This window comes from Rutidosis leptorrhynchoides, chromosome 6 (assembly GCF_046630445.1).
Source record: "Rutidosis leptorrhynchoides isolate AG116_Rl617_1_P2 chromosome 6, CSIRO_AGI_Rlap_v1, whole genome shotgun sequence".
Taxonomy (NCBI): domain Eukaryota; kingdom Viridiplantae; phylum Streptophyta; class Magnoliopsida; order Asterales; family Asteraceae; genus Rutidosis; species Rutidosis leptorrhynchoides.
The window spans coordinates 360,653,123-360,725,211 of record NC_092338.1 but is presented as its reverse complement, the minus strand read 5'-3'; the positions used below and the strand labels follow the sequence as shown (position 1 = coordinate 360,725,211).

Below are 72,089 nucleotides of genomic sequence, written 5' to 3'. Positions count from 1 at the left end.
GTAAGTCCGGTTCGTTCCACAGGGAGCTGGTGATACTTACTATATTTTTAACTATATTTATACAAAATATATATAATTATATAAGTAGTAATATTATTATAAAAGGGGGGTTTTACCGTTTAATGACCGGTTTGTCGATTCTATATTTTAAGCGTAAAGATAAATGACGATAATTAAAGTGCGTAAAATAATGACAATAAATAAAATGACAGTAAATAAAATTGCGAGTAATAAAATGACAGTAAATAAAGATACGATGAGAAATATAATAAAAGAATTATGCTTATTTAAACTTCCGTAATCATGATGTTTGACGTTTTGATTTTAATTAATTGTTACTCGGGTTAATTGTCCTTTGTCATGGTTTATTTGATACCTATCTGGTTTTTATCCATAATAGTCCATCGGTCATAAATATAAAGTGCGAGTGTCCTCGTCAAATTACCCTTATACCCGAAGTCAAATATTCCAACTAATTAAGGATTTAAACTGTGACGCAGTTATCACTTCTGTCAACAATTACACCAGTTATCACTGTATGTAATCTACCCCTGTTTTGATTAGATATGAATATTAATTTACCCACTTGATCAGTTTGAATAATCAATTACCCAACCCGAATAATTAATTAAATGATTATAATAGATTCCATATGAACGTCACTAAATAGGACAACCATAATCATTATTAATTATTAGGATAATTAATTTGAAGATAGGTTCGACAGACTCCAATGAGTTGTCACTCAATTAGACAATACCCCCCATCTATTAATAGTCAATAGTCCAATTTCCACAAGTGTCGGTCTTTTGCCCAAACCTTAATTATGGTACAAAATCCAATAACCCCGTCTTAATATTTAGTCAAACATCACGATTACTTCGGCTTAAATAAGCATAATAATAACTTAGTTACGAGACATTAATTTAAAAAGGAAGAACATAACTTACAGTGATTATTAATCGCGTAGCGTTACACGGACAGAGTTCCTACTTTAAAACCCGTAAAACATTTCTTACAATAACCCAATTATTATTAATCTTAAATTAAACTTAATATTATAAATATAAATATAAATTACATAAGAAAGAAAGAAGATTGAAAAAAGGTGTATCTAAATCATCGATTTAGATGGCCTTTTATAGGCAAATGATAAATTGAAATTTTCACTTATGACCCCTGAACTATGCTCAATTAACTTTTTATTATTTAATATTATTCTTATTATGAATTATTTAAATATTATATTATATTCTTGTGCATAGTTGACTTGTACTTTCAGCTCCGTTGCGTCGAGCGTTGAAAGTTGGCTCGGGTACCGGTTCCGGATTTTCGAACGTCCTTTCGTATAATTTAATATCTTGTACTTCACGTTTTGTAACTTGTACTCTTGTCATTTTTAGACGTTTCTCATCATTAAATTGAACCTTTTGAATTGTATCTTGTACATTTGAGCTTTTTGGACGTTTTGGTCTTTCAAATCTTCGTTTTTGTCTTTAAATCTTCATTTTCGAGCGATTTGCGTCTTTCGTCTTCGCACTTATTTATTTAACTATTACAACTAAAAATAAGGAAATTACATTTAAAAACTTTACATATTGGAACGATATTGCTACTAAATATATGTTCATTTGGAGCACTATCAAATATCCCCACACTTGAGCGTTGCTTGTCCTCAAGCAAGACAGAACTTGAAATAAAAACATACATGAATCACTTTTTTATTCATCACATTTTGTACATCAGTGATTTTGATATAGCGGTATAAACAATGACAGTAATGATGGTTAAAGGTGGGTGTGTCATCCACAGTTGCCTCGGGTTTAGGTCAACGACACTTTCAATCAAATAGCCGATTTACTTTCGGTTTCCAAAGCAAAGTGCACATTTGAAAGGTGGTTTACAGTCCCACATGACTATGAAAATGTAGATCCTTAAGGAAATTGGATCTTTATGAAAACATTTGATCTTTTTGAAAATTTAATCTAGCTTTTACCCTAGATAAGTTTTCCGGAATAACCCTTCACCGGTGTTTGCAAAATATTTTTGTGGGTTGTGTTGGTTTCAGATTTGAAAATTTTAGCTCAAAACTTGTGGTTTTGTGTTACCCACTTGCTAACCTTGTATTAGGAAAGCAACACGTCCAGTTTACTTGTCCCGTATATTACCTTTCGGCAAACTACCGTCCGGTTGTAAAGGAAAGCGATGAACAAGAAACTGTTAAGGCAATGTCTAATGACAAGCATATGATTATGGTCTTAAAACGTGTCGGATGCTAGTACTATCCTTTGTAGGAGCAATAGTAAAGATCATCCTATGATTTTTTGGTCTGGCACAAGGTCCTGTCTCCGACCATGCTATGCAACCACCGTTCTTACGGTTGACACCCGATTTGGTTCAGGTGACCTAATGAATTTCAATGAATTCTCAGGATTTTACGTTCAATGGTAATGAACGTATTGAAAATAGGTTTTCAGAAAACAAATCGGTTTTATTTTTGATCAAAATATTTTCTCGTTCAAGCTCGAGTTTAGATATCATTGAATTCCATGAGTTTGTAATTCTCAATCTTTAAGGTCAATCTCAAGGATTGAGTAATATCAGTCTTAAAAGCTGATTTTTAATCTTTAAGGAGATTATCCTTTCTGGGGATTTGATTCATTAGTCTTATCAAGCTAATTTTCACGGTGCCTCCCCATTGTACGAGATAAATCCTTCTCATGGTTAGGATAAATCTGACCACATGGCGACCCTGTTTGATGCTGAGGTCCGTGGATTTCCTGCTGATTTTAGAGATGACTTTTCTAGATTTTTCGTCAACCTACAGCTGGTCTGGACGACAACTTCATGACCTAAATCAAGAAGCGCGTGTCTTTTTCGGAAGACTTTACTTCCTTTTAATGATGGAATTGATTCATCGTGTAGATCCATCTTTCTTTAAAATATATTACAGTAAATCGGGTAAAACTGATTAGTATCGTCCAAAGCAAAAGTACCTGCAATAACTTTACAGAAACATGTGATAGATAGTTTTTAATTGAATAACTTGGTACATTCTCCCCACACTTAGTTTCTTTCTTTGCCTTTTTATTCTCCTTTATTCCATTTTAAATGAATTCAAGCGTTTTAGGTTGTTTCTCAATTTATGCCCTCTTTGAGGTAACAATAATTTCGGTATTAACACCTAGTTTTCACCGTTCATAAATATGTATAAACATAATTTTGACTTCATTTAATTGAAAATTTTTCAAATTTTCACAAAATTTGGCAAATAAACCAAGTGTAAACCCGAGAGAATTTATAACCCTTCCCCACACTTAAGATCATGCAATGCCCTCATTTGCATGAAATCAGACTCTAATTATAAATTCACGAGGGTGATTAGTGTAGAAAAGTGATTAAAAATACCGAGTTTGCAAACATGTTGTTGTCATATCACATTTGATATTTTGCGTCTTGTCGTCAAAATTAGTAGCTTTTGCTGAACTTAATGCTAGTCTTTGAAAGTGAGCTGTTTTACCCTGTTTTGTACATAACATAAAATACAAACATATATATACATATTTTTAAAGTTTGATATATTATCCCACGTTTAAAAATTTATAAAATATAATATATATATATATATATATATATATATATATATATATATATATATATATATATATATATATATATATATATATATTTTTTTGCATACTTTAGATCAATAAAATTAAAAAAATAATGATAACAAAATTTATCGCCCCGTCCTTGGGTAAAGCAATTTCGGTTCAACTACCTAATCTTCAACTCACGACGAATTTTAGAAATCATTTTTTTACTTAATGAAATAAAGTAAATTTTGTTTTTAAATTCACACAAAACTTAAATTTAAAAAGCATATTAATTTCATATAAAACCTACAAAATAAAAAAAAAATCAGAATGGGGGAAGAAAACTAGTTCTTTAGTGTCTGCTAGCGGAAAAGACCAATCGAATTCCATTTTCGGAACTACACGAGAACAGAACAACTAACTCCAAACAGCATTTTCTTTTTAGAATATTTGAATCTCCTCACACTTAGGTAGATGTGGTGTCGAAATTGTGATTAACTTCATCGTCAATTTCTCTTGGACCATAATCAACTTGCATATCTGTGACTTTTTCTTTAAGCCATTGGTCGGATTCCTGTGTAATATCCACAATTTCAACTAGTTTCTCCTTTTCTTTAGGTGATAGATTGGATACTAACCGGTTACATAACTTAAAGTTCCCCTTGGTTCTAGCATCGCGAATCCGTTTAATAAGTTTCTTCATTGAACTATTAATAACGGGGTCATTTAATTTCGTATCAACAACGGGGTTCTTTGTTATCAGGTCATCATTAGGTGTTACTTCATTTTTCCCACACTTAGGCGTTCTATTATTGTTAAGCATTACCGTTGGAGTTGGTAAAACAACATGGTTCTTACCAATCGTTTTTGTCGGTTCAACGGTTTTGGTTTGTGGATATTTAGACTGTCGAATCATAAAGGTGATCGATTTCTCATCATTACTAAGTGTCATTCTACCCTTTCTTACATCAAATAACGCCCCGGTGGACGCTAAGAATGGTCGACCTAAAATTAGAGGAACGTTTGGGTCCTCTTCTATGTCAATGACAATAAATTCGACTAGAAAGGTTAAATTACCTACTTGAACGGGTAGGTTGTCAGCAATTCCAACTGGGTGCTTAATGGTTTGATCAAAGAGTCGAACACTCATATCCGTTGGACTTAACTTACCTACACCTAATCTCTTATATAAGGAAAGAGGCATAACACTCACACTTGCACCTAAATCTGCCAGTGCATCATACATGACACAATCACTAAGTAGACAAGGAACAATAAATTCACCCGGATCACCTACCCTAGGTGGAGGATTTGGTGGAACTGTCTTCACCGGGTTTACTTCTACTGTTTTTGTTTCTTGTACTTTCTTATTCTTTTTCTTCTTCTTCTTTCCAGAAGTATCACAATCTTTATTACTTATTACTTGCTCATACTCAACTCCTTTTCTTGGAAACGGGATGGGTGGTCTGTATGGTGCCACCACTGGCTTTACATACTCGGGTGGTGGTGGTGGTGTAAATTCTTCATTGTTACTCTCATCTAAAACCTTCCCATCTTCTGGAGCTGGTTTTTCAGAATTTGTTGAAACCATATTAACATTTTCATTCCGAGGATTTACTTCAGTATTACTCGGTAGCTTTCCTTGTTCCCTCTCACTCATTATGCTAGCAAGAGTACCTACGTGTTTTTCTAGATTCAAAATGGAAGCTTGTTGAGTTCTTAATGACTGATCAAACCTATCATTTGTTTGGGTTTGAGTTTCAATAAATTGTGTTTGAGATTCAACTAGCTTAAATACCACTTCTTCCAGATTTGACTTCTTCTCGTCGGTTTGTTGTGGTGGTTTATACAAGCCAGGTCTTTGTTGATTGAAAGTGTTGTTTTGAGTTGGTTGGTTATTCGGACCTTGTTGGTTATACGAGTTATTGTCGGGTCCTTTTGGATTGTAAAGAATGTTTTGATTTCGATTGAAGTTTGGCCTTGGCGGTTGATAATTATTCTGATAACTATTTTCCAGCCTTTGGTTCATGTAGACAACATTCTCACGTTGTTCCATCGTTTGTTCAATGTGACAGTCTTTCATTAAGTGTGGTCCACCGCATTGCTCACAACTGATTCGTATTGCGTGAATATCTTTATTCATCTTTTCCATTCGTCTCTCGAAAGCATCTATTTTTGCGGAAACGGAATCAAAGTTATGGCTAGAATCGGCTCTAGCCGCTTTAGATGAACGATATATATCTTTCTCTTGGTGCCACTCATGAGAGTGGGAAGCTGTGTTATCAATAATTTTGTAAGCTTCAGTTGCGGTTTTCTTCATAATGGAACCACCAGCTGTTATGTCGATGTCTTTTCGTGTAGCAACGTTGACACCTTGGTAGAATATTTGTACTATTTGACAAGTGTCTAAACCGTGTTGAGGACATCCTCTCAACAACTTTCCAAATCTTGTCCACGCCTCATATAGAGTTTCATTTGACTTTTGTGTGAACGTAACAATTTCTCCTTAAAGTCTCACGGCTTTAGATGCCGGAAAGAATTGTTTAAGAAATTTTTCAACTAAAACATCCCATGTATCAATCGCCCCTTCAGGTAACGATTCTAACCAATCTTTGGCTTCTCCCTTTAAAGTCCAGGGAAACAACATGAGATAGATCTGTTCATCCTCAACTTCTCGGATTTTGAATAGTGTACAGATCCTATTAAACGTACGAAGATGTTCGTTTGGATCTTCCTTCGGCGCACCACTATATTGGCACTGATTAGTTACCATGTGTAGGATTTGTCCTTTGATTTCATAATCTGGCGCATTAATGTCTGGCTTAATAATGGCGTGACCTTGGCCCGTGCGTGTGGCTCTCATTCGGTCTTCCATACTTAGAGGTTCCAGATTTTCCATAATTGAATTTGTTGAATACGAATCACTAGAAGATTCTGATTTAATGGTTTGTGGTTCAGGAGGAATGATTAGTGGTTCTGGATCTTGGAATTGTCCCTGAATATTCTCCGGATTCTCAATTGTGAGGTCGGGTTCAAAAGATGAATTATCGGAAATTTGAGTTGGAGTTCTTGGTCGACTAGATGATGATTCTAAAGAAAAATCAACGGCGACAATATTGGCTAGATGTCTTGATCGAGTTATAGGTGGTGAACGTATGAAAGGTGGTGAACGTTTTACTCGGTGCATTCACTGAATATCCTATTAGTTTTTAAAAGGAAAGAAAAATTATATAAGTTATCCAATTAATAGACTTTTCTGATTTTGCCCACGTTTCGAATAGCCAAAAGATGCAGCAGAGGGGCAGGATTCGTTTGGTCTCAATATAATTGAGTACTGTTTGGCTCCAATAACCCGGTCCACGTACAAATCCAACTATTACTACGAACCAGAAAATTTTGATGTCTATCAATTTAACCACTTAAAATAAATTTTCGTAATTTTAAGAAATTTAGATAAGAAGTAGAATAAAAATCTTATCCTGAAACTAGAATAGCGAGAAATAAGAAAGAAAAAAAAACGCGTCGAAAAAGGTCGAAAAATAGGCGTCGAAAAATAAAAATAAGAAAGTAGCGCGAAAAACGGCGTCGCAAAATTCTAAAGCACATAAATCTTAGTCTAAGGAATAAGCACTTAAGGGATTTTACGGCAAACCTAAAAATTCTAGAAATAAAAATAACTATGGCAAAACTAAACTTAATACTAAAAATTGTAACTAGAGTCTAAAAATCTAAAGGTAATAAAAAAAAAAAACTTTTTTTTTAATTTTTTTTTTTATTTCGTTTTTTAAGGATTTTAAAATTTTTTTTTTTTTTATATAAATTTTTTTTTAAAACTTTTTTTTTTAAAAAAAAAATTTTTTTTTTAAAAAACGATTTTTTTTTTACAATTTTTTTTTTAAAACGAATTTTTTTTTTTAAAAAAAACGATTTTTTTTTTACACAAATTTTTTTTTTTACAATTTTTTTTTAAAAAAACGAACTTTTTTTTTCTTAAAAAACGATTTTTTTTTTTTTTTTTTTTAAAAAAAAACGATTTTTTTTACAAATTAATAATTTTTTTATAATTATAATTTTTTTTTCAAAACTTTTTTTTAATTCATTTACTATTCATGAATAGTAAATGAAAATAAATTAATTAATTTACTATTCACATGAAAGCGACATGATAGAAATTATTAATTATAAGTTACATAATATACCCCTGAAGTATTTAATAAATACGACTTTTTAAAACTTTACGTATCAAATTTGATTCTAAAATATTATTATATTATTATATTCTATTTCAATATTATTATATCATTATATTTTATTTCAATATTATTATAATTAAAAATATAGCGTTTTAGCGGTCCCCGGCAGCGGCGCCAAAAACTTGATGATGTAGCGTGAGGGTACGAAATAGTATTATTTTTAATACAAAATACTACAAAATATGACACAAGTTTTATTAATTTACGGATGGGATATACCTAAACCTTGCTACAACACTATAGGCAGTGTACCTAATCGTAGAGTAGTGTAATTTTTCGTAAGTCCGGTTCGTTCCACAGGGAGCTGGTGATACTTACTATATTTTTAACTATATTTATACAAAATATATATAATTATATAAGTAGTAATATTATTATAAAAGGGGGGTTTTACCGTTTAATGACCGGTTTGTCGATTCTATATTTTAAGCGTAAAGATAAATGACGATAATTAAAGTGCGTAAAATAATGACAATAAATAAAATGACAGTAAATAAAGATACGATGAGAAATATAATAAAAGAATTATGCTTATTTAAACTTCCGTAATCATGATGTTTGACGTTTTGATTTTAATTAATTGTTACTCGGGTTAATTGTCCTTTGTCATGGTTTATTTGATACCTATCTGGTTTTTATCCATAATAGTCCATCGGTCATAAATATAAAGTGCGAGTGTCCTCGTCAAATTACCCTTATACCCGAAGTCAAATATTCCAACTAATTAAGGATTTAAACTGTGACGCAGTTATCACTTCTGTCAACAATTACACCAGTTATCACTGTATGTAATCTACCCCTGTTTTGATTAGATATGAATATTAATTTACCCACTTGATCAGTTTGAATAATCAATTACCCAACCCGAATAATTAATTAAATGATTATAATAGATTCCATATGAACGTCACTAAATAGGACAACCATAATCATTATTAATTATTAGGATAATTAATTTGAAGATAGGTTCGACAGACTCCAATGAGTTGTCACTCAATTAGACAATACCCCCCATCTATTAATAGTCAATAGTCCAATTTCCACAAGTGTCGGTCTTTTGCCCAAACCTTAATTATGGTACAAAATCCAATAACCCCGTCTTAATATTTAGTCAAACATCACGATTACTTCGGCTTAAATAAGCATAATAATAACTTAGTTACGAGACATTAATTTAAAAAGGAAGAACATAACTTACAGTGATTATTAATCGCGTAGCGTTACACGGACAGAGTTCCTACTTTAAAACCCGTAAAACATTTCTTACAATAACCCAATTATTATTAATCTTAAATTAAACTTAATATTATAAATATAAATATAAATTACATAAGAAAGAAAGAAGATTGGAAAAAGGTGTATCTAAATTGTAACATCCCGCATTTTTCCGTTAAATTATTTTAACGCCCGTCTTTTTCTTTTTAAATAATACCCTTCATATCTAGATTCGTATCCTTTGTTAAGTAACATTTTAAGTATTCTCGTTATCGGATTTTTAATATCTCCCGTACTTCCGTGTAATTTAAAATAATTCGTTTGGTCAATTCACGCACCCGCAACCGAACGCGAGGGACTAGTTTCGCCATTGGAGCAAAGATGTGACTAGCTTGACTAGTCAACACCCACCTCCCCATTTTCCTTTTCATTTTCATTTCCATTTTCTTTCTATACTTTCCAATTTTCTCTCAAACACCACTACAAAGAATCATCATCTAAATTCGGATTTGGAAGCTTCAACCAAAACAAAATACATATTTGGAATCCTCTCTTCATCCTCTTCAATTTGATACCAACTTCATCTCATTTGGGTAACTTTCTAAAATCATTAATTTTATGTGTTCTTGAGATTTTTGAGTTATAAAGTTGTTAATTAGTGTCTATGGCTCATTGTGATGTCGTGTATGTAATTTGTATGCTCGGTTCGTTGTTTTTGGTGTAACTAGTTCAATATGAAAATTACTTGCTAAATCCTTGATTTTGGATGATCAAATGTTGTTAGATTGTTAAAGTGCATGTTTTAAAAGTGTTACTAGTATCATTAGCTTCGTTTTGATGTATAGGTTGATTAAGGAAACTCCAAGAACATGATTAGTGATTTTGTGAACTTGGATTAGGGTTTGATAAGCTTTAGATGAACTTTTGATGCACCAAATGCTATGAAATATTGTAGATAAGAATTTTGTTGCAATGTGTGTATGATTACCTTCGAAACGGCATATCATACATGTAAATTGGTTGCCCGAATCATAAAATGCGTTTTAGAACTTGAAACTTTGATTATGAACGTTTAATGCGGTTTTTGGTTGTTGTTAGTGATGAATTGCTTGATGAAATGTGCTTAGTTGTTTTCCTTGTCAAATTACCTTTCTAATGATATAGGTTATGCGTTTTAAGTGTTTTCGGTGCATGAAATGTGTTATATTGTATTTTGGTTCGTGACTTGGACCATTTTTCTGCAAACTGCATGATTCCCAGGTATTGCGCGCCGCGCATTTACCCGCGCGCCGCGCAGAATCAGAGATCCCAGATGTTTGCCTTCTTGGTTGAGTTCTGACCAGAAATTGCACTTGGGTGCGCGCCGCGCAAAAGCCCCAGGCCACTCTCTTTTGTTTTTAAATGTCACAAAAATGTTTCCGCTTAACTAAAACTCCGTTTAACATGAAACTTGACTATTAGGCTCTTATATGACTTCTCGTCTTGGGAAAATTGTCGGATACCCGACCCGACCCCGTTGACTTTGACTTTGACCAAGTTTGACTTTTAGTCAAACTTAACCAAACGATTATACAATCGTTCTAACATACTTAACTACTTGTATCGTGCATGAAACTTGACAAATTGATTCACATGCTATATTAATCGAGTCGTAACGAGCCATAGGACTAATTGAACATCTTTGACCGTTTGTGTTTACCGTTATTGATACAACCTATATGTTTAGGTCAACACTAGCTTTGTCTTTGCACGCGTCTACTTGTTGAAGTACTTTATTAACTCTTGCACTCAAGGTGAGATCATAGTCCCACTTTTTACTCTTTTGAACTTACTTTTGGGATGAGAAAACATAAACGATTCTTTTGAACTAAGTGAACACAAGAACGGGAAAACAAACATTCTACATACGAGTTTAGAACAAAAATCCTCAATCCGATTATCATTAGTTACATCAGATGGTGTAAGCGAGAACTTATGTTATATGGCCATATGGGTTTGACAACCCTCATCTTTGACGGTTCGCTACCGTCTACGGATGAAATATATTTTCGGGAAACAGTGTTGTTCTAGCACTAATTGATGGGGTATTCAACGGACGGAATGTTAAGTTTTGATAATTGGGTGCTCGTGAATATTAACTTTTAGAATGTATTACTATTATTTCAACTTTTCAAACCTTGTGGTTCGACTTACTTACTTTTACTCACTTACTTACTTAAACCTATGATTTCACCAACGTTTTCGTTGACAGATTTCTATGGTTTTCTCAGGTCTTGCACGATATGTGATACATGCTTCCGCTCACTATTTGATACTTGTATTGGATGTCGAGTATACATGCATTTCATGGAGCGTCTTTTGACTTCACTTTAAACCGTGTCGCCTAGATTTCATTTGTACTTATAACCTTGTAACTTAACTTTTGGTTGAACAATTCTTGTAAACTTTGGAAACAATCTTTATTTTGAAATGAAGGCGACATATTTTGGTCAAACATTGTCATAAAGACTTATGACCATGCAATGGGACCCACGTAGACGACGCCGTCACTTGACGATTTGTCGGGGTCGCTACAAGTGGTATCAGAGCCTTGGTTGTAGGGATTTAGAGTTCATTTGTGTCCACCCCGAGTCATAGGGTACATAGGTGAATCTAGACTACAACCGGCATATAGACTGAAGTAGGAATTATTTGACTAATTGTGCATTTATACTCGAACTCTTCTATCATATCTAACTCGTATTCGATCTTGATCTTACGTTGATAAATTTTGTTAATGCGCCACCTTGACTTTATGAAGTAATGTTAAATGCACATGAGAATCAGGGTAATATAATTTCCGGGATTATATTACGGTGATTCACATGGACGTTCCGACATTATGACATAGAGAATTTAAGGCGAGTCAAGGAAAATTTTCTCTCTATCCTTATTCCATGCCACGGTTAGTATTGTTGAAAATACTAACCAACGATATTCTTGTCTCATGAAGGAACAATGGCTCACCAAGGTCAACACAACGCTCCTCTCGAAACTCTAGAACAAGCTCTTCAACGAATGATAACCACCGCCGTGGGTACGGCCGTGGCCAATCACTTTTCTAACAACAACAATCATGGAGCCGGTAATTCAATCGAAGGTTGCTCCTACAAGAACTTCATGAAGTACAATCCTCCCACTTTCGATGGAACCGGGGGACCGGTTACTCTCACCCGATGGTTTGAACAAACAGAATCCGTTTTTAGCATAAGCGGTTGTCAGGACCAAGATAAGGTCAAGTTTTCCACCCTCACTCTTACCGGTATCGCTCTCTCATGGTGGAACACGTATGTACAATCAGTGGGTATCGATGAAGCCCTTACACTCTCTTGGACCGAATTAAGAGAAAGAATGATCACCGAATACTTCCCGCGCGATGAGACTCGAAGGCTCGAGCAAGGGCTAAGGAATTTAAGAACGGTCGGGAATGACCTCGGAGCTTATAATCAACGGTTTACCGAACTAGTCTCAATGTGTCCAAATCTCATGACTCCCGAATCCCTAAGAGTCGAACTTTACATGGATGGCCTCCCTAAGAGCATTCAACACGGGGTAATGGCATCCCAACCCACTAACCTACAAGAGGCTTTAACAAAGGCCCACCAAACTTTAGAAACGGTGAATGAAATGGAAGCACCGGTACGAATGGTCGAGAACCACCCGAGTAACAACAAAAGAAAATGGGAAGCCTCGCAACCAAGCAACCACAACAATAACAACATCTCCAAGAAGCCTTTCACCCCCGGCGGCAAGAAGGGGTATGCCGGAACCCTACCACACTGTAACAAGTGTCGCAAACATCATTTTGGTGAATGTGGCAAACCATTTTGCGTCAAGTGTCAAAGAAGTGGCCATGTGGCCCATGTCTGTAAGGGTACCGTTACCGTCGCTCGAAGGGTGCCCAATGCACACAGGACGGGTGCATGCTTTGAGTGTGGCCAACTGGGTCATTTTAGGAATGTGTGCCCAAAGAAGAAATCAACCCCAACGCACGCCATTGAACTTTCAACATCGACACCTAGGATGCCCGAGACGACGATGGACTAGTCACGGGTACGTTTCTTCACAACAAACCGTATACTTCATACTTGTTCGATTCGATTACCGCTAGACGTTTTACAACCAAGACTTTGACTTGTACTCATTACCTTCCATCTTTTCCCCTAGATACTATTTAGGCGATTTAAGCGACCAACGGAAAAATATTGTGTGCCTATAAATATTATCGGAGGATATACGTTAAGAAATTGAACTCGACACCAATAGAACTAAGGAACTCAAAACCTATTCATTAAGGAGAAATTGTTGCCCTACATTTATGTATAGATTATTGTGAACTAAGAAATTTTCGGTTGGAAACCGATACCCTCTCCCTCGCATCCATGACCTCATGATTATTTTCACGAATCCCGTATGTTCCAAATCGACCTCCGTTCCGGTTATCATCAATTGGGGGTTAAGTGAGACGATGTCTCCTAAGCCACTTTCCGAACTCGCAACGTTAGTTGTAAATCTCTCTTAGTACCGTTTGATTTATTTAGGGCTCGCCCGTATCCATAAACCTCTTGAACCGCGTATGCAAATTCATATAGACTAATCTGTTATCGTATTTATAGATGACATCTTAACTTATTCAAGTAAAGAAGGAAAACGAACAACATCACCATCTTAAGCTCGAACTTTTGAGAAAAGAGCAACTCTATACCAAAGTCTCTGAGTGAGAATTTTTGTTGAACGAAGTCCAATTTTCTAGACCATGATGTTTATGGTCAGGTCGTTACAATCAATCTCGAAATCAAGCCACATGTAATCAGGAAACTCTCCCAACTCAGACTTGTATTCGTAAAAATCTTAAATCTCACCGGTTGTTACCGAAGATTCATTTCTGACTTTTCTTGTGTTACACAACTTTAAACCTCTTTATGTCTGAGCCTTGAACGTGATTCTTCACACCAACCTTCCTAGCTAAATTCGTATAGCACTAGATGGAACTCAAACATGGAAATATTTCTACTTGAACGCTTAAAGGCATACTCTCTCGACTCAAAATCAACGTAACTAAAATTCGTTATTTTGCGCGAAGAATTCGAATACTAAATTGTGGATCCGATCAACTTTCTCGTCATCACGTACCACACTACATACCTATGTTATTTCACCGTTACCGTCTGATATTACTGGAATTTAAGATAACACACAATCCAACGATACTTCACTCTTCTTTGACTTAACGCCCTTGCGTTGCTGATAATCGTCCAACCATTATTCAACCCCGAACTATACAATTACGTGTACTATCTCGTTTCTCTTTCAGACTTCATTTTTTTTTTTTACAACTAGAGGCACGTTATGGCAACCTCGAGATGTAAGCTCATCCTATTCTAAGTCCTCGTTTCACTCCTATCTTTATCGCTCGCACTTCCGTTTAAGGGAACTCCTTGTAACATTTCTCCATGGATAGAGAAATTCCTCATATTACCTTAGTATTCGCCACGAGGGTGAATAGTCCTAACGAACATTTTTTTTTTCGAACCCTAACTGACTTGTTCAAACATATCTTAAGAGATCCTATTCTAACACGGTGTACCATTGCCAATTACCTCGGATCAAAATACTCGTATCGCTTCTAGTTTTGCAAGAAACCTTGGAAACCCACTTAGACATGTGTACCGCGTATCTTCCACAACCCGACGAACCGAACAAACGAACGATTTACGTCTTGGAAAGACATGTCACAAACTCGTATTGTCACCTTTAGTAGATCACTCTTACAACAGTAGTTACCACTCGTGTGTTCACGCGCACTTTCCGAAACCCTATATGACCGCTAATGTCATACCCCTGTTCATTTAACCAAAGCATCAACCACCGAAATCTGAACTCCATCAAGAAACAACAATTGAAATCATTCAAATCCGAGGAGGGCTCGAGACGATCCGTAGTCGCTAAAAGAGTTATACCAAACTTAGATGAAAACCTCACAAATCCCAGTGTGTAACCGCGTAATATTGAGAAACCGCACCTTGGAAAGGTGTAATCCATTTTGGGAAATCGAGAAAGGCTATAGCCGCAATATTGAACCTTTTGAAACCTTGGGGCGTATTGGAACCGCTTCCTACCGTTTAGAACTTCCGACTCAATTAAGTTTCCGTTTACCTTACATTTCGTGTAACAAACATAGAAACGTGTCCTGCGGAACAGGAACGTGCAATTCTTCTAAATGCACCAACTATTGAAGACAAACTTCTCTTCATAGGAAAACCAGTTGAAACCGGGGATCGTAAAAATCCAAATTCATGAGAACACTCAAGGACGTACCTTCACTTATTCATAGAATTGACATCTCCGGTCTCGAGTGAGAGGTATCGATTATTATTTCCAACTAAATTTCGGGACGAAATTTCTTTTGAGGTGTGGATAATGTAACATCCCGCATTTTTCCGTTAAATTATTTTAACGCCCGTCTTTTTCTTTTTAAATAATACCCTTCATATCTAGATTCGTATCCTTTGTTAAGTAACATTTTAAGTATTCTCGTTATCAGATTTTTAATATCTCCCGTACTTCCGTGTAATTTAAAATAATTCGTTTGGTCAATTCACGCACCCGCAACCGAACGCGAGGGACTAGTTTCGCCATTGGAGCAAAGATGTGACTAGCTTGACTAGTCAACACCCACCTCCCCATTTTCCTTTTCATTTTCATTTCCATTTTCTTTCTATACTTTCCAATTTTCTCTCAAACACCACTACAAAGAATCATCATCTAAATTCGGATTTGGAAGCTTCAACCAAAACAAAATACATATTTGGAATCCTCTCTTCATCCTCTTCAATTTGATACCAACTTCATCTCATTTGGGTAACTTTCTAAAATCACTAATTTTATGTGTTCTTGAGATTTTTGAGTTATAAAGTTGTTAATTAGTGTCTATGGCTCATTGTGATGTCGTGTATGTAATTTGTATGCTCGATTCGTTGTTTTTGGTGTAACTAGTTCAATATGAAAATTACTTGCTAAATCCTTGATTTTGGATGATCAAATGTTGTTAGATTGTTAAAGTGCATGTTTTAAAAGTGTTACTAGTATCATTAGCTTCGTTTTGATGTATAGGTTGATTAAGGAAACTCCAAGAATATGATTAGTGATTTTGTGAACTTGGATTAGGGTTTGATAAGCTTTAGATGAACTTTTGATGCACCAAATGCTATGAAATATTGTAGATAAGAATTTTGTTGCAATGTGTGTACGATTACCTTCGAAATGGCATATCATACATGTAAATTGGTTGCCCGAATCATAAAATGCGTTTTAGAACTTGAAACTTTGATTATGAACGTTTAATGCGGTTTTTGGTTGTTGTTATTGATGAATTGCTTGATGAAATGTGCTTAGTTGTTTTCCTTGTCAAATTACCTTTCTAATGATATAGGTTATGCGTTTTAAGTGTTTTCGGTGCATGAAATGTGTTATATTGTATTTTGGTTCGTGACTTGGACCATTTTTCTGCAAACTGCATGATTCCCAGGTATTGCGCGCCGCGCATTTACCTACGCGCCGCGCAGAATCAGAGATCCCAGATGTTTGCCTTCTTGGTTGAGTTCTGACCAGAAATTGCACTTGGGTGCGCGCCGCGCAACCCAGTGCGCGCCGCGCAAAAGCCCCAGGCCACTCTCTTTTGTTTTTAAATGTCACAAAAATGTTTCCGCTTAACTAAAACTCCGTTTAACATGAAACTTGACTATTAGGCTCTTATATGACTTCTCGTCTTGGGAAAATTGTCGGATACCCGACCCGACCCCGTTGACTTTGACTTTGACCAAGTTTGACTTTTAGTCAAACTTAACCAAACGATTATACAATCGTTCTAACATACTTAACTACTTGTATCGTGCATGAAACTTGACAAATTGATTCACATGCTATATTAATCGAGTCATAACGAGCCATGGGACTAATTGAACATCTTTGACCGTTTGTGTTTACCGTTATTGATACAACCTATATGTTTAGGTCAAGACTAGCTTTGTCTTTGCACGCGTCTACTTGTTGAAGTACTTTATTAACTCTTGCACTCAAGGTGAGATCATAGTCCCACTTTTTACTCTTTTGAACTTACTTTTGGGATGAGAAAACATAAACGATTCTTTTGAACTAAGTGAACACAAGAACGGGAAAACAAACATTCTACATACGAGTTTAGAACAAAAATCCTCAATCCGATTATCATTAGTTACATCAGATGGTGTAAGCGAGAACTTATGTTATATGGCCATATGGGTTTGACAACCCTCATCTTTGACGGTTCGCTACCGTCTACGGATGAAATATATTTTCGGGAAACAGTGTTGTTCTAGCACTAATTGATGGGGTATTCAACGGACGGAATGTTAAGTTTTGATAATTGGGTGCTCGTGAATATTAACTTTTAGAATGTATTACTATTATTTCAACTTTTCAAACCTTGTGGTTCGACTTACTTACTTTTACTCACTTACTTACTTAAACCTATGATTTCACCAACGTTTTCGTTGACAGATTTCTATGTTTTTCTCAGGTCTTGCACGATATGTGATACATGCTTCCGCTCACTATTTGATACTTGTATTGGATGTCGAGTATACATGCATTTCATGGAGCGTCTTTTGACTTCACTTTAAACCGTGTCGCCTAGATTTCATTTGTACTTATAACCTTGTAACTTAACTTTTGGTTGAACAATTCTTGTAAACTTTGGAAACAATCTTTATTTTGAAATGAAGGCGACATATTTTGGTCAAACATTGTCATAAAGACTTATGACCATGCAATGGGACCCACGTAGACGACGCCGTCACTTGACGATTTGTCGGGGTCGCTACATAAATCATCGATTTAGATGGCCTTTTATAGGCAAATGATAAATTGAAATTTTCACTTATGACCCCTGAACTATGCTCAATTAACTTTTTATTATTTAATATTATTCTTATTATGAATTATTTAAATATTATATTATATTCTTGTGCATAGTTGACTTGTACTTTCAGCTCCGTTGCGTCGAGCGTTGAAAGTTGGCTCGGGTACCGGTTCCGGATTTTCGAACGTCCTTTCGTATAATTTAATATCTTGTACTTTACGTTTTGTAACTTGTACTCTTGTCATTTTTAGACGTTTCTCATCAATAAATTGAACCTTTTGAATTGTATCTTGTACATTTGAGCTTTTTGGACGTTTTGGTCTTTCAAATCTTCGTTTTTGTCTTTAAATCTTCATTTTCGAGCGATTTGCGTCTTTCGTCTTCGCACTTATTTATTTAACTATTACAACTAAAAATAAGGAAATTACATTTAAAAACTTCACATATTGGAACGATATTGCTACTAAATATATGTTCATTTGGAGCACTATCATTTGCCTTGGATAATAAGAGTTTCTCCACTTCCTAACAGAATTTGAACGGTCTTATCGAAACACATGATGGCTGCTCTCAATGGACCTAACCAATCCATTCCTACCACTACATCGAAACTACCTAGCTCGACCGGCAAAAGGTCTATCTTGAATTCCTTATCGGCTAGAATTAGGTTGCAGTTTTTATATATTTTATCAATTTTCATTAACTTCCCATTAGCCACTTCTACTAATCATCTGGTTTGTAGGGTTTGGGGCTTTTCAGTAAAAAGGGTGCAAAACTCATTTGACACATAACTCTTATCGGCTCCCGTATCAAATAAAATAGTGGCATAACAATTATTGACGAGGTACGTACCGGTAATGACCTCATCCTCATCACTGGCTTCTGCAGCAGTAATCACAAAAGCACGACCTTTGGCTGTAGCATTTGCTCCAGTAGCTGGAGTATCTTTCTTATTTGGACAATTCGGGCTAATATGCCCCTTTTCACCACAAGTATATCATGTTGGAGGAGCTCTAGCCGGAACAATGGCTCTATTCTGAGGTAGGGTTCTACAAGTCTTTGCAGCATGGCCTATCTTCTTACATATTGTACACACAGCAGTGTACTTTCCCGGATGATGCCTTTCACATCTAGAACAAAACGGACTAGTACCCTGATAACCGGGTCTCGTACCATTCGCCAATTTCTTATTAACATTTTGAGTTGAACCCTGAGATGGTTCAAATTTCCTCTTATTGTCACCGTTTTTAACTTCGACTTGTTTATTAGCCGAAACTCTCCTACGTTTAGCCATCATTAAACTCTGTGCCATGTGGATCACAGCATCCACAGTAACCTTCTCGGCAGAAATCACATTCCCTTGAACATCCTCGGGTAGACCCTCTATATACCGCTCTATCTTGCGGGCTTCAGTTGAGAACATTTCGGGACATAAGGTACAGAGCTCCAGAAAACGATTGGTATAGCTTTCGATATCGGTTCCTTTAACTCTGAGTTCCCAGAACTCAGCTTCGAGCTTTTGGATTTGACTTCTTGGGCAAAACTTATTGACCATCATTCCTTTGAGTTCATCCCATGGGGTAGCATTAGCATTATCTATTCCCACAGATTTGGTATGAGCAGTCCACCATGTCATAGCATTGCCAGTGAGTGAACTTGTGGAAAACTTCACTCGATCATTATCTCCGCAGTTACAGACACGGAAGATTGATTCTAGCTTTTCAAACCATCGGACCAGTTCTACGGCTTCTTCTTTTCCACTAAAAGTGGGTGGGTTACAGTTCTTAAAATCTTTATAGGAGCAAGTTTTAGAAGGAACATTATGATTGTTATTGTTATTGCCTTGGGCGGCCGCTAGCAATAATTGAAATTGTTCAGTAGAAAGAGTGACATTTGGTATAAGATTTTTGTTGTTGTTGTTGTTGCCACGAGTTGAGTGAGCCATTGATCTTCAATACATAAATACATTATTAGTTGAAGAATCAAGGTGTTATAAGTTTACAATCATGATTTATAACGTTTGCACAACACACATAGGTGAATAAGACAATATGCTTAAATAAACACTTAACATTATTGGAAACGAGGCATTATATAAGCCTTTATTACACGAGTTTGGAATGGAAAAAGTTTAGGCATAAGCCTTTACATAGATGGGTAAATGGAAAATAGGAAAACCAAAGATAGGTTTTAGTTCTTCTTTTTCTCGTTCTCAGCTTCCTTCATAAATTTCTCTATCTTTTCATTTTTCTCATTTTGTTTCTCGTGGAGGTATTCAAAATTATCGTAGAGGTTAGTGATGCGGCTGTTGACAAAGTAGTTGTTGTTGAAATCTTTGATAGCCAGTTGATGATTGATTCGGTTTTTCTCTATTTTCATCTTAGACTCAACTAGTTCTTGGAGGTAGGCAAGAGATTGCTTTCCCCAACGGGTATTCCGTTCTTCCTCAGTCTTCACTTTCATTACTGTCTCCATCACTTTGTCCATGTTATTTTTCACAAGTTTTTCTAGCTTTTCAGTTTGAGAGTCGAAGGACTCTTTGATGATTTCTTTCAAGATTGTGTTTTCTTTTTCTAGGTTGTTTAGACGCACTTCTATTCGAGCAACATGACGTCTACTAAACTCCCTATTCTTCTCACAACTACTCTGAAGGTTGAGGATATCAGACTTCACCCTTACGTGTTCCATGTTATTACAAAATAATGGATCGGCTTCTCTAGTGGCGGCGGGTTCGGGTTGTTTTCTCTTTCGAGATGAGTTTTTAGATGATTCTTTAATAGGCTCTTCTTCAGGCTCATAACCTGAGAAGTCACTATCATAGTTAGGGAGGTCTTGAAGAGCATTCCGTTTGGGAGTATTCATCGGTTGATGAGAGTCATGTAACAGACTGAAACCGGGATTAGAAGTAAGATTTCTTAATTGCCTTAGGTTTATATTTGAGTTTAAAATATGCTTTTATTTTAATTATTTTATTAGTGTTTTATTATAATTGTGTTGTGACCAGTTTGTGACAAGGGTCCCAGAACAGGTTGGTTTATTTAATTTGGACTCCGTTAGGACCGCCTAAGGAGATACGAAAGGTTATCAGATAAGATAACTGGTAAATACCTGTGTGATATGGGGTATGAGTTTATAACTCATTTAAGTGTATGTATCTGGATAGTTCTATCCATTTCTCATTTCATCAATAAAACACACACGAACCATACACAAACACATACTTAAACCCTAATTTTATTTGGTGAGCCTTTGGATTAATTGAAGCTAGAGATATATTCCTTGTGATTTCGTGATCAATATAAGGTATGCATATCATAGATTCATGCTTTGATTCTTGCTCTAATTGGATTTTTGTGTTAAATGAGTTTTTGATAGAAATTAGCTCAAATTTAGTTGTTTGATGTTTGTTATGCTCAATTGATGTTAGAAATAGGTTGTATATATGTTTAGTAGCTTCCATGTGCTTAAAATTTGATCAAAATCGCTCAAAAATCGAGTTTTGGGCGAAAAATATTCGAAATCAGCGTAAGTGTTCGAACCAGTTGCTACAGTGTCTGCTACAGTATTTTGCTACAGTATTTTGCTACAGTACCCGAACTGCTACAGTATCACTATTTGCAACATTATCACTATTTGCTACAGTGTCACTATTTGCTACAGTGTCACTATTTGCTACAGTGTTCGGGATTGCTACAGTACCACTATTTGCTCCATACCGAGTTGCTACAGTGTCACTATTTGCTACAGTACTTTTATGAAATTGAAACGGGCGTAACTTTCAAAACGTAACTCCGTTTTTGATGAATAAACTATCGTTAGAATCGTAATAAAGAATACTTTTTAATGGTGAACTTTTAAGAAACTAGATCAAACTGTTTTTGAGCCAGAAAAGGAGTTTTAGTATGTATGTCGTGTTTTGCACGCACCTGTATGCCATTATTGAGTGGAGTCATGATGTAGACTCATAAAATTATGAATATATGGTGTTATGACCTAGTTAATTGTATGAAATGATTATATTATTTATTGAATATGTACATTAACTTTGTTTATGTTGTTCTCAGGTTATAAGGACAAGGAGGAAGCTCAGAAATAATAACTGAGCAGTTGCTGGTAATTGGTGAGTGGGTCTATCTCCGGATAGAGTTTAAGTAGCATATCATGCTACTGTGGTTGACTCTTTTACCATGCATAGTGTAGAAATTGTCATGTTAGAATAATATAGTATGCCTGATGTTGTATGTGAATTATGTGTACACTGTGTGAATGGCACCAGTCGGGCCTAGGGAGACTGGGGACTCAAGACCGTGCCTAGGAGAGGTTAGAGTCCGTATGAGGTCAACCGTGCCTAGGGGAGGTTGGGTCCATAGGCTACTGATTGTAGAGTATAGTGTGAATGATGCATCCCCTGCATCTGGATAACTATACTGTGAATTGAGTAGCAGGGACTATCGGTAGACTCAAGTCCGATCAGCTAGGAGTCGTGTGCTCGTACAAGCCGTCGATCCTCGTATTGTCTTATTGTATGCTAGTTGATAGTTAGCATGTGTTGTTGTTAGTATATAGCTTGTGTGTGACTTAAGCTATATCTGTTAGATAGATTCCATTCACTTAGCGGTGCGCTAATCCCCCACATATTCTCCCCTTGCAGGTTTAGGTACTGCTAGTCGGGAAAGGTGCTATTGCAGAAGACATATTTGACAACCCAACTCTGATGTGGACTTTTGTATAAATAATGTTTTGTGATAACGTAACACCGTTGTGTAAACTTAAACGTAATGACGTGACTTATATTGTGTTTGTTAATAAAGTCTTCCGCTGTGTATTTAAAAAAAAATGGCGGGTGTTACAAGTTGGTATCAGAGCATGGTTTGGCAGCAAATACGTGCGCGTATTTTGTTCCCAAACCCTGAGGCAAGTCAAACATGTCTGTGGGAGTGGGGGCTAAGTGAAAATAGGATATACGTGTGTTAGTTGTGATTGAACTAACTGTTATCCACTAAGCTTTTGTGTGAGCTGTTTTGTAGCACAGGTATGGCTGATAGAAACGCAACTGGCCCATCTAACCCCGGAACATTCAGAGCACCAGAAGAAGGTGTTGAGTCAGATGATGATCAGAGTAGTTACATCCTTCAGTTAGAAAGCAAGCTAAAAGAGGCCGAGGACAAAATTAATGAGCTTGAATTGGCTAGGCATTCTGGAAATGATGATACACCACCTGGATTCCCAACCGCGCAATCCCAAACGATACCTAATGTGCCCCAGAACCAGTTTCAGAATCAAATACCTAACCAATATTATATGCCACCACAAAACACCTTTACTTACCAAAATCCCATGATGATGAATCCATACCAAATGCAAATGTTCCATCAACCTTACATGCAACCACCCAAAAGATGTACGTATAAGAACTTCCGTGATTGCAAACCCTCTGAGTTCTCTGGAAGTACTGATCCGACTGTAACTCTCAATTGGTTGCGAGAAGTTGAAAGGGTATTTGAAGCGTGTCAGTGTGAACCCGAGCTGAAGGTAACATATGCTAGTAGACTGTTGAAAGGTAGGGCTATGATTTGGTGGGATTCTTTGATTTCTAGTATACCAAAAGAGCAAGTGAGTATGATCACATGGGAGCAGTTTCATGGGAAGGTGTGTGAACAATATTGTAATCCATTTGATATGAACCGAATCAAGACTGAGTTTCTTGAAATGAAGATGACACCTCAAATGACGATCGATGAGGTAGTAGAGAAGTTTATGGATAAACTGAGGTTTGTACAACAATGGGTGCCAGACGAAGCGTCTCGTATCCAGCATTTTGTTAATATCATTCTGCCTGAGTACAGAACTTTTGTTAGAACAGCTACATCATTGTCTCAAGCTGTTGTGATGGCTAAGATGGTAGAAAGTGATGTTCAGGCTGCCAGAAACAGAATGTTTGGTAATGTGCTACAACAAGGTGGACAAGTATCTGGTCAATCAGGATCTAAATTTAAGAAGTCTAGTGGGTTTAAATCGAAGGATAAAAGTGGTCAGAGTAGTACTGGATCTGGATTAGGTAAAGGGAATTGGTGTCACACGTGTCGATCTTCTCACAGTGGTCAGTGTTCTGAGGCTACAAGAAGATGCTTAAAGTGTGGAGTTGTTGGGCATGAGTCTTCAGCATGCCCGTATCCGAATAGTGTGTGTTGGAGTTATCACAAACCAGGGCATCGTGCAATTAGTTGTCCGTCGAAGAGTGGTAGTTTCGGGGCAGGGTCAGGGGCGCGTTCGGCATCAGCCGTAGGGTCAACTGCCTCGAGTGGGCAGAAGAGGAAGAACCCTCCAACAGCAGAGGCTAGAGCTTTTCAAATGTCGGTGGAGAATGCTGTGGCAACCGACGAAGTGATCACCGGTATGTTTCTAATCAACTCAATTCCTGCTCGCGTATTGTTTGATTGTGGTGCCAATAGGTGTTTTATGTCCTTAGATTTCTGTGCTAAGTTGAATTTACCAGCTACTGTGTTACCCAAGCCGGTTAGTGTAGAAGTAGCCAATGGTAAGACCACACCTATCACAACATATGTGTCTGGGGTTTGTATAGAGATCGAATGGAAGTCTTTCCCGGTGACTTGTTTAGTGTTACCTATTCCTAGCTTTGATGTAGTACTAGGAATGGATTGGTTGAGCTCGCTTAGGGCTAATATTAAGTGTGATAGGAAAATGATTACCTTTCGTTCGACCGATGGAACCCGTGTTGTGGCCCGAGGGGAGCGGGGAGGGTATAATTTTCTGTTGATAACCATGATGAAAGCGAAAAATTCGATGGCAAAGGGTTGTGAATCATTTCTTGCATATGTGATTGATGTGAAGAAAGAAAAGAAAACAGTGGCCGATATTCTGATAGTATCAGAATTTCCTGATGTGTTCCCAGATGAGTTACCAGGTCTGCCGCCGGTAAGGGAAGTTGAATATAAGATTGAATTGGTTCCTGGAACAACTCCAGTTGCAAAAGCTCCATACCGATTAGCGCCATCTGAAATCCGTGAAATGATGTCACAGATTCAAGAGTTATTAGATCGTGGTTTTATTCGACCGAGTTCTTCACCGTGGGGTGCTCCGGTATTGTTTGTTAAAAAGAAAGATGGGTCAATGCGTATGTGTATTGATTATCGTGAATTGAACAAAAGAACAGTGAAGAATAAGTATCCATTACCTCGAATAGATGATTTGTTCGATCAGTTACAGGGTGCTTCATTCTTTTCTAAGATAGACTTACGATCCGGATATCATCAGGTTCGTGTTGCTGAATCAGATATACCGAAAACAGCGTTCAGAACAAGGTATGGTCATTATGAATTTCTTGTCATGCCGTTTTGGTTGACGAATGCGCCAGCAATCTTCATGGATCTAATGAATAGAGTGTGTCGCCCGTTCTTAGATAAGTTTGTGATTGTGTTTATAGATGATATACTAGTGTATTCAAAGACCGAAAGTGAACATGCTGAACATCTGAGACAGGTTTTGAACATGTTGAAACGTGAACAACTATTTGCAAAATTTTCAAAGTGTGAATTTTGGTTACGTGAAGTGCAGTTTTTGGGTCATGTGATTTGTGCCGAAGGTATAAAAGTTGATCCGACAAAGATAGAAGCGGTAATGAATTGGAATTCTCCGAAGACTCCGACTGAGATTAAGAGTTTTCTGGGATTAGCCGGTTATTATCGCAGATTTATCAAGGATTTCTCGAAAATAGTGGGTCCGTTGACTAAGTTGACTCGTAAAGATGTAGCCTTTCGATGGACTGATGAACAGGAAAAGGCTTTTCAGAATTTGAAACAGCTACTGTGTCAGGCACCAGTATTAGCTTTACCAGAAGGTTCAGACGACTTCGTGGTATACTGTGATGCGTCATTTGCTGGGTTGGGTTGGGTTGTGTATTAATGCAAAGAGATAAAGTAATCGCTTACTCCTCACGACAGTTGAAAGTTCATGAGAAGAATTATCCAGTGCATGATCTTGAAATGGCTGCAGTAGTGTTTGCTTTGAAACTGTGGAGACACTATTTGTATGGAACCCATTGTGTTATATGTACAGATCACAAGAGTTTGCAGTATATCTTCTCACAGAAAGAATTGAATATGCGTCAGAGACGATGGCAAGAGTTGATCAAAGATTACGATTGTGAAATTAAATACCATCCGGGTAAGGCAAATGTGGTTGCAGATGCGCTAAGTCGTAAAAAGTCAAGTGAAAATGTGAAATTTCTTCGTTTGAATATAACTTCAGATTTGATTAACAGCTTAAGAACCATTCAGGCCTGTGCTTTAGAGGACGAACATATTAAATCTGAACAAATGACCAAACGAAAAGTGAACTTAATTGATGACTCACGTGGACTAAAGACCTTAAACAATCATGTTTGAGTGCCTAAGCTTGGAGATTTGAGGGATTTAATCATGACAGAAGCTCACAAATCCAGATTGACAGTACATCCGGGTAGTAATAAGATGTATCATGATTTGAAAACAGTGTATTGGTGGCCAATAATGAAATCGGATATCGCCCGTTATGTTGAAAAGTGTCATATATGTACTCAAGTGAAGGCAGAACATCAGAAACCTTATGGTTCGTTACGTCAGTTACAGATTCCAGAGTGGAAATGGGAACATATAACGATGGATTTTGTGACCAAATTACCTCGAACTCAGAAAAGACATGATATGATTTGGGTAATAGTGGATCGTCTAACTAAAAGTGCTCATTTTCTTGCTACTCGTGAAACAGCTTCGTTAAGTGAGTTAGCCGAATTGTATATAAACGAGATAGTTAGTCGACATGGTGTGCCATTATCGATCGTTTCCGACAGAGATTCCAGATTTGTGTCGAATTTTTGGAATAGTCTTCAACAGAATTTGGGTACACGTGTGAATTTAAGTACAGCTTATCATCCTCAGACAGACGGTCAGAGTGAAAGAACGATACAGACTTTGGAGGATATGTTAAGGGCTTGTGTGTTAGAATACGGTGGTTCGTGGGATACACATTTGCCGTTGGTCGAATTCGCGTATAATAATTCATATCATTCGAGTATAGGGATGCCGCCCTATGAAATGTTATACGGTCGCTGTTGCAGAACTCCGACTTGTTGGTTAGAAGCCGGGGAGAAACAGTTTGCAGGTCCCGAAATTGTTCAAATGACAGCCGAAAAAGTTGCAATTGCGAGAGAAAAGTTAAAAGCCGCTAGAGATAGGCAGAAAATGTATGCTGATCCGCGTAGACGTCCAGTAACCTTTAATGTGGGTGAACGAGTGTATCTGAAAGTTTCGCCGTGGAAAGGGGTTTTCAGATTCGGTAAACGTGGTAAGTTAGCACCGAGATTTATTGGTCCGTTTCCGATCAGTGAAGTGTTGAATGATCAGACTGTGGTGTTAGATCTTCCGTCAGAGTTAGCCGGTATTCATAATACATTCAACGTGTGTTATTTGCGTAAGTGTAAAATCGATGACGAGACACAAATCGTACCACTGGTAGATTTGAAAGTTGATTTGAGTAACAAGTTGGTTGAGGAACCTATTCGAGTGGTCGACAGAAAGGTTACTGAGTTAAGAAAGAAAAAGATCCCGATGGTTTTAGTAGAATGGAAACACAGCTTAGGGTCTAACTTGACGTGGGAGACAGAAGAGTTGATGAAGACCCGTTACCCTCATCTGTTTGAGCAAGACCAGATTCCGAGGACGGAATCTCTTTAAGGGGGGTGGATTTGTAACAGACTGAAACCGGGATTAGAAGTAAGATTTCTTAATTGCCTTAGGTTTATATTTGAGTTTAAAATATGCTTTTATTTTAATTATTTTATTAGTGTTTTATTATAATTGTGTTGTGACCAGTTTGTGACAAGGGTCCCAGAACAGGTTGGTTTATTTAATTTGGACTCCATTAGGACCGCCTAAGGAGATACGAAAGGTTATCAGATAAGATAACTGGTAAATACCTGTGTGATATGGGGTATGAGTTTATAACTCATTTAAGTGTATGTATCTGGATAGTTCTATCCATTTCTCATTTCATCAATAAAACACACACGAACCATACACAAACACATACTTAAACCCTAATTTTATTTGGTGAGCCTTTGGATTAATTGAAGCTAGAGATATATTCCTTGTGATCATGCATATCATAGATTCATGCTTTGATTCTTGCTCTAATTGGGTTTTTGTGTTAAATGAGTTTTTGATAGAAATTAGCTCAAATTTAGTTGTTTGATGTTTGTTATGCTCAATTGATGTTAGAAATAGGTTGTATATATGTTTAGTAGCTTCCATGTGCTTAAAATTTGATCAAAATCGCCCAAAAATTGAGTTTTGGGCGAAAAATGTTCGAAATCAGCGTAAGTGTTCGAACCAGTTGCTACAGTGTCTGCTACAGTATTTTGCTACAGTACCCGAACTGCTACAGTATCACTATTTGCTGCAGTGTCACTATTTGCTACAGTGTTCGGGATTGCTATAGTACCACTATTTGCTACAGTACCCGAGTTGCTACAGTACCGTGTTGCTACAGTGCCGAGTTGCTACAGTGTCACTATTTGCTACAGTACTTTTATGAAATTGAAATGGGCGTAACTTTCAAAACGTAACTCCGTTTTTGATGAATAAACTATCGTTAGAATCGTAATAAAGAATACTTTTTAATGGTGAACTTTTAAGAAACTAGATCAAACTGTTTTTGAGCCAGAAAAGGAGTTTTAGTGTGTATATCGTGTTTTGCACGCACCTATATGCCATTATTGAGTGGAGTCATGATGTAGACTCATAAAATTATGAATATATGGTGTTATGACCTAGTTAATTGTATGAAATGATTATATTATTTATTGAATATGTACATTAACTTTGTTTATATTGTTCTCAGGTTATAAGGACAAGGAGGAAGCTCAGAAATAATAACTGAGCAGTTGCTGGTAATTGGTGAGTGGGTCTATCTCCGGATAGAGTTTAAGTAGCATATCATGCTACTGTGGTTGACTCTTTTACCATGCATAGTGTAGAAATTGTCATGTTAGAATAATATAGTATGCCTGATGTTGTATGTGAATTATGTGTACACTGTGTGAATGGCACCAGTCGGGCCTAGGGAGACTGGGGACTCGAGACCGTGCCTAGGAGAGGTTAGAGTCCGTATGAGGTCAACCATGCCTAGGGGAGGTTGGGTCCATAGGCTACTGATTGTAGAGTATAGTGTGAATGATGCATCCCCTGCATCTGGATAACTATACTGTGAATTGAGTAGCAGGGACTATCGGTAGACTCAAGTCCGATCAGCTAGGAGTCGTGTGCTCGTACAAGCCGCCGATCCTTGTATTGTCTTATTGTATGCTAGTTGATAGTTAGCATGTGTTGTTGTTAGTATATAGCTTGTGTGTGACTTAAGCTATACCTGTTAGATAGATTCCATTCACTTAGCGGTGCGCTAATCCCCCACATATTCTCCCCTTGCAGGTTTAGGTACTGCTAGTCGGGAAAGGTGCTATTGCAGAAGACATGTTTGACAACCCAACTCTGATGTGGACTTTTGTATAAATAATGTTTTGTGATAACGTAACACCGTTGTGTAAACTTAAACGTAATGACGTGACTTATATTGTGTTTGTTAATAAAGTCTTCCGCTGTGTATTTAAAAAAAAAAATGGCGGGTGTTACAAGTCAGCAGTATTGGCATGATGTTTTCCTTTGCTTTCATTTCTCGGGGTTGTATAATATTCGGGAGACCCACGCGAGTTGTAACGAGTGTTCGGGCTATAGTTCATTGGTGGTGAAGGAGGACTATAAAGTGGGCTTTGAACTGATTTTTCGGTAGAAGATCCTTCAGTATCTTTCTCAGCTGGTTTGAAAAGAGTCATTTTGTTTATTTGATGATAGCTTGACATTCTAACATTAAGATAGAGATTTTTATTAGATTTTTAAGCTAGGATTGTAAAGAATGAGAGGTAGAGTTGAACTCTTTGCTTTAACATTCTAAGGTAATCCTAAGTGATTTAAAGTCTAAGGCAGGAAAGGTTATAGTTTCCTAGATCGCTAAGGTACCCTAGCTAACAAGTAAGGCACACATAAAATGCAATCCTGGTTCTCTATAACAGCCTGGTTATGCTCTGATACCAATCTGTCACACCCCCAGTTAGGGCCTGGGCGAAATGTGATTCAATATCATAATACATACCAATATATTATAAAATGAGAACAAATACTATATGAATAAAACTAAATTTTGCAGCGGAAGGATTAATAATGTCGTTACAAGAATTATAAATTGTTCAAATGCAGAAAAGTAAATATGTGATAAGTCTTGATCCTAGCCAAGTAAGTCATCACGTAAGCAGTAGATATAGAGGTCCTGATCATTCAGTACCTGAGACAAACATGCTAAAAGTGTCAACCAAAAAGGTTGAGTGAAATTCATAGGTTTAACAAATATCATTGACCGTTTGTTCTTAGACCACAAGATTTGTTATAAAAGTAGATCACGCAGATCCAAAAGTAGTATTGATTCGTGATATTTTAGACTAAACGTTTGTTTTGTTGCCCCGATGATAAGTTGGCAGTACCTTATCACCATGTTTAAATCATTATTAAGTAATACAAAGACATCGCGGTCAAATGTATCGGGGACGTTACTCCCGATAGGCCTACCCCCAATAATTAAGAATGCCTTATCCTGAAAGCAATTAAAAAATATCACTGTGGGGTCTTAGTAGCATAAGCTAGTCATAGCACAGTTTAAGTTCGTACTTGTGTCTAAGTTGTTTAAAGTATAAAAGCAGCATGTGTCTCACCCCAGTAAGTATAAAAAGTGCTATAGCAATAAGAGTGGGGCTATGAAAGTCACCTTAGTAATTCGATGAGATAAAGTAATCCTTAAAGAGGAAGTATGGATGATCGAAGCACGGAATAAGTCAACCTAAGAATAAGTTGAGAATAGTTTAGATGTTTTGCCCGTATTATGATAAGTGTAAGTATTTTCTTTTATAGTAAGTTTAAAGAAGGTTTATCGTTTTGGAAAGGCTTTTCATACTAGACAAGCTTCCAATCTAACACTTTCAATTTAAAATGGCCTTTTCAGGTCATAGGTTTCTGAGCCACAGGATCCTTTAACTCGGTAATCCAAACTCTCCGCCTAGACTTTCGAGCGTCCATCCACTCGAGAAAGATCAAGATCTATACCCATCTAATATACCGTTCCAATACGTTTTTAGGTGCGTATAGGAATACAACACTTTAAATACTTTATACAATAAGTATTTACTTAAGTTCGATTGTATTATCGTTATTAAGATTGTTTGGTTTTTAAATCCTAATAATAAGTAGGATATATTTAAGTAGGTAAACAAGTGTTATACATAGAAATTGTGTTTTATGAATGGGTATGTATTAATATCAAGTTAATATGTATATATATATATATATATATATATATATATATATATATATATATATATATATATATATATATATATATATATATATATATCTCTTATATGTTAAAATATGTATAGTTTAATTTTAAGTTTTATGTCAATATAAGTACCAATAATTATCTAAAAATGATAACAAGTGTTTTATTGATTTCATAACAGTAAGTGACATGTATAAAACATTATCAAAATTTTCTATACATAAATATTAAGTTTTATGTATTAAATATTAAATTTTTTTATAGCTAAAATACAAATAAATAGATAAAAAAGTTTAACAACACATTTTATATTTTTCTTAGGTTCTACTGACCAAAATAAACTTAGGAAAAATTTATAAATTTTTGTTATGGTGTAAAAGTATTTATTTCTAATTTCTTTTTCGGTTCAAGATAAATCAAAGTTTATAAAGTAATAATTATTATATCAACTCAATTAATTCATCTAAAATTTTAGTATGCCTAATATAGTGTATTAAGCTTAGAAAAATTATTTGTACATTTATATTAATAGTTTAACTATTTAATTCAACTTTTGTATTGTTTTTAGTTTAAATTCGGAATTAAATAGAAATATATAATTATTAATTCTAAAAATAATTTTTATAACTTTATTATTAGTTCCTAAGTAATTTCCATTGATTATTGTATTCATAATCATGTTATATCATTAAATTCTATTTTTATTTTTAAAACAGATTTTTCGGTACTGTAGCAAAAGTAGAAGAAAATACAAATTAATTATTTAAAATGACAAATAAATCAAACATAAATTTTTATAATTACTTTTATGACCTAAGGAACAAGAAAAAATTATAAAACATAATATATAAAATTGTTTACTATTTATTTCTTCATTATCTATATATACCGAATATAAAAAAAAGTCAGTTTTTGATTTTTAATAAATATAAATTCGAATGTATAATTCATAAAAATAATTTTTATAGTCATTAGGATACTTAATACTAATTATCATGTATTTACATTATTTATTATAATTAATTTCGTATTTATTTGGTATTTAACATAAAACTAGCACAAAAATATGATAAAAACTAAATAAAAACTATAAAAATAATATAGAGAACTTACAAAAATAATTTTTGCAGAGGTTTGAGAGTATGATCTTCAAGTGAGAATTAATTTTTGAGGTGTAAAGGATTTTGAAAGAAATGGCTAGTATTTATAGGTGAAAACTTGGTATAAAAAAAATGTATAAAAGAAATAAAAAGAAAAAGAAAAGAAAAATAAAAATATTAATAATTGTATCAGCCCATAATTTGTATTAAATAAAGAAAAGTGTTTTTATAAAGCTAGATCTAGATCTAGAATAAAATTAAAAAAATAAAAAGCAAAAAGTATTAAATTTTTTTTTGTTTACTATTCGGCGCTACAGTAACTTTATATATATATATATATATATATATATATATATATATATATATATATATATATATATATACATACATATATATATATATATTTTTTACAATGACTATAACCTTCATTTTTATAAAAGATATCATTGTATAGATTAGTTTTTGTAAGTGGTAACATATTTACATAAACTTTACATCTTATAAATATGTATATACTTTTTAGTTATATATAAATATATATGTATATATAACTTTGTCAAGTATAAAGTTTATAAATTTAACTAATAAACTTATGTTACTTGATATGAATTTATATGTTGTAAACTTATTTATTTTAAGTATACATTATATAAATTACTTGATAAGTTTAGGTTTCGTTATATAATATAAACTTATAGATGTACTTTGTTGAATAATATTTATCCGTTTAACGTTTGTTAGTTTCATATATATATATATATAACGACCATTCATTAATACTTAATCTTTTTTTTTCGGTCATTTTAAATTATACGGAAGAAAATATAGATGAAAAAATGAGGGTCGTTATAGACCACTGGCGCAAAAAACTTATAATATTTACATTTTTATTTTATAAATTTATAAAAACAGGAATCTATAAATAATAATAATAATTATTATTATTATTATTATTATTATTATTATTATTATTATTATTATTATTATTATTATTATTATTATTATTATGATTATTATTATTATTATTCTTATTATTATTCTTATTATTATTATTATTATTATTATTATTATTATTATTATTATTATTATTATAATTATAATCGCTGATGAACATGAGAACCACCATTGATGAACTTGAAAAATCAAATCGGAGATCTAGTGTGTTTCAGCATTTGAATTCTACGCATAACTTGTTTAGAATCATCATATAATCGTTCAACAATCATCAGTTGATCCTGAAAATTCCAGATTCAACCAAATTAAAAAGTTGACCGCATAGAAACGAACTTTGTCTTTGAATCTGTGAATCGTGCAATGAAATTCATGTTGATTTGATGAATCACGAAGCATAAGTGATACATAAGGATTCAGAAAAATATGCTTGATTCGATCTAAAACGCACTGAGTTGATCCGGAGACCAAAACATCATGAGTTTTCGCATAACGAAGAACACGATCTGAAAATCATCAAATATGATATTGTTGTTTAAAATTGAAGATCAACGAGTGTTAGGCGTCGATTGAGGAACATAATGTTGTAGTCAATTCGTTTTGAGATTCATTATTTGATGATGTGAAGTTTGAGGTTGAAGATGATACATACGAACAAGTACTGTAGCATTTTTCTAAGTTGAATCTGTATAAAATGTTGAATCTGATATGTGTAGTGAAATGATATAATAATCCGATCTGATATGTGTAGTTATCAATTGATGATCTGAAGTTAGAGTTTGTATAATAATAATAATAATAATAATAATAATAATAATAATAATAATAATATTAATAATAATAATAATAATAATAATAATAATAATAATAATAATAATAATAATAATAATAATAATAATAATAATAATAATAATAATAATAATTTATAGATTCCTGTTTTTATAAATTTATAAAATAAAAATATAAACATTATAAGTTTTTTTGCGCCAGTTGTCCCTCACTTTTAGCTAAGATATTTTTGCGCCGGTGGTCCCTTGTTTGAGTAAAAAGACGATTTTACCCTCACATGCATTGCACATGACAAGGTTAACGTACATTTTTAACAGAATTTTGACGGAGGGACGCCAATTGCAAAATCAAAATAACTCAGGGATGCTGATTGCCAAATTAAAAACCGAGAGTAATAGAGGGACCAACTGAAAAAAAATGTCTCTTTTTTATGTTTATTTAGTGCTATTCTTTATTTTTTATTTTAAGCATACATAAAATACAACAATCTTATTGCTCCTGTGTTATAACTCGAATTGGGGGTTTAGGGTTTATACAAACAGCAAAATAGATAGATACAATGAAGAAAGGGTTTAACATTTCAAACCTAATTTCATTCACCTGTTCAAATCGTCATCATCATCAATCTGTCAACCAATTTCGTCATCATGTAAGTTCACCATTACTGTCAAGCTTTTATTCTTCTTCATCATACAATAACAGGTCCGATGACGGTTACCCTAGCGGTCGTCAGCCACCACCACGATGCCGCTCCAGCGACGGATTCACCACATCCGATCGCGCTCCTTCGTCGTCACGTCTCTCCGGATTCATCGACGGCAACGATGATCGCCGCGCCGGTGATAATAGAGGTCAACGAAGAAGACGTGATTTTGATACAAATCGGAACCCTAATTTCAATACGGACAGTAGGTATAGACAGAACAACAGAGCATCATTCGAATATAATAGAAATGTAAGTCGAAAATCGGATGATAATAGCTCGAATTTTGCATTTGATGATGATGATGAACAAAAGCCTCAATCTTCGCGTAATCGAATCGTTAAGGACGATAAGAGTCCGGATACCGATGCATTTCTCGATCGGTTTAAACTTGGAGTAGATCAGGATAAAAGTAAATTAAGTTCTGAAAATTCGAGTAGAAGTTCAGGTGAAGTGGCTGCGGAGGAGCCGCCACCGACACCACCGGAAGACGCAGATGAGATATTCAGGAAGATGAAAGAAACTGGTTTAATACCTAATGCAGTTGCAATGCTACATGGTTTGTGTAGTGATGGGTTAGTTCAAGATGCAATGAAGCTGTTTGGTGTAATGCGTGAGAGAGGTTCGATACCCGAAGTGGTGATATATACAGCAGTAGTTGAAGGGTTTTGTAAGTCTAATAAGCCCGATGAAGCGATAAGAATATTTAGGAAAATGCAGAAGAATGGGATTGTACCGAATGCGTATAGTTATGGTGTTTTGGTTCAGGGTTTGGTTAATGGGAAGAGGTTAGATGATGGGTTTGACTTTTGTTTGGAGATGATTGAAGCGGGTCATTCGCCTAATTTGGTTACTTTTACGGGTTTGGTTAACGTGTTTTGTAGGGAAAGGGGTTTGGAAGCTGCTCAAGTTATGATTAAGAAGTTGAAAGATAAAGGGTTTGGGTTTGATAAGAAGGGTTTAATGGATTTCATGGAGAAAAAAGGTCCATTCTTGCCTTTGGTTTGGGAAGCAATTTTTGGGAAGAAAGGTTCACAAATGTTTTGATCAAGTTTGATGTATGTGGTTTAGATTGCATACAGTTAGTAGTTTACAAGTTTCTTGTTAAGTTCCTTGTTATTTACAACAAGTTAAATCGATTAAATATTGAAAAATGAACTTCGGTTAATATAATATCAGCTGATTGGTTTTGTTCTTGCATCTTATATAGTATATTAGTATGTGATGTAATAAATTTGACACGAGTTTACAAATTGGACATCAGTTTAGTATACAAACTCATTTGGTTTGTTCATTCTATTTAATGGCCTGAAGGTTAGTTGCACGTTTTAAGGTAACTATGTTGATCAGGTGGCTGATTATGTTGCGAACAATTGAACAAAAAGCCTCGAAAATGTGTAATTGTTGTACTTTGATTTGCCAAGACAAAAGACAATTTGGGTATGTTAACACAACTTACATTTACGCCCAATAATCTGCCTCTATATTATACGTATTTACGCAAAAAATTTTTCTCAAACCAGATCAACTCGATTTGGAGGTAGCATTCTACTAATGATGTTAAGTCATGGCTTGGTTTTTCAGCCCTTTTTCTCGTAGTATGTATTGAACTTACTTTTTTTTTTCCCCCCCAAAAATAACGAAAACTCGTATATAAATGAGGTCATTTTTCAAAGCAAAACGCCCTCAATAGAGCATACAAAAAAAGGGGAGAACGGGTAAGCTCGCACCTACAAAGCAACCAACTAAACGGAAACTATCTATAAAGGAGTCTCCCCTAACAACCTGAAAAACGTTAGAACAATCTAACCAATAATAAACCGAATACTAGATAAAAGCAGGAATCAAACCAAACGAACTAAGTGAAATCAACCTCTAGGTCTCGTCCTTTTCAACCTACCATTAACCATCTCTTTCGAAATGTTCTTCCTGAATCGATTCTCTATTTGTAAGATGACACATTGGCGTATTCATCACCCGGTTCGCTCTCCTCGGCCAAACATGTCATTTCATGGAATGCCGCGAAAGCCTCCACGGACATTTTTTCATTCTCGTTTTCCGGTGAACCGCCGTCCCTAACATCTTGAGACCCCAAAAAAAAGTTTTGAATTGTGTCCCTGTAATCCAAGTCATCAATGTAATCTTTAAGCTTACAAGTATCCGAAGTGAAAACCGCGTTCGCTTTCTTTCTTGACCTCGATTTAGTTTCACCAAGTAAATCTCTTGAAACATCGCTATTCAAAACGTACCATGATTTACAAAAACCTTAGCACGAGGGGGCCTCGCAGTCGCAATATCTTCTACCATTACGACCAACGTATTGAACTTACTGATCACTGCTAATAACATCATAATTAATCGGAAAAGAGATACTAGTCAATAAACATGTGAAGCGACTTGAGTAGATAATGTAGTATTGCCATCTCAGTGTCATATACTCTAAAATCCATCGGGGTATCAATTTACACTCCATTAGAGGCTCAGTATGTGATGGAGACCTTTAAACCGAGTTGGCATATTTAATTGGAGGTGAAATCGTCGACTAAAACTATTCAACTTGGAAAGCATCTTTTGTCTTTCAGAATTAAAGAAATGCGTATAGGGGTTTTTGCTCATTGGCTCGTCGGTCCACTTGTAGACACATGAATGACGCTAACTTCAAATAAGACATGGGAAACACACGTGGGTACCAAGATTATTATATCAACACAATCATCAATATTTAAGGAAAGAGAACTACTGAACATTAAATACTAATAACAAAAGCGTTCATATGATATAACTTCATTGACAGCTAATATAAGGTACAATGAAATTAAATCATATGAACCACAACAGAAAACTTCTATGCAAACAAGGTTAAACTTTAAGAAATCCAAAAGGTGTTTCTTGTCTTAAGAACTATGCACTTCAAACCATTTGAGAAAAAAAAAAAAAAAACCAAAAAAAAAAAACAATATTTCCAACATGTTAAATCGCTCGAATAGCCTGTAACAAAGTTTATATAAACTAGTAGCTTGACATTTTGCGAACATCTTTTTCGAGCAATGTGGTTCCTTGAAAAGCCACCATTGCTGTATGCTTCTGTTGGTATTCCTTTAGCTGAAACATCGCCAAACAACAAATCATTTAAGTGCAAGTGAAAATTAATAAAACTTCATGGAAAGCACATTAAAAAAAACCACTTACGTTTTCAGGGGTTACTTCCCTAAAACCAAATTTTTCTATCCACATGGATTTGGCATCTTTCGCTGCAGGAAGCACAATCTTTTCAACGCTTAAACATGAAAGTAGTCTCTCGAAGCGTGCAAAGAACAGGTGTAAGTAGCCCTGATGATGTAGCCAGACAAATTTTAAAATAAAAAAATAATAATATGGCAGATATCTTATCTATAATGTATGTAAATCAGCAAGTTAAAAGTTTTTTTTTTTTTTTTTTTTTTTTAAAGAACTGTAAGTTCAAAAAATCAAAAATATCTGAAAAATATTCCATGGGTAACTAAAAAAAAGTTGGTTGGGTAGAGTGCTATTCAATTGTTTTCAACCCCCTAAAGAGATGTATTTTAACCATTACTTATAAGTTATTTATTAGTTTAATAATATTACTAAAATAGATACGAGTACATTCCTTATTTGTAGCAGGTCAACCCGACCCATTTTGACCTGTGATACAACTTAATAGCCTAATTTGCCACCTCTATTTTTCTGAAACTAAGTTCAAATAAACATTAGCCAAGAAAGTGTGTATAGGCAAGTAAAACAGGTTAACTAGATAGCCTATTATGATCTTTGAAGCTATGAGCATACGAATTCGAAAGAAACAATTTACGCACCTTTCCCTCTTGAGATTGACTAGTAGCAACGATTGGAAATTCGGCAACTTCGTGCCCTAGAATACGAAACATGCCAGCTGTAACCACTTTTGAGCTACACAATCATCACAAGAATTATCACTAGCATCACCTTAAATTTGAATCATCTAAATGGCATAATAATATTAATATTAAACTACCAAGGAAAATAAATATAAATAGAACACGAGAAATGTAAATTCACGTACTTTATTGTCAAAACTGCACAAAGTACCCCCGAAAAATCCGAGGTATTGGATCTCCTTCTGCAAGTTCAATAATGAGAGACGCAAAATATTTGATGTCAAAGAACAAAGATGACCAATTAGTTAGTAATTATTTCATTATTATACAATTATGACTTACCCATATGCCATTGACCTTATAATATCATTTTTTGTTATCGAATCAATGACGGGGCTAAAGCGGTCCTGTTAGCATTAAAACAACAAAATAAATTATTTACAACATGTAATCCATTGAACTATAATATTAATTAATATATATAGGGTCATAATCAAGAGGGAAGCACTTTTTTGGGGGGAAGTGGGGGGAAGTAAATTTTTTATAAAATTTTGGTTTTTTTGATTTTTTTTTTTTTTCAGACATCAAAATTAGGTAAAAATATGAACATTTGAAAAATGCACTTTGTGACGAATATTATTATTTTGGCAGTAAATCGCTCGAAAAAATAAATGATAACATTCAATGCATTGAATGTTTTGATTCTGAGTTTATTTGCATCTATTTGTTTTCATCTTGTGCGAAGTGTTTTTTTTAGAAATTTAGCCCGATTTAGAGTTTAGGGTTTAGGGTTTAGTGTTTTGGTTTAGTCCCTAAACCCTAAACCGTTCGTGTTAAAATATTCAATAAACCCTAATTTCTAAACCCTAAACCGTAATTTCTAAACCCTAATAGCTAAACCCTAATTTTAAACCCCCAAATTTCTAAACCCTAATTTCTAACCCCTTAACAAAAACTCAGAATCAAAACACTCAATGCATTGAATGTTTTCATTTTTTTCTTCGAGCGTTTTACCGCCAAAATAATAACATTCATCACAAAGTGTCTTTTTTAAATGTTCATAATTTCATGTGATCTTGATGCCTGAAAAAAAAATCGAAAAAAACGAAAAAAATTACTTCCCCCACTTCCCCCCAAAAAAGTGCTTCCCTCTTGATTAAATCTCAATATATTAATATAGAAGAATAATAGAATAACTCACATGAAATATATTTACAGCTTCATGACGTAATATTTTGTAATTTTGAGGCGCATGTTTGCAGGGGAATACAGTCCACTTCACGTTAGATTCAGTGACATCATCCTTTAGTTTTCTCCTCACTAAATCAATAATAAAATCCGGAACCCTCTCCGGACAACAAACAACGAAACCCTTAACGACATTATAAAGTCGTTCACAAGCCACATCGCAGAACCAATTGCCACGTGGCAATTCCTATATCAATGTGAAAAGTTATATTAAATTCATCTTCTCCAAATAAATAAATATAAAAAAAAAAAAAAAAAAAGTCAAACTTGTAAAATAAGATGAAGATAAACAAATACAAATTTATATATTCACCCACCTCCAGCTTGGCCATATTGTGCTGACTCAAACAGCCAACATGATACTCTTTCTCACACTGATATATGAAAAAGGGATTTTAGGTCATTAATTTAAAGAAGCCATAGTTAAAAGTGAAGAAAAACGACTTTAAATACCTGGTTACAAATTATAACAGTGCGATCGTTGAAGCCTTTTTTGCTGAAATCACACTGTCTGTGGACAACAAAGTTATTTCAACAAGTTTACATGATATGATGATGAAATGACATGACATCCTTCTTTTACAAACATATACGTTGTGATACAATGCAAAATAGAAGTGTTGAATATTGTATATAAAGGTACTACCTGCATAGCACGCATGCAACAACGTCACCTCGGTCATTTTGGTCTTTTCGGTCAATTTGGTCAATTTGGTCATTTCTATTAAGATTTTCAACAATCCTAACGCGACGTCCGTCAATCTGTATACCTGCCAAAACAATGGAATGTCATCCCGTTAGCTTTTAAAAACAAATTCAAATTTTGCATAACCATTTATCGAGGGAAATTTTCTTCATATATTACATTGCTAAGCTTCATAATATCATATGAGTAATGCGCTTTTCACATATGGGAGGCGATATTTCCACTTTTCTTTTTGATTCATCCACTTCAGTTTCATGCTTTTTCCATTATTACCCTTCAATAAATCTTAATAAAAAAATTGTGTAATACATCATTTAAGGACAATATAGGAAATTTAAGTGGATTTATCAAAAGGAGAAGTAAAAATATCAATCCCCTTCACATATACATACCGTGAATCCACATATGCGCATTAAAGTTCTTGCGGTACCCATAAGGCTTACAATGAAAAATACGATTAAATAATAAAAATAATGACATGACCTTTACCCATAGAATAATATTTATACATCTGTTGATAAATTAAATTAACAAGGTGAAGAAATATGTTTCAAGCTATGAATGCCACATAAGTAAGGGAATATTAAAACACGATATACAACAAAGCTAAAACGTATTAAAAACTCTACCATCTTGGAAGGACTTAAGGCATCGAGCACATGATGCTTTGCCTCTTTCTTCACCACATATTGCACAGATTCGATCATTTTTCTTTTGTCTTCTTAGCTCACAAATTGGTTTTAGAGATGACGAATAAACATCGAGGGACATCCCATTTGAAAGAAAAATATTTTCATAGCTGGCAATAAGTGAACATAAAGACTCAATAAACTATACAGAAAAAACCTCAACTAAACATGTTATTTGTTACGTATATGATATGATGATAAAACTCACGGTTTTTTGCGTGTGGGCTTCCCGGCATGTGCTTCAAACAGAGACGGGCTGACCTATTGACAAAACAAAACAAAACAAAAAAAATAATAATAATAAAACATTAAAGTATATTATGCTCTATGCCAAGTCTTAAAGTTACAAAGAATGTAATGTACCTCATTATTGCAACAACTACACCATATTCCACGACCCTTTTTAAGACCCACACTAAGTATCTATAAGAAAGAGAATGATATTAGATGAGTGAAACAATAATAATCAATATTGTATTTTACATAAGTATTATAAAACTCGGCTACCTTTCCGTGAGAATGATATATTAGTGGAGTTCCATCACGTAAACCCGCTTCCTCAAATAACATATGATGCTTGTTCGAAGCCCTTATTAAAAAATACATCAAAAGATATGTGTTACATACATGTTGTCTAATAGCATACGATGAATACACTAATGAACTAACTTGAGCTTAGATACAATATATTTTTTTAATTCTAAAGAGGGCCAACGTCTTACACATTTTGCAGTTACTATATTCGACGAATAAAGATAGATTGAGTTAAAAATATATATATATGTGAAAAAAATAAACACTTACTTTTTTAAAATTGCCCCCTTCAATTTAAGTTGTGATAAGCTAGATTCGGCCAGACTTTTGCGGGGCTTCCCAAACAACCTACTTGACCTGCAAATTCACATCATAAAACTATCAACTTATACACGAATATATTATGCATGAATTACAACCAGTAGATATAAAGAAAGAAAACCCACGTTGTCATCATCTTTGGCTGACTCTGGTTTTCTTGTAATTCCATATCCATTATTCACGAATATTAGTCCTGCGGAACTGTATATACACCGAGGTATTATATCACAAAAAGTATCAGAAAAGCTTTATTTTTTACAATATGAGAACAAAAAGAGGCACAGATTTTGTTTTTCGTTGGTGAGTATATTGCGAAGGCAAATGACAAGTTAGTACTTGCAAATAAATAGAGAATCACACATTTCATGATGTCCTGTGCATATATAACACTAAAAAGAAATCAAGTGACTTTTGGAAGCTACTTATCTAGTACACAACTGAACACATGTTTTTCTTGTGAAATATCACAAGATTAACATATTTTAGTGTGTTGACTGCAAAATCAAGCTATGATGTCTAAATATAATCATAGTGGGTTGTATAGTAACACGATAGCGGGTCAAAAGAGGCATGAATTTGGTTTTTCGTTGGTGATCAGCACGTGTTTTTCTTGTGTAACAGCACATGATTTACATATTTTAGTGTATTGACAGCATAATCTAACTCTGATAGCTAAATATAAATATAATATAATAGTGGCTAGTAAAATAACATAAATACAGACATAGCATACTCAAGATCGAGAATGGATATATGATTGACCCTCTCATAAATTGACATCAATTCTTATACATTTTCATATACCTATGTTAGACCATTACAACAACAAAAATACACATTAAAAACTACTGTTGCTAAATTAGCAAGAAAATCTAGATTAAGTGTGTATAAAGAGTAATAAACTCAAACATGCAAACAACTTGTAAACAGATATAGATTGAAACGGAAAAGGGTTAACATTAATTCAAACCGATAACAAAAATTCCTTCTACATTAATAATTTCTAAGAAAGTTTCGGCATAATTGAGTTGCTGTTTCATCTAGATTCAAAAAACGTCTACTACAAGAGATCGTGTATCACATAAAGACTCCAAACACGGAAGATATACATATATATAAAGTGAATCAGTACAACACAGCACATGATTGACATACCTTTAATGCTTACGGACAATTAATTGTGAAATGTGTGTTTTTGAGAGAAAAAAAAGGACGATCGGCGGGCAGTAGTGATGAAAGGACTGAGCGGCGGCAAAGGACGAAAGGGGCAAATACAATACAAACCCTAGAGAGGTGAAACTAAAGTCAATTTGCAAAATGGACTATTAATAATACATTTTCCTTACATTTAATGCAAAAAAATAACCAAAATGTAGCAAACAACCATATTTGGTTAGAATCCACAAAGTTGAAATAAATAATCCCCTCATGGCTACGTAGGTTCACCCGTGATGACTCCAGGAGTCCGGGCTACCCGCAAAGCAGGCAGTCGCTCAGTGATTAGTTGGCTTGCAAAGTGAGTCGAATACCAAAGTATACCAAAAAAATAATAACATAGTTAATTGCAAATTTAACCTTAGAGAATAACTTTGGTGATGTTAAGACTATAAAAATACATTTTTAACTACTTATATTCTTAAATATACACAATGACACTCATTTACCCTTAACATAAAAGAAAATAACAATAATAGATAAATAAACCGTAGAAAAAAAAGTGATAGTTATGATTCTACAATGAATTATAAAAACATATAACCATTATGGGTGCTATAGAAATGCAATCTTATAGGCAAAAAAGTTAAGCCCTTAATATATAAAGACTAAGTATTAGTGTAAAGCATATTTAGAAATCAACATACGTGAGTATAAGGGTTGGTAACTCAGTATAGGGGCAGCACCCATGGGAGTATTCAGCTATGACATGGCAAGTGTACATTTTTGGTCGTCTTGTTAACTTGTTAATATAACTCTATGTTCTTGTGATTTCCCTTGAGTAGATTCAGGTCCTATTGGGATAGGAACAAGGACAAAGCTTAGTGAGGGTAGAGAGGGGCTTTAGCCACCCCAACAAAAATGAAATTTGTAACCCTTTGAATTACGAGTGTCTAGGCTTTTAAATCAACTAAGGCGTTGTTTGATTTTAATGTTTTTTTCTAAAGATCTGCGGACCATGTCTGTAGAGAAGATGTGGCCTAAAGTTATGGATGCTAAATAGTAAAGATTGTTTGTTTTTATGTCTGCAAAATAACTTAATCTTGTGTGCAGCACTTAGAAGCATATTTCTAAGTCTGCGAGTTTGCAGACAAAATAAGACATTTTTTATCTTATGTCTTCTATAAAACAAATAATATGGAGTAAAAATCTCGGTGGGCGCGCATACACAAGGCATAACAAGATCTGCAAACTGAAAAATACAAACAACGCCTAAATCGGAGTCTGTATGAAGAAGATATGATGAAAACGGTGACAACTATAAAATTGAACGAGCCTTAACCATTTATGTCATACCTTTTTCATACGGACTCCGATTTAGTTGATTCAGAAGTCAAAACACTCGTAAATCAACGAGCTTTTATATTCATATATCTTTATACATTGGCATAGGTGCCCTTCTGATAGCCTTTTATTACTTCCAATAATCAACGAAACAAAAATCCAAGAATTACTATTTTAGAAAGGAGGCTTACAAGAAGGAACTAAACTAGCATTACTTAAAACCCTTCGATATGTACCTTACACATACACTCTATATCAATAATAAAAATAATAATAATTTATGTCCATTTCTTTTTGTAATAGGTGATAGGTGACGCGTGAAAAGGAACAACACACTTTCTAAGTGAAATATATTAACAATCTATCTAACTCATTTACCAAGTGAGAACACACACTCATAAGTACGACCAACGCTTTGATACAATAATCATCACTAAACCAACAATTACTGAACTTAGTAACATCTATTTATTAAAAATGCAATAAATCATTTCAAAAACAAAACAAAATCTCTAAAGTAATTTTTCCTTTAGAACGGCAATTTTGGAATCACTGACGGGGATACAAACCACCCACCCGATTATATTCACCTTAAAGTAATTACACCTTAACTTATCGTTCTACAAATTAACCTATATTTATAGCATGTTTATGATAAACATTTTCCAGTATGGCAAGCCCACAGCTATACAAGCACACATATATAAGCACATCATAAATCACCAAACTATACATAAAAACAAATAATACTAAAACGTTTGAGAAACTAACCTCATCGCCGTGCGAAGACTTGATTCATATGATGATGCCATGGAGTAACATAACAACTGCACCAAAAATCAAACCCATAATTTGTCAATAGGATCACATAACTTTTTATAATATGTACTGTGACTAAGTACACTATGCGAGCCAATTTCAAGGTGAATTTTCGGGGGGTGGGGAGTTATCACTAGGTGACCACAAAGGTATATATTATTTTGTTTTATGATTTAAATTTAAATATTTCAAGGCAAGAGATAAACAAATCATATAAATGTTATGTTAGTAAGAAGTATGCATACCTGGTAACAGAAATGGTGCAACTCGATGTTGTTCGAAATTAGCGAATTCCGCCAGAAGTCAATTATTGACCGTCGGATTAATCGACGGGACAGATGAACACCGTCAATGGTGTTGTTCATGGTAGCGCAGATGGTTCTGTGTGCGAATAAGATGAAATGAATTCGGTTTGTGATTTTACAGAATTTGGAGCTCCGAAATTGGAAGGGGGTTTAGGGTTTTAGGACGATTGAACTCGTCATTATATACCTATTTGACTTTTTTACGTCGTAGACTTGTTCATAATTTTCTGAAAGAAATAAATATGTATGTTTTGGGTGATTTCTTAGAGGTATGTGGGTCTATGAAAGTGGTTTTGCTTGTTGCCGTTGGTTAAGATTAGTTTTCGAACCCTAGCTTCGCGCCGAGGGTTCGATTTTTAATGTATTTTATTGTGTTTAGTTACGGAGCCTGCTAGTGAAAAATCCATGTCGTGACCCGTCCTAATCCATCTGGACGAATACATTACATTTGGTTACATCGCGAGGTACTTGACCTCTATATGATACATTTTACAAACATTGCATTCGTTTTTAAAAGACAAACTTTCTTTACATTGAAAGTTGACGGCATGCATACCATTTCATAACATATCCCAACTATAATTGGCTTAATAATAATCTTGATGAACTCAACGACTTGAATGCAACGTCTTTTGAAATATGTCATGAATGACTCCAAGTAATATCTCTAAAATGAGCAAATGCACAGCGGAAGATTTCTTTCATACCTGAGAATAAACATGTTTTTAAGTGTCAACCAAAAGGTTGGTGAGTTCATTAGTTTATCATAATCAATCATTTTCATCATTTTAATAGACCACGAGATTTTCATTTCTCATAAATATACGTCCCATGCATAGAGACAAAAATAATCATTCATATGGATTGAACACCTGGTAACCGACATTAACAAGATGCATATCAGAATATCCCCAATCATTCCGGGAAATCCTTCGGACATGATAAAAACGAATTCGAAGTACTAAAGCATCCGGTACTTTGGATGGGGTTCGTTAGGCCCAATAGATCTATCTTTAGGATTCGCGTCAATTAGTAGATCGGTTTACTAATTCTTAGGCTACCAAGCAAAAGGGGCATATTCGGCTTCGATCATTCAACCATATAATGTAGTTTCGATTACTTGTGTCTATTTCGTAAAACATTTATAAAAGCGCATGTATTCTCAGTCCCAAAAATATATATTGCAAAAGCATTTAAAAGGGGAGTAATGAAACTCACTATCCAATATTTTGTAGTAAAAATATTCATACGACAAAACTGAACAATGCAGGGTTGGCATTGGATTCACGAACCTATATCATATATATATATATATATATATATATATATATATATATATATATAATTATATTCGAACAAATTTATATATTATTATTAGTGATATAATTGTTATATTTAATAATTTATAGGTTTTATTAATTAATTAATTATTTTTATTTTATATATACTTTTAAAAATATTAATATAGTTATGTTATATGTATTAAATATTTTTTTATATAATTAATACTTATTTGTTATAATATTAATAATAGGAATAGTATTAATAATAATGATACTTATAATAATAATGATACTTCTAATAATAATGTTAATATTGATAATAAAAATGATAATAATACTAAAATATATACAAATTTTACTAATGATAGTAATAATGATAAGATAAAAAAAGTTGTATTATCTTTAAAATAAAAATACTAATTTTGATAAAAATGCTTAATACTAATAATACTTAATAATAATACTTGTAAAAAAATATATTAATGTTAATAATAGTAATAATAATAATAATGATAGTAATAATTATAAAAATGATAGTAATAATAATATTAATGATAATAATAATAATAAAATGTATTATTTTTATAATAATAATAATAATAATAATAATAATAATAATAATAATAATAATAATAATAATAATAATAATAATAATAATAAAGATAATGATAATGATAATGATAATAATAATAATAATAATTTAGAATATAACCTTTGAAGAAACAAGCTTCTAAAAATAAAATGCCACTACCCGGACTCGAACTCATGACCTCTCGTTCCCCGATTACACAACCAAACCATTGAAGCACTCGTGAATTCTAGTTACAGTACGCGTATTCAAAGATTTAATATAACCGAACAGTTATCAACTAGCATCATAACATCAAGTCTATCATCATCATCATCATCATCGTATAACCTTATCATCATCTTATGTCCACGGCTCATCATCATCATCAATTAACATCATAACCATCATTCTTACTCACTTCATCCGATTATAAACCGAAAACACTAATTAGTGATCAAATCATCATCTTTAAACTAACATAAACATCTTGGTTCGCGATTTGGTTCTAACAGAAATATATGTGTTGTAACCGAGACTGAAGCAAGAATGGCTCGACACAAAATTCTTTGTTGGGCCAAAAATGAGTAATTGGCCCAAATTATTCTCTTGTTTGGGCTTTAAAAGATTAACAGGCTGAAAAAAAAATAGAAACCGATGGTAGTCAGCAGCCCCCATTCGGTTGCTTTAAAACTAAGTGGGGTTATTCCCTTTTGCACTTGTCGGCTAAAAGAAAGGAAAAAGTAAACATCCATGTTGTTTTATCATAAACATTTCAATCATCATTTCGGTATTACTTTATAATGATTTATCTTCAACCATACCATTTAAAGGTGATAGAAAACAGAAATTCTTAAAGCAACAAAACGGGTTATTTATGCAGGAATTGCAGGTTGATAATGGCTTACGGATAAAGGGAGAGAGGCGAGAGATAGAGTTGATTCATGATGGTTGCAGTCTTGATTGATGGTGGTTTAGTGATCAACATAAAAGCAACAAGAAACATGTGGGTTTCGATCATATAACAACAACAACAACAACAACAACAACAGGAGGTTCCATTTATTATTACTCTATCATCGTATATCATCATAATATTACTAGAACTCGCTGTACTATCACAACCATCGTATATCATTTCTCTTCGTTGTTAACAGAAATGGGAATGGAGACAGGTTAATTAAACAGCTTAGTTGCAACGAGTGGGAACGAAAATAAATAAGTTTGTGATGGTCATCGAACTTAAACAGACATAGTAGCTGAGCAGAAGCATTTTTCTATGTTCGATTAAGGAAAAGAGAAGGAAATATCAAGTGGTTTGTTCGAGGTGAAAAAGAAAGAAAACGAAAAACTCGTGGTTTGTGAAGGTGTTGATATGGTGGTTGTTTGTTTCGTGATATAAGACAGGAAGAAGCATAGTAGTAGCATAAAATAATGATGGCGGGTGACGGTTTGAATATGGTGATGATTGGGTTGATCATGGATGAGGGTGACGTGGTTTTGGTTTAATGATGGTGATTAAATGTGTGTTAGTTTTTGAAGAAAGGAAACCGGTCAATACCAACGTTGGGTGTTCGGGTTTGAAGTGGTGATCGATGAGATGGTTGTAGTGGTTCAAGGTAGCCGATGGTTTGAGGAGATGGTGATCGATGGTAGTTCTTGAGTTGTGATGGTGGAAAATTATCAAAGTGATGGAGGGTGGTGATGTCGTATAGGTTGAAGACGGTGGAAGGTTGTCTGTGTTTATGTATCATATAAGCATCCCATATATAGAGATATATGAATATGAATATGAATCTATAACATATAATATATTTAATATCATAAAATATCCTATTTTTATATAAAAAGAACGTACTAGCAATCCATTTAACACAGTAATCAAATCTTCCAATTTTGTACAGGAACCATAATAGTAATAAATATCTTTCAATAATTCAGGTTCGATTTTATTTGTCTTGTTCAATTCATTAAACTAATAGAGAACAGTAATCTCAAATCCATAATATCACAATTCAGTACATTTAAGTTCACGGATATATCTTCAACCAATGAGAAATAAATAATAATATTATAATAATTATAATAATTAAATGAAATTAAAACGTGTGAATCAATAATAAATTCTACTGACAGTTTTAATTTGGGTAGTGTATCGTGCTCCATTAATAATCAGTGGCGGATAAAAAAAAATCTCAGAAAAATTCCAAACTTTTAGATTAACTATATTTATTTATTTTGGTCATTATGGTATAAAATTCGATCCTTAATTTGTTAAATAAAAATTACATCAACTGTCCCTCTCATTTCTGGGTAAAATAAAAAAAATCTAAAATTTAACAAACAGCTCCTAAATACATTTTTAATAAGTTTATAATTTATAGATATCATTTTCGGATCACCGTTTATTTTAAAATCACACAAGTCCGTTTATAACTTGTTTATTATCAATCGAATGATAATTGAGTGCTACTATCATTTTCCAAATAAATTCGAAACTATGTATATATATTCAATACACATTATATAGATACATTTAAGTTATAATATCATATATTACTTTATTAATTAAAATAACTAAATTTTGTAATATTACAAATTACCATTATATATATAATATATATTTAAATATATATATTTCTATTTATAAATAAACGTTCGTGAATCCTCGGGAATAGTCGATGGTCAATTGAATATATGAAACAGTTCAAAACTTTTAAGACTTAGTTTAACAGACTTTGCTTATCGTATCGAAATCATATAAAGATTAAGTTTAAATTTAGTCGGAAATTTTCGGGTCGTCACAGTACCTACCCGTTAAAGAAATTTCGTCCCGAAATTTGAGTGGGATCATCATGGCTAACAATAAGAATGTTTTCCTGACGAATATGAGCTGATAAATAGAGTTTTATCATCATTTAGCAATATAGATAAAACAATTCGATAACTCGAAGCGTACGAATGAAGCTATCACTAAATAGTGAAATGAGTAAATGCAAGTTTGTCTTAACCAGTGACGTAGTCATGGTTGATTTCCGAAATTCAAGGGATTTGAAGAAAATCTTTGAAATCTGAATAAGATCTGATTTCCTCGGGGTTAAGGAAATTAGGATCTCTCTAATTAAATGCGATAATCTGTCTTGATTGCTTTGTCTGATATTTCACTATAAAAGAACTTCTTTCGTTCTATTATTCTCATCTTTTTTACTTCAATTCATATTTCTAAAACATTTGTCAAATTAACAGAAGTCACTGAAAAAGATAGAATTATCAAGAAAATATGTTCTTGATTTGTTTGGAGATTAGATAGGATGTAAGAGTCGTGTAACATGGTACATGATGACGGTAGGGTCTGTGAATCATCACGTTCCATTAGAAACTCAGCATGACTTACTGTAATATAATCACGTTGATCAAGTGTCATTATATTATACTAACTCATGCATCAATTTCCAACACTACTTCAAACCATTCATATTTTAAATTCGAAGATTTACAGAATATAGAAACCAAACAATTTCCTTTTATGAGATAACACAGATAGCGCGGAGAGATAATTAATATCGGACGAGAATATTTATGAAGATATCTTTAGAAATATTGAGGATATTTACAATGAAAGATACGATGATATCTTAGAATATCTAAGATCAGATGATGAATAAGATTTGTCCGTAAGGGTTTAGAGTCAGGAACAAGATATTCGTTAATGACTTCAGCAGATACTGAATCATTTGGATTCTTTGAAGGCAGGTTTAGTCCTTGTGATTTGTCCACAGCCTCCTTAATGGTTTGTTCAATCCGTTTTTCAGTTCCAACTTTTCTGAGCTTTGCAAATATACTATTCTTTATCATCAAACTTTCGACTTGTTAAAGTCATTCATAGTTTTTGCTGGTTCCTTCAGCTTTTTCAACATTCAGAGTATTGATTCGTAGACTGGGTGCCTTTTTAGAATTTCAGAATGGAAGGTCATAAATTCTAAGAGATATATGTTATATATATACATATAACTATTGATGTAGAAACACTGCGAGATTCGAAATAATGATTGCTAATTCCTGGTAGTTGGTATGGCAATTATTGTTACAAGATGTAGATTAGTATCTGATAGGGTTTCAATGAATATAAGGATTTTTTGTAAAATCAAAGATCAATGAGGTTGCTGGTAAGTTTACTGCTAATGTGGTGGGACATAAACGGTTCCCTGATATCGATGACAAAAGGCAAACTTATATATCGAGGTTATAATAAGGCTAATTCGAATGACAGCCGAAGTTGATTTGCTGAAGCTGTGACAAAATTTGCTACTTTGGAAAGGAATTTCAATGTTATTTTTGGTAATAACAACGCCAAAGGAGCTAGCACAGATACGTGTGAAACGTTTACTCAGGTTCCGAGTGTTTTCAAGTGCATAACTATATGCATCAATCTTTTCTTCCGTAGATGAAGTGCGGTTGGTTCATCCTCTCATTTGAGGTGTTTTCAAGAATCATGAAAGGTTTGATGCAGATTGTAATCGTCAAGATACAAATGAGGTTTAAGATGAACTCAAGTGGCAAACTTGAAGAAATATTTAGTTTCATATGTTATAATCAATATTTTAATTCATTTTAATTGTCCAATGTTATTAGTCCACAGTCGATAGTCCACAGTTAACAGTCCAATAATTCATATATAGTTTAATATATAATATTCAAATTAATTAATACGTATCGTGACCCTTGTACATGTCTCGGACTCGATCACAACTCAAAGTATATATATTATTATAGAATCAACCTCAATCCTGTATAGCTAACTCGATCATTACTGCATATAGAGTGTCTATGGTTATTCTAAATAATATATATAGATGCGTCGATATGATATCTCAAAACATTGTGTACGTGTCCCGATATTTAAAATGCGTAAATAACAGTATTTAAATGACGATAAATAAAGTGTGTAAAATAAATAACAGAAACTAAATGATGATAAATAAAATTGCGAGAATATAAATTGTGATAAATAAACTGCGATAAATAAATTGCGATAATAAAATGTAATAAGGAATTAACAGTTAGCTAGGAACAGTTAGCTAGGATTTTGTTAGCGTGGATTCTTAACAAAATTTCTCATAGTTAATTTGTTTGTTTCTAACAAATTTTATTTTGTCCAATGTTTTTTTCATTATGCCACTTGTCGGATTCTGATAGGTCAAAATCTAAATATGAAATTGAATGAAAAGGGTTATTCTACGGTGAACGAATACGTATATATGTGGATGTAAGTAGGATAGTAAATGGCTTGTTGAATCAGATTTGAAGAATGTACAGTGTAAGTTATTAATGTGAAATCTAAATATTCCTTGGCTATTACCTACCCGTTAAAATATTTTCATCATTAACAGTTTGTACAAAAGAATTTTTAATTACAATCTTTGTGAAAACATATATACATATATATTTTCTTCAGATGTAATCATGGATTTAATGAGTTAAAATGATATTAATCTCATTTGCTTTACCGTTAGAATAAGAATATATAATCTCTAAAACATTAGAGATTACATAATCGTCATGTCGAACGAAGATCAAGGATGTAGAACGATACGTAGAACGAAGATAATCGATGTAGGACAAGATGTAGAACGAAAATTATGCTCGAGGTATAGATTGCGATGTTGAGGCATGTGATGTTGAAACTTGGGTTGTTGGTGGTACTGGTGTTGATGTTGTTGCTAAAGCTGGTAAGTTTTGCACTATATTCTCCAAATTGATTACTCGAGCGCGAAGCTTGTTGATTTCTTCCATTATTCCGGAATGATTGTCTATCGGAACGAGCGGCTGAATAAGGTTTAGAATTGTAGATAGAATATAATCGTGACGAGCTACCCTAGAAATGAGGCTGAAAATGGTGTTTCGGATAGGTTCGCCAGTAAGTGCTTCAGGTTCTTCAGCAAGAGGGAAATTCGGTGGGTGGAAAGGATCACCTTCTTCTTGTCTCCAATGATTAAGTAGATCACGAACACATCAGATGAATTGGGGATGGATGATTGGTTGATACATTTTGGTGACGCTGCTTCCAGAGCTTAGGTGAATATCCGTGTCGGAATAACTGTCGGAATCTGAAGAATTCGAACTGGTTGAGGGATCCATATCGTACGATCAAATGAAGGATTTTCGATAAGAAATAGATTATAGGATGTAGATTAGTACCCTACAATACATAATTTACATATGCATATATCATACTAAAATCCCATAAGTTACGGAGGAATCTACGGAAGCTGTCAGGCAAAGGTAATAATAACAGATACTCTAAGATATAATTTTGTCTATACACTATTCATGCAATCAATGCAGTAAGATGTGTCTAGACTAGGAATGATAAGCAGGTAATTTCTTAAGGATAATAAGTAGATGATTTTCGACACGAATGATAAGCAAAACTTTTGACATGCAGACACGGTCGAAGTCCAGACTCACTAATGCATCTAAACAACTATCAGTTAGATACACTAATGCAAGACCTGGTTCGCTAAGACCACCGCTCTGATACCACATGTAAAGACCTGTCCTAATCCATCTGGACGAATACATTACATTTGGTTACATCGCGAGGTACTTGACCTCTATATGATACATTTTACAAACATTGCATTCGTTTTTAAAAGACAAACTTTCTTTACATTGAAAGTTGACGGCATGTATACCATTTCATAATATATCCCAACTATAATTGGCTTAATAATAATCTTGATGAACTCAATTACTTGAATGCAACGTCTTTTGAAATATGTCATGAATGACTCCAAGTAATATCTCTAAAATGAGCAAATGCACAGCGAAAGATTTCTTTCATACCTGAGAATAAACATGCTTTCAAGTGTCAACTAAAAGGTTGGTGAGTTCATTAGTTATCATAATCAATCATTTTCATCATTTTAATAGACCGCAAGATTTTCATTTCTCATAAATATACGTCCTACGCATAGATACAAAAATAATCATTCATATGGATTGAACACCTGGTAACCGACATTAACAAGATGCATATCAGAATATCCCCTATCATTCCGGGAAATCCTTCGGACATGATAAAAACGAATTCGAAGTACTAAAGCATCCGGTACTTTGGATGGGGTTCGTTAGGCCCAATAGATCTATCTTTAGGATTCTCGTCAATTAGTAGATCGGTTTACTAATTCTTAGGCTACCAAGCAAAAGGGGCATATTCGGCTTCGATCATTCAACCATATAATGTAGTTTCGATTACTTGTGTCTATTTCATAAAACATTTATAAAAGCGCATGTATTCTCAGTTCCAAAAATATATATTGCAAAAGCATTTAAAAGGGGAGTAATGAAACTCAATATCCAATATTTTGTAGTAAAAATATTCATACGACAAAACTGAACAATACAGGGTTGGCCTTGGATTCACGAACCTATATCATATATATATATATATATATATATATATATATATATATATATATATATATATATATATATTAACACATATAATTGTATTCGAACAAATTTATATATTATTATTAGTGATATAATTGTTATATTTAATAATTTATAGGTTTTATTAATTAATTAAGTATTTTTATTTTATATATACTTTTAAAAATATTAATATAGTTATGTTATATGTATTAAATATTTTTTTATATAATTAATACTTATTTGTTATAATATTAATAATAGGAATAGTATTAATAATAATGATACTTATAATAATAATGATACTTCTAATAATAATGTTAATATTGATAATAAAAATGATAATAATACTAAAATATATAAAATTTTTACTAATGATAGTAATAATGATAAGATAAAAAAAGTTGTATTATCTTTACAATAAAAATACTAATTTTGATAAAAATGCTTATGTCATAACCCGACCTTAACCATAAGGATGAATACAATAACATATGATTTCATCGCGAGGTATTGACCTCTATATGCAACATTTTTCAAAAACTGCATTCGTTTTTACAATACAAACCATAGCTTTTATTATAAATACAAGGTTTAAACAACTTAATAATGATTATCGTTTAGCGATAATCTTAGACTTACAAACTTTACATGTGATAATAACAATACGACCTCCAACATATTTTACATTACAAATCCTCCGATATGCAGTTTTATTTTTGACACAAATATGCATACTCAAGATCTTGCTTAAATTCAACATGTTGCAGCGGAAGCTTTTAGTTATCACCTGAGAATAAACATGCTTAAAACGTCAACATAAAGTTGGTGAGATATAGGTTTAATGCTGGCAGCGTTATAAATATAGACCACAAGATTTCATATATAAACATTTTAATAAAAATATTCTAAGTTGTTGAGCACTTGATAACCATACTTAACATTTAATCAACGTCGCATATTCCCTTTATTATGAAATCTTACTACACCGTACCAAGTGTAGTCACCAAAACGAAGTACTGTGCAACCGTTGAATACTGGTCGTCCAGTCCGGTTGGGGTTGTCAGGCCCGATAGATCTATCAACAGGATTCGCGTTTACAATACCTCATGTAAATAATAGTTACCAAGTTACAGGGAAGTATGCCAGTGGTACAACTCAACGTAGAATATATATTTTTAATCACTTGTGTCCATAACGTAAATCATAAAATGCATGTATTCTCATCCCGAAATATTTAGAGTTTAAAAGTGGAACTATATACTCACTTTTGCCTTGAAGGTAATAAACACGACTTGGTCTCTGATTGATATCACAAACCTAACCATATATATAATATATCAACATATTTTCTTTTCAAGTAATCGTTACATATATATATATATATATATATACTTTTAATACTTTTAATATTTTCTTAGTCCGTAGTTAGCAGTCCGATGTTAGTGGTCCACAATTAGTTGCTTAAATAAAATAAATAAAGACCCCATCGTATTCGTATTGATCAGAATTAATCTCGACCCATGGTACCATGTTGTCAAGTGACGTGTTGCATACATAAAGTACCGTGTTGTCAAATGACGTGTTGCGTACAATCATGAGGTCTTATGATTAATCTTCTCGTGTTGTTTACGGGTGGTCCTAAAATATATAAAATCAAATCATAAGTAAATATATATTAAATATTATGTTAATTAGCCAAGATATGATTAATCCAATTTTGTCATAATATGATATATTACAGGTCTTGAAGTGTTTTTAAAAATCAAATTAGAAGGATCTATTTAGTTTGCGAACAAGTTTGAAATCACTTAAACTATGTTCTTGTTGTTAAAATTTTACAACACAAAATAAGATAGCTATATAAATATGAATCGAATAAGGTTATGAATAAGGTTACTACCTCAAGCTACTTGGACAAAGCTACTGGAAAAGGTAAGAAAAATCTTGGAATCAAAAGAGTGGTGGAGTGGGATTGAAAGATTGGAAGTAATCTCCTTGAAATCGGATGACTATATTGATGCGTTCTTGAGTAGGTAAATGAAGAGAGATTAGGGAGTGAATTAACTTGAAAAAAAATTGGAAATGAAATTGTATGTGTGTGTGTGTGTGTGCAAAATAGCATGATTATGGAATGGATATATAGGAGATTTAGTTTGTTTTCTTGCACAAAAGTCACACATGAGGTTAAATGGCTGGTTCCCACATGTAACATCATGTCTAGTGGCTGATCATTGAAGTCTATTGTTGGTATATACCAATAGTAAATACGTATAGAAGCTGGGTATGATACAGTTACATATACCCTAGATATACTTGTAGAAATTTTGAGGAATCGGAACGAGAATTCAAATATGGACGGGTTTATAACTGTAAAAGAGGCTCAAAACTGGGCTTTTATTTTTGGGTCAAACCGGGCCAAAATAAAATTTTAAGACATTTTTAATAAAGCAATGTTAGCCCAAAACCCAACCAGGGGCTCTGCCCCTTGGACCCCGCCAGGGGTTGCCACCCCTTGGACCCCGCTTATCGGGGGCGCTGCCCCCGAACCCCCGTCATAATCAAGATAAGTTCAAACAAGTGTGCACTCCACACTTCCCCAAACTTGATCGATATTTATCAAGATTATTTTGGTTACAAATTAATCCCATTACACTTAAATCATATTGGTGACATAGATCACCAACACATTATAGATTGTAAGTATATATGTCAAAGAACGTTACATATAGTTATCGTTTTGAAAACTTAAGTTAGTGGTCTCAAAGTATACTTATAACTTATTGTTGTTAGTTCACAATGAAATGTTAAACCATCCTTAAATCATGTTAAATATGTATAGATATGTACATCTACATAATCGTATAATTATCGTGTGTTATATAGTTCGTGATATCATCGGTCAAATTGGACGGTCAAACGTTGTGTGAAACTCTTTTCAAAAACATAAGTCTCAACAGTTTGGATTGCTTATCATACTGGTAAGGTTTATTTTATGTAAATATTAATCTCATAAGTATAAAACGATCGGAAAAATCCGGGTCGTTATAGCTTAATACTAATAATACTTAATAATAATACTTGTAAAAAAATATATTAATGTTAATAATAGTAATAATAATAATAATGATAGTAATAATTATAAAAATGATAATAATAATAATAATATTAATGATAATAATAATAATAAAATGTATTATTTTTAAAATTAATAATGATGATAATAATAATAATAATAATAATAATAATAATAATAATAACAATAATAATAATAATAATAATAATAATAATAATAATAATAATAATAATAATAATAATAATAATAATAATAATAATAATAATAATAATAAAGATAATGATAATAATAATAAAAAAAATTTAGAATACAACCTTTGAAGAAACAAGCTTCTAAAATAAAATGCCACTGCCCGGACTCGAACGCGTGACCTCTCGTTCCCCGGTTACACAACCAAACCATTGAAGCACTCGTGAATTGTAGTTAGAATACGCGTATTCAAAGATTTAATATAACCGAACAGTTATCAACTAGCATCATAACATCAAGTCTATCATCATCATCATCATCATCGTATAACCTTATCATCATCTTATGTCCACGGCTCATCATCATCATCAATTAACATCACAACCATCATTCTTACTCACTTCATCCGATTATAAACCGAAAACACTAATTAGTGATCAAATCATCATCTTTAAACTAACATAAACATCTTGGTTCGCGATTTGGTTCTAACAGAAATATATGTGTTGTAACCGAGACTGAAGCAAGAATGGCTCGACACAAAATTCTTTGTTGGGCCAGAAATGAGTAATTGGCCCAAATTATTCTCTTGTTTGGGCTTTAAAAGATTAACGGGCTGAAAGAAAATAATAGAAACCGATGGTAGTTAGCAGCCCCCCTTCGGTTGCTTTAAAACTAAGTGGGGTTATTCCCTTTTGCACTTGTCGGCTAAAAGATAGGAAAAAGTAAACATCCATGTTGTTTTATCATAAACATTTCAATCATCATTTCGGTATTACTTTATTATGATTTATCGTCAACTGTACCATTTAAAGGTGATAGAAAACAGAAATTCTTAAAGCAACAAAATGGGTTATTTATGCAGGAATTGCATGTTGATAATGGCTTATGGATAAAGGGAGATATGCGAGAGATAGAGTTGATTCATGATGGTTGCAGTCGTGATTGATGGTGGTTTAGTGATCAACATAAAAGTAACAAGAAACATGTGGGTTTCGATCATATAACAACAACAACAACAACAACAACAACAACAACAGGAGGTTCCATTTATTATTACTCTTTCATTATATATCATCATAATATTACTAGAACTCGCTGTACTATCACAACCATCGTATATCATTTCTCTTCATTGTTAACAGAAATGGGAATAGAGATAGGAAAATTACACAGCTTAGTAGCAACGAGTGGGGACGAAAATAAATAAGTTTATGATGGTCATCGAACTTAAACAGACATAGTAGCTGAGCAGAAGCAGTTTTCTATGTTCGATTAAGGAAAAGAGAAGGAAATATCAAGTGGTTTGTTCGAGGTGAAAAAGAAAGAAAACGAAAAACTCGTGGTTTGTGAAGGTGTCGATATGGTGGTTGTTTGTTTCGTGATATAAGACAGAAAGAAGCATAGTAGTAGCATAAAATAATGATGGTGGGTGACGGTTTGAATATGGTGATGATTGGGTTGATCATGGATTAGGGTGACGTGGTTTTGGTTTAATGATGGTGATTAAATGTGTGTTAGTTTTTGAAGAAAGGAAACCGATCAATACCAACGTTGGGTGTTCGGGTTTGAAGTGGTGATCGATGAGATGGTTGTAGTGGTTCAAGGTAGCCGATGGTTTGAGGAGATGGTGATCGATGGTAGTTCTTGAGTTGTGATGGTGGAAAATTATCAAAGTGATGGAGGGTGGTGATGTCGTATAGGTTGAAGATGGTGGAAGGTTGTCTGTGTTTATCTATCATATAAGCATCCCATATATAGAGATATATGAATATGAATCTATAACATATAATATATTTAATATCATAAAATATCCTATTTTTATATAAAAAGAACGTACTAGCAATCCATTTAACACAGTAATCAAATCTTCCAATTTAGTACAGGAACCATAATAGTAATAAATATCTTTCAATAATTCAGGTTCGATTTTATTTGTCTTGTTCAATTCATTAAACTAATAGAGAACAGTAATCCCAAATCCATAATATCACAATTCAGTACATTTAAGTTCACGGATATATCTTCAACCAATGAGAAATAAATAATAATATTATAATAATTATAATAATCAAATGAAATTAAAATGTGTGAAACAATAATAAATTCTACTGACAGTTTTAATTCGGGTAGTGTATCGTGCTCCATTGATAATCAATGGCGGATAAAAAAAAAATCTCAGAAAAATTCCAAACTTTTAGATTAACTATATTTATTTATTTTAGTCATTATGGTATAAAATTCGATTCTTAATTTGTTAAATAAAAATTACATCAACTGTCCCTCTCATTTCTGGGTAAAATAAAAAAATCTAAAATTTAACAAACAGCTCCTAAATACATTTTTAATAAGTTTATAATTTATAGATATCATTTTCGGATCACCGTTTATTTTAAAATCACACAAGTTTGTTTATAACTTGTTTATTATCAATCGAATGATAATTGAGTGTTACTATCATTTTCCAAATAAATTCGAAACTATGTATATATATTCAATACACATTATATAGATACATTTAAGTTATAATATCATATATTACTTTATTAATTCAAATAACTAAATTTTGTAATATTACAAATTACCATTATATATATAATATATATTTAAATATATATATTTCTATTTATAAATAAACGTTCGTGAATCCTCGGGAATAGTCGATGGTCAATTGAATATATGAAACAGTTCAAAACTTTTGAGACTTAGTTTAACAGACTTTGCTTATCGTATCGAAATCATATAAAGATTAAGTTTAAATTTAGTCATCAACAATGATTATGTTATAAAAATAACATATATGAAAAGTACCCTAAATATTTAGCGTTTTTTTAAAAGTGTCCGTTTTGCATATAGTTAGTGATATTGTGTTCATAAAATTATTTCGAGTTTAAGGATGGTGTCGGAAAAATTTAACTCGTTGCGAGCGAAGATATGACCTGTTGAATATTTGAGTGGAGTTTATTTAAGATATTTTATGAAAATTTTGATTTGACGCTTTAACCCCCTGTGTTGGGGGCCGATTTTAATTTTTGAACAAAGTGTGGGGGCTTTTGTGGTGTTACTTGAAAGAAAGAAGGGAAAAGAAAAAAAAAGGTGGAAAGACGAAAATACCCCTGGTACTATTCATAAGTTTTGTCTAATAGTTAATATGGTAATTTGCAAAGGCGAAAGCGTTAGGACGATCGAATAGTTGCTTTTGTTATAGGGTTAAAGCTAAAAATAGGCTACAAACTTACACAAATGTATCGATGTCGCTCACAAACTCATTTCCGTCCTACTGTCGTCTACAAACTTTCAAAAAAAGTGCTAATATCAACATTTTATAGTTTTGACCTGTTGCATTCTAATTTTGACCTGATTTTTTTTTTTAAGAATTAAGATCCAATCCACGAACGACACGTGTTGATTTTTAACCAGTTTAGCCGGTAGCAAGTCATTTTTGTTTACATTGGTACACTTTTTGAAAGTTTTTGTTTACATTGGTATATTTTTTGAAAGTTTGTAGGCGACGGTAGGACGGAAATGGGTTTGTGGGTGACATCAGTACATTTGTGTAAGTTTGTAGTCTATTTTTGGCTTTAACCCTAAGCTTAGTACGCACAAATACGCAGTTTCGTGAAAGTAATAAGCACAAAAGTATATGTCGAAAAAATCAGGTCGTTACATTACCCACCTGTTAAAGAAAATTTCGTCTCGAAATTTTGAGGGGTGACTAACAACGGTACAGAAATTTGAAGAAGAAGGAGCGTATCAAAGTTCTGAGAGACTCGTGGGCTCAGAAGTGAGCTACTTACCTTGAAAGGTACTTGGGCGTATAAAAGTAAGAATAGGTATATGCCATTACTCGAGTCTCTTGACCTTAGAGATCAACAAATTGATTTCGTTTCTTATGAACCTGAATATGTCATCTGAATATATACCCACAAAAGGAAAGATGATGTTTTTAGGCTTACAGGCATCTTCAGTAAGTTGGATGCATGAAATGCATCATGAATGTTACCCAACTCATCCAAAACATTGAGCGTTTATGTCGCAATACAAGGCTGACAGATAGAATGGAAAACATGGCGATCACAACATACTGCATGCGAACTTATCCTTGGATGGAATGAAAACACAGTTCCATAATGTAACTTTATCCTTTCAGTTACATGTTGATGTTATGGTTAACATTAACTAGAACAACATATAGTTGCAACCAACGAAGGAAAGAATACGTAGAGTAACCACATCTGTGTTATAGACGTCTTAAGTAGTCCCTTCCAAGAGGATAACAAGATTCACAGATTCCTAAAGTATTTTACATTACAATTCCGAAAGAAAATCGCACGTAAGGTGTGATCTTTGAACCAGGGTGAACTCTTCGAGTGGTTTGTTCTGAATTTATCCTTATACTTAAGGGGATGCGCGGATGAGAAGATACGTGAACCCTTGGTCATAAAGAATGGTTTACTCCAAGTAAAAAGGATCTCAAAAATGATTTCTTGTACCTCAATATACTGATTCATAGAGATGGTGTTTACGAGGGTGTTGCGATTAGCCGTGAAATATTGAGAGTAGAAATCCACCTAGTGCCTTTCCTACAATGGGGTGACCACTGAGTGTGCCTCGGAAACTGATTTATAGTCCCGCGTTTATGCCAAGTCTAACCTTAAAAGGGACATTTTATGGGCGCAAAGACTTCCTAACAAATTTTATAAAACTGCCATCCAAAGTGGCTCAAGAGTTTTTAACTAAGATCTTAATCGTAAACTTTATCCCTAAAAGGAGGACGAGAAAAAGTGTGATCCATACATGGTGTAGACTAATACGAAAACCTTTAATAAAATCAACCAAGGAAGTTTTGAAAAACCTTTAAACGTTTGATGTGACAACATAAACGGAATGAAGTTCCTAGTAAATTTAGAAGTATGTACCATTTTACACAAAACTATTTGACTTAAGTTAAATAACTCGATAAAGGAGCGGTTTTTAAATAATTTGCAGGCATAACTTAGTACGTACTAACCAAAATAAGTAAGGGTAAATTTATTAATTTAATTATATACTTACATATATGATTTTATAAATCGCATAAGTGACAGAAAAGTTTTATTACTTTCATTTGTCCATAAATCTCGTGAGGACCGCACAAATAAACAACGTGTAAAAATTTTGATAAACATAATTTTTCGTATTTCAGAGGTTACGAGTTGAAAAAGAATGAGTGAAAAAATCTTTGAATCATCGGGTGACATGTCACTAGGTAATGAAAACTAATGAATAAAATGTAGTTTTGATAATTATCAGGACCTAAGTCTTTGGGCCAAAAATGTTCACGTGCGAAGCCGTTGCTAAAAGTGAGGTATGAAGGATAGAGCACGAGGATGAGAAGTTAATCGCTTCTTGACTTTGCAAAATGCCAAACTGGTTATGACTAATACTAAAGTCGGAATACTGATGGTGTTAATATCACTAAATGAGAATCTCTCGGAATAAGTAAGATCCTTGGGGTAACGCAATAATTTTGAATGGTTTAAGTGTTAGTGGATGCCCGAAGGCTCTGCATGACGTGGTAGTAAGTGCCTTCATCACATACACACACACACACACATGAATCTCTCAATTTCGGCGGTTGTAAAGTCTCCATGATGACTTGGATACGAATAAGCAACTAAAATTTTGTATAATAAGCAACGAAAATTTTATAGAAATCATTTTAGGTGACAATGTAAGAAATGAAATGAAGTTCTTAGTAAACTAGGGTTATGTGCAACATGTACTATTCTAAGTAAAATATCTTTTGAATAAAAGAATTGATTTGCAAAAGTGAAAGTAAAATTCCATAGGTACTAGTCAAAAATAAGTAATTACTTACTTTATTTTATATAACATACACGATTTCAAAAATTTGCACGTATGAAAAATAAAATAAATTTATTTTTATAAAACTTTGAGAGGATCGCACAGTAAAATAGTGTGTGTAAAATTTTGGCAAACAAAATTTTCATATTTCGGAGGTTACAAGTTGGAAAAAGATTGATGAGGATCGAGTAACAGATTTTTGAAAATTTCGGGTGATATTTGAGCAACAATGTCACGAGGTAATGAAAACTGTTGAATTTAAATGTGGTTGATGACTATTAGTAGGGCATAAGTCCTTTGACCAAAAATGCTTAAGTGTGAAGTTGTTGCTTATAAGTGAGATACGAATGAGAGAGTATGAGGATGGGAATTAACCACTCATTGATTTTGGAAAATTTTGAACTGGTATGACTAATATCGAAGTGAGAAGGATGACGGTGTGATTATCATCAAATAAGAAACCTCTCGGAATAAGTTAGGATTCAGAGTCGCGTAAGAATGAGTATCAAATAAGGTTCTTGGGTATTCTTTAATATAGAATTTGAATCGCTGAAGTGACGGGATACAATTTCCTTTATGTATCGTTGTGCAAGTTTGTCCATGGTATCGGTTTCTTTCATGGCTAGAAAGTGGGCAGATTTGGTGAGACGGTCAACAATAACACATATAGTGTCCTAACCGCCTACCATTTTTGGTAGCTTCGTGATGAAATCCATTGTTATTCTCCCATTTCCATTGTGGGATTTCGGGTTGTTGTCATGCAACTAATAAGGTTCAGCTTCGGGCTACTTCTCTCCCCGTATCTATTAATGGCTCACCATTCTCGCGAGGTATACGAATAATCTTCTCACTATAAATAACTTTCGCTTTCATCCTTGAAAGCCAGTCCGTTCCAACTATTTCATCAAATCTTCCTAACTTGATGAGTATTAGGTTAATCCTAAAGTCCATTCCAGCTATTACATCAAACTTCCCAAATTGATGGGTGTTAGGTTAATCTTAAGGTTCATTCCCACCAAATCTTATTATACTACCGTGAAAAATTCTATCAATCTTCTCAAATAACATCCGATTGTGCGTAGATAACTAATCCTTTCCAAGTACTACTTTAAAACTTCCAGGTTTTGTTGACATGAGGTCATCTCCAATGACCCACCTGTTAATTTTGAGGTACTACCTCAAATTATTCCTCTATCTCTGCCAGCTTACCATTATCTTGTCCTATAGAGTACTTAACTCTCATGGTTGTTAATGGCTTATTAGTCATAACACTAAGGTTCTTAGATATAAGGTTTCTATCATTCTAGTATTAAATAACTTCGAGACAATAAAACGTTGTGACGAATCGTACCCTAACTATAATCAGGATCCATGCGAGTCTCCATAGCTGAGATAACGATTGCTCTATGGCAAGTAAGTCCAACGTTTTTCCTATTTGAGAACTTTTTCCTTAAGTGTCCAGGGTGTCTATATCTATAACAAATTTCCGGGTTATCAATTCTGCAATCAAGGCCCTTCTTGTACAGTATATAGGCTAAGTGGTTATTCTTTCCCTACCTCTAACAGACCATAATGCGTATACTCAAGTGGTTCCTACCAAAATTTTCTTTGAATCACTTCATATTCCTTACGTAGTAACATTGGAACTTCTGCATGATTTACTTCAATATAATCATGCTGGCCTGGCATCATTATATTGTACTAAATCGTACGTTCATTCCAATATCACTCCATATGGTCATTGTAACGTGATCACTTCAAGTTCTACTCAATTTCATCTAACGGTGCCTTATCTATGCTATTTCAAAATAAAATCTACATAATTAATCTCATGGTTTCTCGGTGTGGGTGCGTAGGTTCCGTAGGTCATGCATCAATGCCTAAATGTCCCGAAATTTCTTCTAAATGTTCGGGTTCAGGTAACGTCGTTAGGTTCCTTTCTAGAAATTCAATCTGGGTCTCGCGTCAAGTTGTATGTGTAGCAAGTAGTAATACGATATGTTTTGAGGTGACACCCAAGTCTTTGAGTATGGCTGAGCATTAGTGGAAGACACTATGACCTTGTGGAAGGAGATGCCTTCCTGACTTCTCCAATGCCTAAGAGTGTTAGGGATCTAAGTCCAGAAGTGTCGTTAGATCGTTGAGTAGTGGTGAAGGATGAAAGAGATAAGTGACGGTCATGAAAACGTACGGGATACGAGTCAACTTGCGGAAACTGAACAACCTTCTAATGTTCATACATTTTACGTGGCTAACTAGGGTGAGCTCGGGGGGTGGAGCGAGGTACGGTTACTCCGACAAGTCTTCACGTATCTCCTCCTCCGAGGATCAAATTTAGTGGGCTTGTAATCCGAGGGGTACTCTTCCTGGATTGCGTGAAGTAATGTTTCGATCTCTGGAACGTTGGAACGGTAGTAACAGGTGGATTACAATACTGGTCCTCAGGGTTAGACGAGTGGGAAAAGGGTTCAGAAAACATCTGAACTAGGAAAGATAAATTTTCCAAGTCGGTACAACGAATAACAGACATGAAGCAAGCACGTATTCAGGCATAATAACTACATCAGCCTAGATCGTCTACAGTGGTACATGCCATGGCAATAATAACAGTATTAAACAGAAGTATCATGCAAAAAGCAGATAGTAGCATGCAGTGGCGAGAATAAGCAATAGCATACAACAAGTTCACATAGTAGTAAAAGTAAGCAGTAGCATGCAGTAGTAGTAAGTAGTAACATGCAATAATATATAATAGTAGCATGCAGTAGTTCCGCAGAAATAAGTAAACGAGCAAGTTGTAGATTAGTCCTATTAGTGAATCCTACTCAACTCACTCAAGACGCACTAATGCAACCTAATTCCCTACCACCAATGCTCTGATACCAAATGTGACGCCCCGTACAAAATCAACGTGTACAGATCATCAACAATAGGTCCATTCCATGGTACAATACTACATGTTGTTTTAAAACAAGTTTTACATTCATGAAAAGGTGACGTCTTTGCCAACGTCAAATGTTTTACAAAGATAACGTACTTCTACGAATAGAAAGTATTAACATAAGTACGTGACACAAAGGTCATTACAAAGCCATTGTTCAAATGTAACATAAGTTGTGAATGCAAAGTAAAACTTCCATGATTGAGACATCTCTAAGTAATGCAGCGGAAGTCTAACACAGCGAGTCTGTAACAGCAAGTCTATAACACCAAGACTATAACAGCAAGTCTAACAGTGGAAGCAACAACGTCTAAGTGTGATGACCCGGGAATTTCCGACCAAATTTAAACTTAAATCTTATATAATTTCGACACAATAAGCAAAGTCTATTAAACCGAGTCTCAAAATGTTGGAACTATTTATCATAAATACATTTGACCTTCTATCATTCGTGACGATTCACGAACAACTAATTGTAAATAGTTATATGTGTATATATATAAATAATAATTGGAAGTATAATTTGAAACATTTAATGTTGTTGTTATGAGATATGATATTATAATATTTATTATTTAAAAACATAGCTATACATATAAATAAAGGTATATTAAAAATAAATATTAAGTAATTGTAATACTCGTTTGATGTTCCGATTGATATTAAGCAGGTTAAATTCAAACTTATATAAATTTAAAATAAACGGTGATCCGAAAATAAGTTGTATGAATTATAACTTTGTAAAAATATAATTAGAATCTATTTGATTAGTTTTAACATTTAGTATTTTACTTGGGGTTGGGAGCTAATAATTAATTTAATTTTTATTTAATAATTGTAAATAATTAATGACCAAATTTTATTACCTTAATGACTGAAATAAATAAATATAATATTTTTGGGATTTTTAGGAACATCTTTATAATTTAATTGTTTAGCAATGCACACGATATAATACTCCCTAAATTAATTTAGTAAGAGGACAAACATCCGGCTGCTTAATTGATAATTACTATTCGAGTACTGTGTTTGCATATTAAAATATCTATACTGTGTTTGCATATTAAAATATCTATCACTTATTGATTAAATTTTGTCTGTGTCTCTGTTAATTGAAATAATTGATATACAAATAGATGTATGCATCAATCTAATACTATCATAAAAACCAATCTATATGATTTTGTGCTGTGATCAAGAAAACCACTTTTCTTTCCATCTTCTCTTATTCCATCGACTATTTTTCATTTACCAAACAAAGAATCCATCATCACCACAAAACCACCTTCGAACCAACTTGAAGACAACCACCCTATCGTTTACTGTTTCAACTCGGTTACAAACCAAAACCCAAATTGGTTTCTTGTTTTTCTTATCGAGAGCCCACCATCTTAAATTACCACCCAACAAAAACCACCATCGATAACTGGTTATCACCCTAATACCACCATTGACAGCTTCTACTTCTTGTTTCTTACGAGCATCACCCAAACCCAATAGCCAATCACTATGAACCATGATCAAACTACTACTACTGTCCGTTACTGTTTCGGGTTTGATAAATAAACAATATCAACCACCATCATATTATGAATACTGCTATTAACCATCTCCTTAACCTGCAAGCTGCTCGTTAAAATGTTTTCTTGATGTTTAAATCGAGAACATTCACAAGACATCATCACCTTCGCAATCAACCACCATATAAACACCTTCTGTTTCTGATTTACGAATGCAGCTGCAACTGCAACTGCAGTTTCTACTTCCTATTTTTGTTTTAATTAAAAACCCACACCTCATTAAACTTGCTGCATGAACTATAGTTTTCGGTTTTCCCACATACACATTTTGACTTCTTTATTTTTTTTTTCCTTATACACCAACTCCCACCAATCAAATACCCCACTTGTTTATTTAAAGAAAAAGGAATCCGGATACATTGATGAATGAGGGACCAGTCTAATAGGGCTGCTACTTTTGTGATTAATTTAAATACAAAAAGGAACCAAACTCCTTTGTAAGGTTAATGGATCGATTTCATTAGACTTGGGCCACCATTTTCTTCTGTTTCTAATTCTGATTCTATTCTTGGGCCGGGATCCATTCTTTGTTGGGCCATGTTCTAGTTATTAGGCCTAATATATTCTTGGGATGTATAATATACATATTGGTGACGGTTAGAAATGTTGCAAGTATGATAACGATGATGATGATTCTGTATTATGGCAGAATAATGATGATCAAAATGATGAATCACGATGCATAATGCTAATGATGATGTCGTTTATGATGTTGATGATGATATACAATAACGATATGTTAAGCACGATGATATTGTTATCATGATTATAGTGACACATTTTATGTTTCTTCTTCTGATATAATCACGATGTTACTATTATTATTTTGATTGTTGATGATGGTTTAACGAGTGTAATGATCACGAATATTAAGATGATGATGGTGATGTAAGAACGTGGAAGTGTTAATGGTTAAAGAAGAAGAAGAAACACATACACGGGTTAAATAAATTTAGGATAAGGAATATAACATACAAGTAATAGCAGACGGATGGTTAAAGGTGTTAGTGAGGAAAGAGAGGTCGCGGGTTCGAACCCGGGCAAGCGCACTCATGTTTTTTTTTGGAACTTATTCTTTGAGGTTCGTGAATCTGAGGCCAACCCTGCATTGTTCAATATAGTCATATGCATTTTTACTACAAAATACATTAGGTGAGTTTCATTTGCTCCCTTTTACTCTTTACGTTTTTGGGCTGAGAATACATGCAAATGCTTTATTAACTGTTTTACAATATTTATATGTGTGAGTTTCATTTGAATCCCTTTTACTCTTTACATTTTTGGGCTGAGAATACATGCAAATGCTTTATTAACTGTTTTACAATATTTATATGCGTGAGTTTCATTTGCCTTTTTACCCTTTATATTTTTGGGATGAGAATACATGCGCAACTTTTATAACTGTTTTACGAAATAGACACAAGTAAATGAAACTACATTCTATGGCTGGATTATTAAACCGAATATGCCCCTTTTTAGTCTGGTAATCTAAGAATTAGGGAACAGACACCCTAATTGACGCGAATCCTAAAGATAGATCTATCGGGCCCAACAAGCCCCATCCAAAGTACCGGATGCTTTAGTATTTCGAAATTTATATCATGTCCGAAGGAGGATCCTGGAATGATAGGGATATTCTTATATGCATATGGTGAATGTCGGTTACCAGGTGTTCAATCCATATGAATGATATTTTTGTCTCTATGTATGGGACGTATGTTTATGAGAAATGGAAATATGAAATATTGTGGTCTATTAAAATTATGAGATGATTATTTATGTTAAACTAATGAACTCACCAACCTTTTGGTTGACACTTTAAAGCATGTTTATTCTCAGGTACGAAAGAAATGTTCCGCTGTGCATTAGCTCATTGTTAAAGATATTACTGGAGTCATTCATGACATATTTCAAAAGACGTTGCATTCGAGTCGTCGAGTTCATCAAGATTATTTTTAAGTCAAATATAGTTAGATGTATTAGGAAATGGGATGCATGCCGTCAACTGTCGATGTTATGAAAGATTGTCTTTTAAAAAAAAAAATGAATGCAATGTTTGTAAAATGTATCATATAGAGGTCAAGTACCTCGCGATGTAATCAATTGTTGTGATTCGTTTATAATCGATATGGACTTCGTCCGGATGGATTAGGACGGGTCCTTTCAGTTGGTATCAGAGCGGTGGTCTTAGTGAACCGGGTCTTGCATTTGTGTGTCTAACTGATAGTCGTTAGGATGCATTAGTGAGTCTGGACTTCGACCGTGCCTGCATGCCAAAAGTTTTGCTTATCGTTTTTGTCGAAAATCATCTGCTTATCATCCTTAGGAAATTACCTGCTCATTATTCTTAGTCTAGACACGTTTTACTGCATTGACTGCATGAATAGTGTATAGACAAAATTCATATCTTAGCATATCTGTTACTGTAGACTTTGCCGGACAACTTCCGTAGATTCCTCCATAACTTATGGGATTTTAGTATTATATATGCATATGTAAATTATGTATTGCAGGGTACTAATCTACATCCTATAATCTATTTCTTATCGAAAATCCTTCATCTGATCGTACGAGATGAATCCCTCAACCAGTTCGAGTCCCTCAAATTTCAATAGCTATTCCGATAGTTATTCCGACAGCTATTCCGACATGGATATTCACCTAAGCTCCGGAAGCATTGTCACCAGAATGAATTAACCAATCAGCCATCCCCAATTCATCTGATGGGTTCGTAGTCGACTTAATCAATGAAGACGAGAATAAGTCGATCCTTTCCACCAACCGAATTCACCTCTTTGTGAAAGACCTGAAGCACTTACCGGCGAATCTATTCGAAACACCATATTCACCCTCATTGCCAGGATATCCCACAACGATTATATTCTATCCGCAATTTTAGATCTTATTCATTCGCTCGTTCCGACCGACAATCACTCTGGAATAATGGAAGAAGTCAACGAACTTCGCGTTCGAGTAATCAATTTGAAGAGTATGGTGCAAAATGTACCAGCTTCAGCAACATCACCAGTATCTACAGTATCATCAGTAACAGCACCAGTACCACCAATAACCCAAGTTTCAACAATCCATGCCTCAACATCTCATCCTGTACCTCGAGTATAATCATCGTCCTACGAATCGTTCTACATCAATTACCTTCGTTCGACATGGCGATTATGTAATATTTAATGTTTTA

At 33.9% G+C, this 72,089-nt stretch overlaps 2 protein-coding genes across 3 annotated transcripts; one reads left to right on the top strand and one right to left on the bottom strand.

Annotated features, from left to right (window-relative positions):
• The first annotated feature begins 34,791 nt into the window (after window positions 1-34,791).
• On the top strand, window positions 34,792-36,166 carry LOC139855369 (uncharacterized). The gene has a single exon (XM_071844590.1). The coding sequence runs from the start codon at window positions 34,836-34,838 to the stop codon at window positions 36,024-36,026; it is 1,191 nt and encodes a 396-aa protein (XP_071700691.1). The 5' UTR covers window positions 34,792-34,835; the 3' UTR covers window positions 36,027-36,166.
• A 1,608-nt stretch (window positions 36,167-37,774) lies between these two features.
• On the bottom strand, window positions 37,775-46,139 carry LOC139853352 (increased DNA methylation 1-like). 2 transcript variants are annotated; one of them, XM_071842736.1, is made up of 17 exons: window positions 45,916-46,139; window positions 45,623-45,678; window positions 42,478-42,553; window positions 42,302-42,388; window positions 42,005-42,086; window positions 41,861-41,920; window positions 41,706-41,758; window positions 41,438-41,607; window positions 40,749-40,872; window positions 40,556-40,613; window positions 40,420-40,476; window positions 40,056-40,289; window positions 39,197-39,261; window positions 39,040-39,096; window positions 38,813-38,906; window positions 38,169-38,309; window positions 37,775-38,081 (listed from the first exon to the last, which is right to left on the bottom strand). In XM_071842736.1, the coding sequence occupies exons 3-17, from the start codon at window positions 42,525-42,527 to the stop codon at window positions 37,989-37,991; spliced, it is 1,425 nt and encodes a 474-aa protein (XP_071698837.1). In that variant the 5' UTR covers window positions 42,528-42,553; window positions 45,623-45,678; window positions 45,916-46,139; the 3' UTR covers window positions 37,775-37,988. The 2 variants fall into 2 exon arrangements, with proteins under 2 accessions (XP_071698837.1, XP_071698838.1); XM_071842737.1 differs by having other exon boundaries at window positions 37,942-38,081; window positions 38,169-38,230.
• Window positions 46,140-72,089: the final 25,950 nt, after the last annotated feature.

Coding starts and splice junctions, on each gene's coding strand:
- LOC139855369 (XM_071844590.1), top strand. CDS start 34,836: ATGAAGAAAGGGTTTAACATTTCAAACCTAATTTCATTCACCTGTTCA.
- LOC139853352 (XM_071842736.1), bottom strand. CDS start 42,527: ATGGATATGGAATTACAAGAAAACCAGAGTCAGCCAAAGATGATGACA. Junction 42,389..42,477: donor CAGCCAAAGATGATGACAAC/GTGGGTTTTCTT, acceptor GTGAATTTGCAG/GTCAAGTAGGTTGTTTGGGA. Junction 40,614..40,748: donor GTTGCATGCGTGCTATGCAG/GTAGTACCTTTA, acceptor TGTTGTCCACAG/ACAGTGTGATTTCAGCAAAA.